At 42.4% G+C, this 60948-nt stretch overlaps 2 protein-coding genes across 2 annotated transcripts; one reads left to right on the top strand and one right to left on the bottom strand.

Moving 5' to 3' along the window:
* The first annotated feature begins 257 nt into the window (after positions 1-257).
* slc30a7 (solute carrier family 30 member 7) lies at positions 258-29593 on the top strand. The gene is made up of 11 exons (XM_029706559.1): positions 258-447; positions 1019-1120; positions 1669-1782; positions 5618-5705; positions 5896-6028; positions 9925-10107; positions 10842-10889; positions 15136-15271; positions 26600-26690; positions 26807-26956; positions 28049-29593. Exons 1-11 carry the CDS (start codon positions 368-370, stop codon positions 28094-28096), a joined length of 1173 nt encoding a protein of 390 aa, XP_029562419.1. The 5' UTR covers positions 258-367; the 3' UTR covers positions 28097-29593.
* Positions 29594-30272: 679 nt separating this feature from the next.
* Positions 30273-38185, bottom strand: dph5 (diphthamide biosynthesis 5). Its single transcript, XM_029706560.1, has 7 exons — positions 37734-38185; positions 37144-37268; positions 35498-35606; positions 33930-34050; positions 32190-32229; positions 30869-30972; positions 30273-30771 (listed from the first exon to the last, which is right to left on the bottom strand). The coding sequence occupies exons 1-7, from the start codon at positions 37866-37868 to the stop codon at positions 30536-30538; spliced, it is 870 nt and encodes a 289-aa protein (XP_029562420.1). The 5' UTR covers positions 37869-38185; the 3' UTR covers positions 30273-30535.
* Between the last annotated feature and the right edge of the window lie 22763 nt (positions 38186-60948).

Below are 60948 nucleotides of genomic sequence, written 5' to 3'. Positions count from 1 at the left end.
TTGAGACAGGCCGGTGGGGATCCTAATAAAATCCCAAATACCATATCTGATAGGGGGTTCTCAGCACATTGATGAGAACTCTGGGGGTTCTTGGACCTCCATATGGGAACCCCAGAATATAGGATTGCCTACTGTATCCATACACCAACATACCATTCATTGGCTTTATTTGAGAATCTGTCTGAAAACCACTTGTACCATAACTGTAGGCAGGCAGTACAGTCCCTATAACATGTATTACATGTTTTGGTAGCGCAAGCGCCCTCTATTCATCGGATGTGTTGGCTGAGAGCTGAGTTGGTGGTTTTAGCTCAAACCAGCAGTATTTAGCTAGCTAGCTTGGCACAACCTGGGAGGGACTGCTAAAATGTTACCATTATCTATAAAAGACGACGAGTACAAGCCACCCAAATTCAACCTCCTCGCCAAGAGTTCAGGATGGTTCAGGTAAATTGTCTTATTTGTGTGTGTGTTCTTGCTGTATTATTTAGGTCTTAATTAGCTTGTTAGCTAGCTATTTTGGTTCTATGCTCACTGCTAGCTTAATTCAGATGTGAAAAATGTGATGCCAAAGATTATGCTGTAGTTACCTAGCTAACGTTAGCTAACAAAAACAGCTTGCTAGGGGTAGTGACAATCCACCTTGGTTGCTGACCAAATAGATATTTGTTAGTTAGCTCCATAGTCAAAAATAAGGCTAGGTTAGCTGTCTAGATAGCCAGTTAGCTTCAGATGCACGAATGTCTGGCCAACACAGCTGGAAGTTAGTTACTTCCGACTTACTTAGCTAGCCTAGCGGGGTTTGTATCGTATTAAATATTTGTGTGCTGTCAACAACGTGCTTGTACAGGAAATGTATGCAATTTTGCACATTTGACATATGTAGCTACTTCTCATTCTTAACTGGCTCTACTGTTTTGATCAGCGCAAGCTAGCAAACGTTACTTAGGTAACGTTAGCTTGGTTGATATCTCGCGCTTGCTGCGATTCTAACTCAGTGAATTTTCTTTTTTTCCAGATCAATCCTATCTGATAAAACATCACGCAACTTGTTTTTCTTTCTCTGTCTGAATCTGTCCTTTGCTTTTGTTGAATTATCGTACGGCATATGGAGTAACAGGTAAGTTCCGTATCATTCGATGGGACAATCCTAACAAACGCAACTCTTATTTCAGGATGTGCCACGTATGTCTAAGCAAGCGTTGTACCAACAGTGCCCGTTGCTTGCACTGCCTCTATCAGTGGGAATGCACCACAAGCTATACATTATAACATCTAGCTAGACACATGTTATTCCCTAGTTATGTGTTTTGAAATGGCTATCCGTCTTGATAGCTGTATTTTATGCATGAATTTCTGCCAGGACATCTTATCTGCAACATGTGTTCAAATTGTTGCCTGGAACAAGCTGCTAGGGTTGAAATGTCACTGTCATAAAACCCACGCGTTCCCATAGACAAGTAACTAGCTAATTAGAACTAATCTGTGCAGTAATGTTTTATCAGCCATAACTTAGTCATTCATAAAATCAAAACTTGTTTTTTTTGTGTGTTTTAGTGCAACTTTTACCCCCGGCAGTTGCAAAGCTTGGGGAGGATATCTGGTGCGGGAGACTGTCTAGTCTAACACGTTTTTTGTGTGTGTGTGTGTGTGTGTGTGTGCTCTCAGTTTAGGTTTGATATCAGATTCCTTTCACATGTTCTTTGACTGCACTGCACTTTTAGCCGGACTTGCAGCCTCCGTGATTTCCAGGTGGAGGTCGAATGACTCATTCTCCTATGGGTACGTATGTAGTCAATGTAGACTATAGCTTCACTTTTTGCGCCTTCGCTAGCGAAGGTAACGCTGCCTCCAAAACGGATAAGGAGTCTCTGCTAATGTTACGTTTGTGATGTCTTACCAAGCGTATATGGTTACCTGTATTATTTTTGATCTTATGCTTTTATTGATATCCAGGGTTGCCAATCCTGCTGGTGATCGCTAAATCTGCACCTTTACCTTTAGTACATATTTGGATGTGTGTATTGCTACTAATGTAACAAAGGTGTTGCAGCTGTATGGAGTGATTTCAGTTCAAACTGAAATTGTATTCGACTTCTATAATTCTGAAATAGGATTTTGTATTTGTAATGCACGAATGGAATCATTGAATTCATAATTGACCTTGTATTTCATGATTTGACATGGAATTAAATGAATATTGTGTTCAGTTTTAAATTGTATTGAATATTTCAGTTTAATATTTATATTTTCAGTTTCAATATGGTAGATATTGAATTTGTCTGTGTATCAAGTTTACAAACTATAATTTAAAGTTTAGCAATATATAATGTATTCAACTTCTCAGAGGCTTTCAATTCTCTAAATTCAGATTCAAAAACCAGATGTAATCCTGGTACTTTTCCAGACAGGAAAGGTAGTCAAAAGCTATCTGTTCTCATCTGTCTGTGGTAAAGTTTCTGAAGCCAATGTGGCATGTTGAATATTGTTTTCCAATGAATTTGTCTCTACTGTTTGAACCGTTTTGGCTATAAGCTATTATGACCCCATTCCTGAAAGCTAAGACTCTTGGACATGGATGTGCCTTCTGTTCCCTTCTATGATGATCACAGCCCGCATAGGACACGTTAGAAGGAAGTGTCACAAGTTTGACTTCCATAAGAATATAGTAAATAGCCCTGTCATAGCCTTTCTACGTCCTATTTCATTTTGCTCTTGTGACTGACTGGGTTTGAACCAGGTCTCCTGTATGTCACAAGACTGTGCCGATCCACTTAGCTAAAGCCCATGGGGAGGAGCTCAGGAAGCTAACACAAGTCTTCAAGTCTGCAGCAAGGTTACTCCTCAAAAGAGCGTGGTTCATCGGACCACCTTTGTCACATTTCCTACTCAGAGATCACGGCACCAAACTGTCTGGGTTCGAAATCAGGCCTACAATTTTCTGTGGCAAGCAGAAGGATCTGTGCACTCCATTTTAATGAGTGTAACAGAAGTGGTTTGGCGATCCATGCATGTGATGAGCCACCTTGCCTGAGACCTGAAGACTTGTTTTACTGATGGGGTCCTGACCCAGGTATCCTGAGCACCAGACAATGCAACTTTTCAGGTCTCAGACAAGTCACTCGTCACATGAGCGTTGTCACCGAACCACTTGCGTTAAACTTCACCCCCTTTGACCTCCTTGAAGAGACCATCCAAGTCACAGGACTAATGCCTAGGCTTTAGCTCAGCAGTCCAACAGTCTTAACCCTGTCAGTCACATGTTACCCTTATAATGATGACCCTTGCTGGAGACTTAAAGCTACACAATATATGCGAAAGTATGTGGACACCACTTCAAATTAGTGGATTCGGCTATTTCAGCCACATGTTGCAGACAGGTGTATAAAATCACACAGCCATGCAATCTCCACAGAGAAAAATTGTCAGTAGAATGGCCTGTGAAATTTTTGCCCTGCTAGAGCTGCCCCGGTCAACTGTGCTGTTATTGTGAAGTGGAAACACCTAGCAGCAACAACTGCTCAGCTGCGACGTGGTAGGCCACACAAACTCACAGAACAAGACCACTGAAGCGCGTAGCACGTAAAAATCGTCTATCCTCGGTTGCAACGCTCACTACCGAGTTCCAAACTGCCTCTGGAAGGAACTTTTGCACAAGAACTGTTCGTCGGGAGCTTCATGAAATGGGTTTCCATTGCTCACACAAGTCTACGATCACCATTTTGCAATGCCAAGTGTCGGCCGGAGGGGTGTAAAAGCTCGCCTCCATTGGACTCTGGAGCAGTGGAAACGCATTCTCTGGAGTGATGAATCACGCTTTACCATCTTGACAGTCCGACGGACGAATCTGGGTTTGGCGGATGCTAGGAGAACGCTGTCTGCCCGACTGCATAGTGCCAACTGTAAAGTTTTGTGGAGGAGGAATAATGGTCTGGAGCTGTATTTCATGGTTCGGGCTAGGAAATCTTAAAGCTACAGCATACAATGACATTTTTGTGCTTCGAACATTGTGGCACCAGTTTGGGGAAGGCCCTTTCCTGTTTCAGCATGACAATGCCCCTGTGCACAAAGCGAGGTCCATACAGAAATGGTTTGTTGAGATCGGTGTGGAAGAACTTGACTGGCCTGCACAGAGCCCTGACCTCAACCCCATCAAAGACCTTTGGGATGAATTGGAACGCCAACTGCGAGCCAGGCCTAATCCCCCAACGTCAGTATCCAACCTCACTAATGCTCTTGTGGGTGAATGGAAGCAAGTCCCCACACCAATGTTCCAACATCTAGTGGAAAGCCTTCTCAGAAAAGTGGAGGCTGTTATAGCAGCGAAGGGAGGACCAACTCCATATTAATGCCCATGATTTTGGAATGAGATGTTTGACGAGCAGGTGTCCACATACTTTTGGTCAAGTAGTGTATGTCTTCATATTGCTCATCACATAAGCGTGTCTAACCAAACCACACTCCTTTGATGAGTAACGTTGCTGGCTCTTTAAGACTTGTATTTGTGTAACAGATGGAGATCTGTGACACTCACGATGGATTGGAATGCTTCGTATGAGCTGAATCAGGGGGGAGCGGTACTTGCTAAGCAGGCAGCGTGACGTCCTTTACGATGGTGCTACTGGACTATGCTCTACAGTTGCGCTCAAGTCAACCACTGGAGTTGCTGTAGAGTGAGTTTGTGGGGTGAATGTAGCAGATGGGGATCTGTGAATCTCACTCATCAGCCTGAAGTGTCGCCCCTTAGGCAATTGAAGGCCTTTTTCAACAGCGCTGTGTGTTGGAACTCTTCAGGAGGGCGGTCACGTGTGTTTTGCGAGGCAGAGGACCTGAGTTTGAGTCTCTCTGAGTTGAATCAGGGGGAGCGGTACTTGATAAGCAAGCAGCATGTTGTCCTTTACATGAATTTCCTGAACTTATCCCTATAGGCTTTAGCTAAATGGGCTAACAGTCTTGTGACATGCAGGATACCTATTTCGAACCCAGTCAGTCACTATTAAATAGGGAGTGAAAAAGTTCTTTTTTTGTTTTGACCCAATAGCCAAAATGCTTGAGACGTTAGCGCCAAATTCATGTGCAGAAAATGTATTCAACATGCCACATTGGCTTTAGAAACCATCAGAAGCTTCTGTTTACCATAGAGATTAATCCTCTGTTTTCCTCTACCTTTCCTGGCTGGCAAAGTACCAGGATGTTATCTCTGGTTTTGAATCTGAGTTTAGAGAACTGAATTTAAAAATAAACTTTCATTAACTTGAAATTATAGTTTGTAAACTTGATACACAATTAATGCAATATCTACCATATTGAAACTGAATATATAAATATTGAATATATAAATATTGAATTTGAATATTCAATTACATTTAACTCAATTCAATATTAATTCATTTCAGTTTCAAATCAAATACTATATCAATTTATGAATGAAATTATTTCATTTGTGCATTACATGTTTAAAAAAATATTACATTCAAATTCAATATCCTAATACAAATACAAAATTATGGAATTCAAATACAATTTGTTGGCACTGAAATGGCTCCAGCTGTTTTTAAATCACATTGATTAGCCTCTTGTTGACCTGTGTGTACTGTACTTCCCTTTCTGTTTTCAGATACGTGAGGGCGGAGGTGTTGGCAGGGTTTGTGAATGGCCTGTTCCTCATCTTCACCGCCTTCTTCATTTTCTCAGAAGGCGTAGAGGTATGCCACAGAACACAATGGGTTTGATTTGGAGTATTTCACATATTGAAAACAAAATGGATTTTGATAGTCCTTGTCTTATATTGTCTAAGCACTGTGATTCAACAATATTATCAACTTTTATTTAAGATGACCAATTCTCAATAACGATGTTGATTTGACTGGTCCTGTCTCCTGCGGCATCTGACAGAGGGCTTTGGAGCCACCACACGTGAATCACGATCGTCTGCTCCCCGTGTCTGTCGCTGGGCTGCTGGTGAACCTGGTGGGCATCTTTGTGTTCCAGCACGGGGGCCACGGCCACTCTCACGGAGGGGATGAAGGTAAAATGAGGACTTCTCTCTCTCTCTCCCCGTAGTCACTTTACACATCTACCATATTATCACTCCTAATCTTCACTCGCTCGCAAGTGGTCACTCCACACTTTCCTGATAATCCCTGTACTTCTATGCTAGGACTAAAAGCATATAGTGTTGGGGTGGAGCCATAAGTTGATTCAACTCATCCACCCATCACTTGTGTCCCCTAAAGCTCCTTTACTTGGTGGTCCCCCAACTTGTTCTCTCAAATTCCCTCAGGCTCACTGCCTAACCCCTTTCCGCTCTTAAGTCACCAGTCCCTGTACAAACACACTAATAGCTTGCCTCATATGTGGCGTGATACTAAACTCAGCAAAAAAAGAGCGGTCTTCTCACTGTCAACTGCGTTTATTTTCAGCAAATTTAACATGTGTAAATATTTGTATGAACATAACAAGATTCAACAACTGAGACATTAACTGAACAAGTTCCACAGACATGTGACTAACAGAAATGGAATAATGTGTCCCTGAACAAAGGGAGGGGGGGGGGGGGTCAAAATCAAAAGTAACAGTCAGTATCTGGTGTGTCCACCAGCTGCATTAAGTACTGCAGTGCTTCTCCTCCTCGTGGACTGCACCAGATTTGTCAGTTCTTGCTGTGAGATTTTACCACACTCTTCCACCAAGGCACCTGCAAGTTCCCGGACATTTCTGGGGGGGAATGGCCCTACCCCTCACCCTCCGATCCAACAGGTCCCAGACGTGCTCAATGGGATTGAGATCCGGGCTCGTCGCTGGCCATGGCAGAACACTGACATTCCTGTCTCGCATGAAATCACACACAGAACGAGCAGTATGGCTGGTGGTATTGTCATGCTGGAGGGTCATGTCAGGAGGAGCCTGCAGGAAGGTTACCACATGAGGGAGGAGGATGTCTTCCTTGTAACGCACAGCGTTAAGATTGCCTGCAATGACGACAAGCTCAGTCTGATGATGCTGTGACACACCGCCCCAGACCATGATGGACCCTCTACCTCCAAATTGATCCTGCTCCACAGTACAGGCCTCGGGGTAACGCTCATTCCTTCAACGATAAACGCGACTCCAACCATCACCCCTGGTAAGACAAAACCGTGACTCGTCAGTGAAGAGCACTTTTTGCCAGTCCTGTCTGGTCCAGCGACGGTGGGTTTGTGCCCATAGGCGACGTTGTTGCCGCTGATGTCTGGTGAGGACCTGCCTTACAACAGGCCTACAAGCCCTCAGTCCAGCCTCTCTCAGCCTACAAGCCCTCAGTCCAGCCTCTATCAGCCTATCGCGGACAGTCTTGAGTACTGATGGAGGGATTGTGCGTTCCTGGTCTAACTCGGGCAGTTGTTGTTGCCATCCTGTACCTGTCCCGCAGGTGTGATGTTCTGATGTGCCGATCCTGTGCAAGTGTTGTTACACGTGGTCTGCCACTGCGAGGACGATCAGCTGTCCGTCCTGTCTCCCTGTAGCACTGTCTTAGGCATCTCACTGTATGGACATTGCAATTTATTGCCCTGGCCACATCTGCAGTTCTCATGCCTCCTTGTGCAGCATGCCTAAGGCATGTTCACGCAGATGAGCAGGAACCCTGGGCATCTTACTTTTGGTGTTTTTCATAGTCAATAGAAAGTTCTCTTTAGTGTCCTAAGTTTTCATAACTGTGACCTTAATTGCCTACTGTCTGTAAGCTGTTAGTGTCTTAACGACCGTTCCACAGGTGCATGTTCATTAATTGTTTATGGTTCATTGAACAAGCATGGGAAACAGTGTTTAAACCCTTTACAATGGAGATCTGTGAAGATATTTGGATTTTTACAAATTATCTTTGAAAGACAGGGTCCTGAAAAAGGGAAGTTTCTTTTTTTGCTGAGTTTAGTTGTGGCAGGAAATTTTGAGTCTCACTACATGCACATTACTTAAAGCTGCAGCACATGATATGCAGCTCAGTCAGCTGAGCTTTGCATCCGATCAGAGGTGACAAACACTCCTCTGCAGTGGCCGTTAATTTAGTTCACCATTCTGCAAACGTCATTGCTGCTGCTTGTGCTCATCTCCGCTCCACCTTTTGTGGTTCTGCTCTGTCAGGGGAGATTGACTCTGCTCTGCCTATAGTGTGGCTTTGGTCAGTTTTAATTAGCTATATATGCTCTCAACAATTGAATGGGTAACCTAACGGTTAAGGTTTACCAATTAAATTGTTGGGGACATGGAGTGCAACTTTATTTTTAGAAAGTATACAGTGCATTTGGAAAGTATTCAGACCCCTTCCCTTTTTCCACATGTTCTGACGTTACAGCCTCTAAAATGGATTCAATAAAAAAAGTTTCATCAATCTACACACAGTACCACAAGAGAACTGGTTTTAGAATATCTTTTTTTAACGATACCTTATTTACATAAGTATTCATACCCTTTGCTATGAGACTTGAAATTGAGCTCATCCTGTTTCCGTTGATCATCGTTGAGATGTTTCTACAACTTGATTGGAGTACACCTGTGGTAAATTCAACTGATTGAACATGATTTGGAAAGGCATACACCTGTCTATATAAGGTTCCACAGTTGACAGTTCATGTCGATGCAAAAACCAAGCCGTGAGGTCAAAGGAATTGTCCATAGAGCTCTGAGAGAGGATTGTGTCAAGGCACAGATCTGGGGAAGGGTACCAAAAAATGTTTGTACAATTGAAGGTCCCCAAGAACAAAATGGCCTCCATAATTCTTAATTGGAAGAAGTTTGGAACCACCAAGACTCTTCCTAGAGCTGGCCGTCTGGTCAAACTGAGCAATCGTGGGAGAAGGGCCTTGGTCAGAGAGGTGACCAAGAACCCAATGGTCACTCTGACAGAGCTCTAGGGTTCCTCTGTGGAGATGGTTGTCCTTCTGGAACGTTCTCCCATCTCTGCAGCACTCCACCAATCAGGCCTTTATGGTAGAGTGGCTAGACAGAAGCCACTCCTCTGTAATAGGCTCATGACAGCCCGCTTGGCGTTTACCAAAAGGCACCTAACAAAGGACTTTGACCATGAGAAACAAGCTTCACTGGTCTGATGAAACCAAGATTTGAACTCTTTGGCCTGAAGACCAAGCATCACGTCTGGAAGAAATCTGGCACCATCCCTACAGTGAAGCATGGTGGTGGCAGCATCACGCTGTGGGCATGTTTTTCAGCAGCAGGGACTGGGAGGCTAGTCAGGAACAAGGGAAAGCTAAACGGAGCAAAGTACTGAGATCTTTGCTGGAAACCTGCTCCAAAGTGCTCAGGACCTCAGACTGGTGTGATGCACACACCCAAGACAACACAGGAGTGACTTCAGGACAAGTCTCAATGTCATCGAGTGGCCCAGCCAGAGCCTGATCAAACATCTCTGGAGAGACCTGAAAATAGCTGTGCTGTGACGCTCCTCATCCAACCTGACAGAGCTTGAGAGGATCTGTGGAGAAGAACGGGAGAAACGCCTCCAATACAGGTGTTCCAAGCTTGTAGTGTCATACCCAAGAAGACTCAAGGCTGTTATCGCTGCCAAAGGTGCTTCAAAGTACTGAGTAAAAGGGTCTGGTCTGTTTTTTGCTTTGTCTTTATGGGGTATTGTGTGTAGATTGATGAGGGAAAACTATTTAATACATTTTAGAATAAGGCTGTAACGTAACTGGGGGAAAATGTGGGAAAAGTCAAGGGGTCGGAATACATTCCCACTGTACTTTCCCTTAGTCGGCACCGCTACAAACATTGAGTGCTTTTTACAGAGCACATTCCTCAAGTAGGGAGCACCCCTAATAGACCCTAAACACCAAGACCAAATGATTCGTCATTCGCCTTTTATGTTCAATAGATCTGACAACACGTACGTATTTGTAGGTGTAATCTGTGTTTTATGGTCTTTTGCAGGTCACAGCCACTCTCTGTTCAATGGCAATGCAGGTCACGGACACAGCCATGGGGGGCATGGGCACGAGCCCAAACATGGAGATGGGCACGAGCACAGCCATGGAGATGGACACGGGCACAGCCACGGACACGGGCACAGCCACGGCGGTCACGGCCACTCCCACGAGGACCCCCACTGCCATGGTGAGGCAACAACACTCCCTGGCACAGAACCAAATGCCTGTAATGCAGTATGAGATAATCATTTTGTTCTAGAATTGGTAGTTATTTCAGGGGCATCCAATGTTTTTACATCTTAATTTAGGTAAATACGCAAAACCATTTTGAGGAGAGTGAATATGCAGTGTATGATTTGCGGCAACTGGCAACAATTTCAAAAAAATTGGGTTTTTGTCACAATTGTTGGTGGTTTTGTTGAAGCCCATTTTAAATGTTTTCTGCATCTGTGTGTTTCCTTTAGAAGTCCAATCCCAAATCAATTCCTACCTGGGTCTTTATTGATGCCTCTTTTTTTAAAAAATTTTTTTTTTAAAGCCCTGCACACACTGGATAAGTGGCCCAAATGTGCAAAATTCCACCTTGCCTAAAACACTAGGTGGCGCTATTGCCACATTGCTGATGCTGTCTGCTCAAGTGGACTCAATGATATCGGGGCAGGGGGATTAGTTTATTAGGCCTGAATGTTCACTATGCAGTTCTTGACTGTTCGCTCTACTGTTGTCTATCGCTGTATTTGCCAGAACTTGATATGTGGCAGCACTTCACTCCCCTTTCATTGTGTCCCAGCAGAAGTCTCAATGAACCTATCCAGGTAGTTGAAAGGCTGTTCTAAATCTCATTTGTGGTTTGCCCTGTTTTCTATAGTCAATACTAATTGTCTGTTGTATTTAATTAATGCATGAATTTATTTATTTCAGATGAACTGCACACGCCAGGGAAGGGCTCCAGCAAACAGATTTTGCAAGGTACTGAACATTGAAATGACTTGACTAATTTGATGCAGCTTTTTACTCGTCTTTGTTCACCTATTGTACAGTGCCTTCGGAAAGTTTTCAGACCCCTTGACATTTCCCACATTTTGTTACATTACAGCCTTATTCTAAAAAGGATTACATATACATTTATTCTCAGAAGTCTACACACAATACCCCATAATGACAAAGTGAAAAACAGGTTTAGACTTCTTTACAAATGTGTAAAAAAAATATTTATACTTAAATATACTTATTTACATAAGTATTCAGACCCTTTTCTATGAAACTCGAAGTTGAGCTCAAGTGCATCCTGCTTCCATTTGATTGGAGTCCACCTGTGGTAAATTCAATTGATTGGACATAATTTGGAAAGGCACACACCTGTGTCTATGAGGTCCCAGAGTTGACAGTGATTGTCAGTGCATAAACCAAGCCATGAGGTCGAAGGAATTCTCCGTAGAGCTCTGAGACAGGATTGTGTCAAGGCACAGGTCTGGGGATGGGTACCAAAACATTTCTGCAGCATTGAATGTCCCCATGAACATAGTGGCCTACACCAAGACTCTTCCTAGAGCTGGCCACCTGGCCAAACTGAGCAACAGGGCGGGGGAGAAGGGCTTGGTAAGGGAGGTGACCAAGAACCCGATGGTCATTCTGACAGAGCTCCAGAGTTCCTCTGTGGAGATGGGAGAACTTTCCAGAAGGACAACCATCACTGCAGCACTCTACTAATCAGGCCTTTTAAGGTTGAATGGCCAGACGGAAGCCACTCCTCAGTAAGACAGCCTGCTTGGAGTTGGCAAAAGGCATCTATTTGGCCTGAATGCCAAGCGTGACATCTGGAGTAAACCTGGCACCATCCCTACGGCGAAGCATGGTGGTGGCAGCGTCATGCTGTGGGGATGTTTTTCAGCGGCAGGGACTGAGAGACTAGTCAGGTTCGAGGTAAAGATGAACGGAGCAAAGTACAGAGATCCTAGATGAAAACCTGTTCCAGAACGCTCAGGACCTCAGACTGGGGTGAAGATTTACCTTCCAACAGGACAACGACACTAAGCACACAGCCAAAACAACACAGGAGTGGCTTCAGGACAAGTCTCTAAATGTTCTTGAGTGGCCCAGCCAGACCCAGACTTGAACCCAATCGAACCTCTCTGGAGAGACCTGAAAATGGCTGTGCAGCAACGCTCCACGTGCAACCTGACAGAGCTTTAGAGGATCTGCAGAGAAGAATGGCACAAACTCCCCAAATACAGGTGTGCCAAGCTTGTAGCGTAATACCCAAGAAGACTCGAGGCTGTAAACGCTGCCAAAGGTGCTTCAACAAAGTGCTGAGTAAAGAGTCTGAATACTTATGTAAATGTATTTTAAACCTGTTATTTTTTTTTATTTTTTATTAACACAAATAAAAAAATAAACCGTTTTTACTTTGTCATTATGGGGTAGTGTGTGCAAATTGATGAGGGAAAATATATTTTAATCAATTTTAGAATAAGGCTGTAACTTAACAAAATGTGTAAAAAGTCAAGGGGTCTGAATATAAATTATTTTGATCTTAACATTACCAAAAATATTTACTCATGTCAGACTTGGTAAACCACCATCTGACACCTTAATGGGCTATAATGTTGTATGTGAGATTGTAGTTATACATTTTCATCCAGTTCAAGGAAAGAATACTGTGTTTTTTAACGCATAGATAGGGTAAGGTTGCCTTGACATAGTCCTACATGATGTCTACTATCTGTTTGACGGTATTTCCAACATCTCTGCAAAAAAAACCTTTTGAAATGGTGTGAGATTTAATGGGTCTGGTAACTTGAATTTGGTGGGGAAATGTCAAGGCACCATTACATCTGAGAAAGAGTCCAGGAGCACTGTCACTAAACTCCTTTGTCCAGGCTTCTGTGGGAAAGGGCTGAAAGGAGAAAGTAGTTTGTCCCTTTCACCCGGCACATAGAGAGCAATGAAGAGGGAGAGCGAATGGGCCCTTTGGGAGGCCTGCTTAGGGGAAACACTGGGCCCACACAGAATTTGGGGTGGTGTAGGGGGCTCTGGAGAACAGAGGAGAAGGGGATAGGAGAGGGGAAGGGGGAGCTGACAGTGCAGAAGGTGACTTAACCACTGTTCCCTTTTGGCCATTGATTGAGGACCTTTCCTCTTTGGGTGGCATTGTTATGAAGCTTGAACCCAGGAGGTTGGTTGATATTTCTTTGCCGAGCTCGGTTTTCCGTTCACAAAGTGCAGGGTACTTTTGGCATGGAATGACGTCCTCGTCAACATTCCTTTTCAACTCCAGTTTTCCCCCAAAAAACGTATATGACCTTGGATGTGGTAGGGTTTTGTCACTGTAATGTTATACACCCTGCCAGATTGTAGCACTAGATTGGATTTAAGAGAATTGCCCAAATCAAAATGATAGGTTATAGGCACAGTAGCAAATTATAATTTTTCATTGACGTGCTCCTTTAAATACCTGGTAAATGCTTTATTTTTTTTGTGCTGCAATGAATGTGTAACACAATCTCAACTTCTGAAGGCTAACCCCAGCCACACTCCAAAATGGAATTCCATTCATGTTGCATTTCAATTGAAGGACTAAACAAAAGTGGATAAAATGGAGTTATAAAAAAACGGTCATTGACCACTTTTATTTAAATGTTCTGATACTGTATCTAGTCATGGCCTTGAATGTTAAATAATAAAAATTTTATATTTTCTGCATTGTAGAATAATAGTGAAGACCAACTATATGAAATAACACTTATGGAACCATGTAGTAACCAAAAAAAATCTAAATATATTTGAGATTCTTTAAAGTAATCACCCTTTGCCTTTATGACAACTTTGCACACTCTTGGCATTCTCTCAACCGGCTTCACCTGGAATGCTTTTCCAACAGTCTTGGAGTTCCCACATATGCTGAGCACTTGTTTTCCTTCACTCTGCGGTCCAACTCATCCTAAACCATCTCAATTGGTTTGAGGTCGGGTGATTGTGGAGGCCCGGTCATCTGATGCAGCACTCCATCACTCTCCTTCTTGGTAAAATAGCCCGTACACAGCCTGGAGGTCATTGTCCTGTTGAAAAACAAATGATAGTTCCACTAAGCGCAAACCAGATGGGATGGCGTATCGCTGCAGAATGCTGTGGTAGCCATGCTGGTTAAGTGTGCCTTGAATTGTAAATAAATCACTGACAGTGTCACCAGCAAAGCACCCCCACACCATCACACTCCCTCCATGCTTCACCGTGAGAATCACACATGGGAAGATCGTCCGTTCACCTACTCTGCGTCTCACAAACACACAGTGGTTGGAACCAAAAATCTCAAATTTGGACTCATCAGACCAAAGGACAGATTTCCACCGGTCTAATGTCCATTGCTCGTGTTTCTTGGCCCAAGCAAGTCTCTTCTTCTTATGGTGGCCTTTTTAGTAGTGGTTTCTTTGCAGCAATTCGACCATGAAGGCCTGATTCACACAGTCTCCTCTGAACAGTTGATGTGTCTTGTTACTTGAACTCTGTGAAGCATTTATTTGGGCTGCAATTTCTGAGGCTGGTAACTCTCATGAACTTATCCTCTGAAGCAGAGGTAACTCTGGGTCTTCCTTTCCTGTGGCGGTCCTCATGAGAGCCAGTTTCATCATAGCACTTGATAGTTTTTGTGACTGCACTTGAAATTTTCCGCATTGACTGACCTTAAAGTAATGATGGACTGTCATTTTTATCTTTGCTTATTTGAGCTGTCCTTGCCATAATATGGACTTGGTCTTTTACCAAATAAGGCTATCTTCTGTATGTCACAACACAACTGATTGGCTCAAACACATTAAGTAGGAAAGAAATTCCACAAATGTACTTAACAAGGCACACCTGTTAGTTGAAATGCATTCCAGGTGACTACCTCATGAAGCTGGTTGAGCAAATTCCAAGCGTGTGCAAAGCTGTCATCAAGGTAAAGGGTGGCTACTTTGAAGAATTTCAAATAAAACATATTTTGATTTGTTTAACACTTGTTTTGGTTACTACATGATTCCATAATTCTGCTGTCTTCACTATTATTCTACAATGTAGAAAATAGTAAAATTAAAGAAAAACCCTTGAATGAGTAGGTGTTCTTAAACTGTTAACTGGTACTGTGTGTGTGTGTGTGTGTGTGTGTGTGTGTGTTGCGGGACAAATCATTTGTAGATAAGGATATGAAATGCTTAAGACAACCCATGTTGTTTTACAGGGGTGTTTTTACATATCGTAGCTGACACTCTGGGCAGTGTGGGAGTGATCATCTCAGCCCTCCTGATGCAGAAGTATGATCTGATGATCGCTGACCCCATCTGCTCCATGTGCATCTCCATTCTCATCGGAGTCAGGTCAGTTGACCTCGCACAGTAGTACAATTCCCAGCAGGCCACACACTCATTTTACAAATATTCCTGTAAGAGAGAAACTTGAAGGCCATCTGTCACACTGCTGCAGGGAAGTACCCCACGCACACACACTCGGGGCTAGATTTACTGTGTCGTTTTCACCAGTACAATTTGGAACTGTTGTCTTCAGGATGGATTAAAATGCCTTCAAAGTAAGCTCAAAACGGTAATGTAATTTTCTTTTTAGGCAATATTGCCTTTCTTTGTTTGATTTCTGCACTGGTGCAAACACTTCCTTAAACACCAAGTTATTTTTTTTACCTCAAGTGTCGGTCACTTTGATTGTTTTCGCCTTGCCATCGTAACAACCGAACAGGAGCAATTTCACAAGAATCCCCATCCATTGAACGCTCCACATGTAGGGCTGAACCCAGGGAATATTGCACACTGGCTTCTCCCATGATGATGAGTATTGGTATTCTGCTATTCAGCTAAATGTCTTTAATGGTGGGTCAGTCTCCACCGTAGACCCACTTCTCCTGGTGCTGCAGAACAAGATGAAACGACAGAAGGCAAGCATGCATTCGGGCATGTTGTCTCACCACTTCAAACTGGCCACTGTTAATCTTTCTCAAATGCTGCCAACACCACTGTAAAGTGCAGAATTACAGGACTCGTACAGTGGGGTGGAGTCTTTGTGGCTCCCAGAACATATGGCATCCCAGAAATCATGCTCTGTCCTGCTTTGTAGCATTCTTCAAACGTTTACTGCCAAGATGTTGCCAAGTGGACTTTTTATGCAGTGTTAAGAGTCATGCTCTCTCTACACTAAATAATGCCCAGCATTGATTTGAATGTTCTGTGTAGCCTACATATGACTTAGGGAGCTTTAGTCGATATGACTCATGATTTACATCAAGCTTCAGGAACTTTCAGCAACCAGTAACTTTAAACTGGTTTCTTCATTTGGGGTGAAGACCGACCGAGCCAACCTCAGCAGACAGAACTAGTCGCACTTGCAATAGAGAACCAGTCAGTCCAACAGACAGAATGGGAGGGCCAATAATTGTTCCTTGACCACCTGGCCATTCCCAGCAGATAGGTGGTGTAGCCCATCTTTTACACAGTGTGTGACCCTATGAGAAGCGAGAGAGTGACATTATGGCATCTAAATAATAGATTTAGCTTTTCAGATGTTGTTCCCCAGTGGTAGATGGACCTGCAAAACTGCTGAAATCCAGAGGGATTCGAAAAAATAGATTTGGTGAGGAATGGACTTGAATGAGTCTTGAGACCCAGAAAAGAGGCATTAGTTCTTAGTGGCTCGCCTGCTCATGTGTTTCTCAATTCTTCACTGTCCTCTGTTAGTCGTACAGTAGGGACAAAGTGGTTGGGGAAAGGGCCCCATTATGCAAATGTAAACTCAGTGAGTAAAGCCTCTCTGGTAAACTTGTTCGCCATCTCTGTCTTTTGAGCCTTTTCTTTCCTCCTATCTGGAATGTGGTCGTGATCTGTGACTGTTCCGTTTTAAATGTGTGAACAAAGCCATCCTTTTAGTGTGGATTTCTCCCCTTTTTTCTTGATCTGCCTGAGTGGGGTTTTGTCATTGAGACTTAAGCCGACGCGTTTTTCTCCATAGCCATCGGTGAAAGGCAAAGAAATTAACAGTTCACATGTTGGACAATGAGAACAAACGAACCCACCTAGGCTTATTCTACAGCATGTTGCGTTCCATCTTGGGACAGAGCGAGGCTCGTAAAAGAGCCATTTCAATACAGGTGCGATATGGAACAAGTGAGGGAAGAATGAAGAGGGAGAGGAGCAATTAAATAGCAAATAATGAAGCAGATGTAAGCCCCAAAAAAGCAGCGAAAAACATACAACTAACCTCCAACGTTGTAAAACCACCTAATCTGCAGCTGGTATTTGGCTATTATTTTCAGAATGTTTGTACTTTTTGCTTTTGTTAAGCGACTGGACGGGAAGAAATGGAGAGCGAGAGTAGTCAAACAGGGGAAATGTTTTCAAATCCCTTTGTGGACATTTTGTTGGACCCCACCCAGATGGTTGTGCGGGATCGGAGATTAATTTCCACGGCCTTGATGCGTGTTGTGTTTTGTCGTGAATATTTGTTTTGAGTGTAATCACCTTCCTGTTAGTGCAAGTTCTGTGTGAAGTTATTTTGGGACCTCGTATTGTGACATCTTGATAAAAACGTTTAGCACTGCAAAGAGTGCTGGATTCATTCCAGAACAACTCAAAATGAAAGATGTGTAATTACTTGGAAGTATTTTCCCCACCGTTCTGGAATGGCCATCATCCATTTGCGGGATTCAAGATTCAAACAATATTGGCCTACAGATATCATTTTACTATTTGATTACCCAGTGAAATGGACCGTAGATCTCTCTCTGTTATTGGACCGGCAGAAGGACAGTGGGTTGTTTGGAGAAATGGAAGTCGGTGTGTGTGTGTGTGTGTGTGTGTGTGTGTGCGGCCTGAACCTCAGCTGGTTGACCATGTTTTATTTTCTTTTGCTGACATTGACCACATTTGGAGGCTGGAGGACTATTAAGGGGAGGTGCGTAGCTTTCCCATCCTCCCTGAACGGCCATACTTGGAAGTACCCTTTGCAGCTTGCAAAAACTGTACAGAACCAAGCACAGACCCCTTGCACGTGTGTGTTTGCCTTGGGCCGTCCCAGTGTGTTTCTTTGTGTGCCTCGGTCAAGGCCTGGTGGCTGCTGGCCTCGCACCAAAGGAGAATATCTGGGTTGGCTGTGGACAGATGGAACAGTCTGTGCAGCCTGTGATTAGTGAGTGGAGAGAGGTGGTTAGAGGCCCCTGCGGGCCCCTTGGCTCTCTCTGTGGGGCTGTGGGTTAGCTGGGGCCTCATGTGGGACTCTGCTGCAGGGACCAAGAGCCCGGCTGAGGCTCCTCCCTCCCTGCTGGAGGAAAAGGAGCCCAAGGCTGGGTAATGACTCCCAGGTGAAAGCCTGGAAACCAGATAAGGTAGGCGTGAATAAATTAGGACACACTATGTAAATACGAGTACTAATCAAGGCCTTTTGGGACAGTGATTTGGCTCATTTTGAAATGAGGGTAACTATTGGAATGATGAAGAGACGACAGTGTGCAAAGACGAATTGGCTTTGAGTTACTAGTGTGGCAACTCATTGTTAGATGTTTGAACAGTACATACCCAGGTGCCATACAAAAGTGAATTGATTACATATAACGGGTGAGTGCTATACGTTAACTTGAATGCTGTTTATTTTGACCCAATTATTGAAGGCTTGAAGTTGAAGCTTTTTTTTTCTCTTCTCTCTCATCACTTCAAACCTCGTACATAATTAGTCAGTGTACTCTTACCTTTGACCTCTGTTACATCCTTCCCTTGAGGTTTTCCCTTTCATGAACTAGACTTGGCAGAAGAGCCATTGTGTTGGCTGGTAATGAAGGTGATGTTTCAGGCCAGGGCTTGAGGTTAGGTAATGAACCCTTCCTCCACATAACCACTGTGAAAGCCCTCCCCTTTCTGATGGTCACATAGGGCCTTGTGTTTTCATTGCTCCCTCTTTAATGCTGTCACGTTTCCTTGAGTTGAGGAGACATAAAGAGTTGAAAGGCAATTTCGTCAATTCCAATAACCAGGTTTCCATCCAACTATTTAATGCGGATGAATTACCTGACGCATTAAAAAAAATGTCATGACAGGGCTGATGGAAACAGGACATGTCTGTACAATTTCATAAATTTCGATACCATTTGTTCGTTCGACGTGATGGGATCTTGTCGGTAAAATTAATTATGCAAGAAATGGTGGTGGAAAATCTAACCTATAGAAGTAAACTTGGAGTCACGCAATATGTCACATTGTAGGCCTTGTACCACCACAATATGGATAAGCATGAAAAGTTTATAGGCAAATAAAGTTAAGTGCACGGTGATCATGCAATTTCCCAATCGGCTAAATATCGAGGGTATTCGATTGCTGGTGACATGATGATCAGTGCTTGGCTGCCAATTTAGCAAATACAATTATTGCTCTTATCCATGTCTCATCATATAACCTGTCCACTTTATCAGTGAACTTGTCGAGAGCATGCGTCAAAACCAGACTGGGCAAATTTGTTATCGTAAAAGTTTGATAAAACCATTGGTAGAGTTGAAAATGCGATGCAAACTCTTAAAATAAATGAGTTTCATGTGCACAGCTTTTTATCCACCACAATTTACTTTGATGGAAACACCCCTCATTGTTTTTATGCAGATTTTTTTAATATTTGCATGAAAATCTGTCGCCAATTGGCTAGAAACCTAGCTACTGGTCAGTTTCACTCATTTTATTACATAATTTAAAATGTAGAGTAGTTTCTGCCTCCCCTGTCTACTAAAACCACACCATTTTGTTTAAGGTAACCATCCTAGTGTAGCTGACTGTAATAATAGGTGTTTCATGCTCCTTTGAATCAGAGGGACTTCTGATGGTTTTAGATGTGGGGAGAAGATTTCACTAGCATGTCATGCTTAACCCACTTGTCCTACATTGCCATTGGCTCTCCATTTAATAACAGGTTTACATGTTCTTTTGAATTGTTATTTCACCTCTTTTCAGTGGCTTGGGTCAGTATCGTGTTCAAGGCCATGCATCTGAGATTTATGTATCCATCTTAAACTGTATTTCTAACTTCTCAGCCCATGTTATCCATGGCAGGTCTGTGTCCTTTTTTTTTTTTTTTGATGTTCTCATGCTGAACATAGGCTTTCATTCAGAATGGGTGGATGTAGGCTTCATTTTCTTCTTGTCGTGGTGGAGCTTCCCTAGTTTTGCTTCATTGTTCAACTCCAAGACTGTTCGCTCCAAGGCCTTGAAGAATGTGGGTCTGACTCCCTCTCTTTACAACTCGGGGAATTCCAGAACAGTGTTGACACTTTGGCAGCCCCTCATTGGAAGAGCTTTTTTTTCCCATTGGGAAGAAACAGGATTTGGTTCAACCTCATCATGCAGTAATGTCAGTATGAGTCAAATGTTGCCTACTGTTAGTATTGGTTGCTTGGTGAGTGAGATGTTCCCACTTTTTTGTTGTTGTGGTAAATCTCCCTTGACTGAGGGGTTTAGGCCTATACTGCTCTTGCTACTGTTATTGAATGACTGCTTATATATCGACAATACTTAGTGGTTGATTATTATTGTGTGCCTTGCTAAAGATCCTGTACTTGTTAGACGTCCACTAATTGGTGAAGAAATGTTTGGTGAATTGGTTTCCAAAACGCCAATACCAGGGATGTTACACATTGGCGCTTTGAGTCTTGGTTCAAAGCTCGAAATCAGGGCTGTCAAACTCATTCCATGGAGGGCCTAGTATCTTCTGGGTTTTTGGTTTTTCTTTTCAATTAAGACCTAGACAACCAGGTGAGGGGAGTTTCTTACCAATTAGTGACCTTAATTCATCAGTCAAGTACAAGTGAGGAGCGAAAACCCGCAGACATTCCGCCCTCCATGGAATAATTTGACACGTGCTCTATTAATTATTAATATATTATGATTAAGTTTGTGGTGACTGAGTCAGTGCTGTTGAATCTACACAGGAAGGCTGGGGACAATAGTATGATTTCAGAGTAGGGCATTCCCCTCGTGCTGGGAGCTTTCCTGTTTTTAACTATAGCTACTGAAGGATGGAACTAAATAAGAGATGTATATCCCTACCTTCCCTAATTGAAGTAAACTAATGGACAACAACAACAGGCTTTTACTTCCAGCTTATACATACTATATACATTTTACAATATTTTTTTGTTTTTAGTCCCATCCTTCAGCTACTAGTTGGTTTTTGATTCAATGCAACTTCGTGATTGAAGACCGTATTGCATTCTGGAAAATATCGTAGACTGTTTCTATAACTTACCAGTATGAAGTCAATATTTTCATGAATCAAATCAGGGAGCAAAACAAGAGAAGACACAACCTCCTGACTCAGATTCTATACTGTTGGTTATTGGCTGCTTCCACAGTAGCATACAGTACATGGCTCAGTACACCACACGTATTACACAAAATGCTTCTGTGTGCTGAATTGTTAAGTGTGTTACCACAGCGTTTACTGGCAAGGAGTGCTGAACAGTCAGGAAATGGATGGATCACTTACCGGCTCCTCATTTGGCTACTGTTAATGTCAGGCTGGCACAAATAAAAGCTTCTCTAATTGCTGCCCATACCTTCATAATCGTAACTAGTCAACTGGGGAAGAGGAGGTCACTGGCATTTCACAAGATGCCTTTCCTTCCACTTATTACCAAATATTTTTTTGCCATTGGCCTTAAATTTCCCTGCCCCCGTGGAAATCGAATTTTAACATATCAAAATCCCCCTGTTTAACCCTCTAGATTGAGGGGGGTGGTTCTAAGCTAACATATGGAATTGTTTTAAGATGGTCAAACTAAGGATTATTTAGCTATTTGATTTTGAATTTAAAGACTCCTTTAAGGTATCTAAAAAATAATATATATACAGTTGAAGTCGGAAGTTTACAAACACCTTAGCCAAATACATTTAATCCCAGTAAAAATGTCCTGTTTTAGGTCAGTTAGGATCACCACTTTATTTTAACAATGTGAAATGTCAGAATAATAGTGATTTATTTCAGCTTTTTATTTATTTCATCACATTCCCAGTGGGTCAGAAGTTTACATGCACTCAATTAGTATTTGGTAGCATTGTCTTTTTAAATTGTTTAACTTGGGTCAAACGTGTCGGGTAGCCTTCCACAAGCTTCCCACAATAAGTTGGGCCCATTCCTCCTGACAGAGCTGGTGTAACTGAGTCAGGTTTGTAGGCTTCCTTGCTCGCACACGCTTTTTCAGTTCTGCCCACAAATGTTCTATAGGATTGAGGTCAGGGCTTTGTGATGGCCACTCCATTACCTTTGTTGTCCTTAAGCCATTTTGCTACAACTTTGGAAGTATGCTTGGGGTCATTGTCCATTTGGAAGACCCATTTGCGACCAAGCTTTAACTTCCTGACTGATGTCTTGAGATGTTGCTTCAATATATTCACATAATTTTCCTTTCCTCATGATGCCATCTATTTTGTGAAGTGCACCGGTCCCTCCTGCAGCAAAGCGCCTCCACAACATGATGCTGCCACCCCCGTGCTTCACGGTTGGGATGGTGCTCTTCAGCTTGCAAGCCTCCCCCTTCCTCCAAACATAACGATGGTCATTATGGCCAAACAGTTCTATTTTTGTTTCATCAGACCAGAGGACATTTCTCCAAAATGTATGAACTTTGTCCCCATGTGCAGCTGCAAACCATAGTCTGGCTTTTTTTATGGCGGTTTTGGAGCAGTGGCTTCTTCCTTGCTGAGCGGCCTTTCAGGTTATGTCGATATAGGACTCGTTTTACTGTGGATATAGATACTTTTGTACCTGTTTCCTCCAGCATCTTCACAAGGTCCTTTGCTGTTGTTCTGGGATTGATTTGCACTTTTCACACCAAAATACATTCATCTCCAGGAGACAGAATGCGTCTCCTTCCTGAGTGGAATGACGGCTGCGTGGTCCCATGGTGTTTATACTTGCGTACTATTGTTTGTACAGATGAAACCTTCAGGCGTCTGGAAATTGCTAACAAATTCACTACATGGAAAAATAGATGGTTCCAAAAAACATCTAAAGGAAGTTTGTTATGTATTTCTTTTTTACATGTATTTATCCCCTTAGTTTAAGTGTCTAAAATATCTCCATAGACTTCCATTCATTTTTTTTACAATTTCAAAAAAAAAACTGGTACCAGGGACTTTCAGACGAGGCTTGTGGGTATCCTAGAGCAAAATGGAGAGAGACACCTTTCAATAGTGGTCATAACCGTTTGGATACTACAGACATTTTCGTGAAAAGACTGATTTTCGGGATGTCTCATGGTCTGACAAACACCGCTCTAGCTCTGTCACCTTTCACTGCAGATACAGAAGGGCGATATCAGTGTATTGAGAAGCAGCCCATGCAAAAATCTTATCTTAAAGAACAGACCGATGTAAACTAAACTCTTTCCCATTTTGTTTATTTAGCTTCAATTCAAAGACCGTTTTGAGAAAATGGTTGTCATTTGACAAGTTATTACAAAATGACAGTCAAAACAAAGTTCATGGCTGTTTTTATCACATGTATTACACAATTATTTTTGTCAATCTGTTTGGCTGCAGACTAGTGCAGTAGAAGTAAATAAGGAGTCAATGTGTGACTTTACATTTCTTCAAAGGTTCTCTTTTCCCGTCGGCCATAATCAAGTCTTTGATTTCATAATAACATGTTGGGTAGGGGAACGTTGGCTACATTTCGACCGGACCCTTAAGACTCAAAGGCAAAGCTGAAGAATGTACAGTAGCCTATATGCCGACGAGCTGGTTGGTGTAGTGTGCTACTAGCATGTAGTGCAAGTGAGACTGTAGACGTGGAGGAAGAGCAAAGGGAAAGTTTTGCCCACGTTGACATGGACCGAGTGGGGCTTCTGGTGGGGTGTAGGGGATTCAGGGATAATGACGGGGAGAAGAGGGGAGTGAGTGGGGTTTTGGGAACGGGGAAAGCTGCCAAACCCTCTGATGGCTCACATATGCCTTGGTGGTCGGCCTTGTGGCTTTGGTATAGGGGTTAGGCGGGACATGCAATGGGATTTGTTTTATTATTTTTTTTAACTGTGGCCGCGAGATGGTTGCGAGGAGACAAAAGGAAGGATCAAGAGTGGCTGGCGTGGCACTGTCCAGCCTCATGAAGTCATTGTTCAACTATGATAGTAGTCTCCGCTGCAGCCAGCAGGGTCTGCAGTGCAGTTCTCCTGCTCTCTGAAAGCAGCATCTGTGACATTTTGAATTGATGGCAAGACCTTCCTCTTTGACCTAGGCCTGCCATTTCGGAGGAATTCCAGACAACTGAGGTTTGTTGGACCCCCCCAAAAAACTTGGGCAGAAATATTACCAATGTTTCCACTAATTAAAAACATTTCACTCCACTGTTATAGTTTCTCCTTCCTTAGTTGAATTAAGGTGGAGGAATTCTCTCAAAGCCCTACCTGCGTAGTCTTGAGTACCAGTTCCTTTGGCAAGCTTGCCACTCCTTGTCATTGATAAAGAATTTCTAACAAAGTCAAAAACAAACATTTAGCTGTTAGCTAGGCAAGTCGTTGTAGTTTAGATGTTAAGCCTCTAAGATATTTTGTGGTTCTAATTGCAGTATGCATTTACTCTGAGAATTTATACTGAGCTAGCAACTTTTGACACAGGTTTGTCTGGGAAAACACGGTTTCTTAGCAACCGGATACCAACGTGGAGACTGGGTTTGCCAGGTCTAGCTCAAATTTCTAGCACAATCTGCCCACAAGGCTTGAAAAACTAGCCTCAAGAAATGGATGCACAGCGAGAGGAGTTGTCATATTTATACAAACCCCTTTTTCCATAACGTTATCGAGCGAATTAAGGAATATCAACATAAGCTTATTGTGAGCTAACGTCACGTAAAAGGAATTTGAATATGCCGCGAGAGAAGATCATGTATCTTTATTAAACTTGGCAGATTCTCCACCAGTGGATGTCGTTTTAACTCGTTTGACAGCTAAAATGTTAAATAATCCCTTTTCGCATAACTATATAGTTTGAGTGATGAAATTTGGACAGAGGATCACAATCCCAAACATTGGGCTATTTTCTGGCAATTGTGCCATCATTATGAGCCAGATGGTAAGACTACAACCCGTTTATAAATGGCCTATTTGCAAGATTGACTTGTCATTTCAATAGGCTAAATCTGGGTTTATGATTGTAATTCTATTTTGCATAGCTAGATACAGGTAGCCTGTAGCCCCTTAGGCCTACATAATATGGCCTACAGTAGCCTGGGCAAGATCTAAACTGAACAAGTGCTTGTGTTGCCCAGTAACCTGCTGGAATAGGCTACTGAGGATGGTGTCGTCATTTTCAATCGCTGAATCAAATATGAATAATATGGATATGAACTGAATAGGCCAATGCTTGTCTCTTTTTTACCTGTAGCCTAATCTGACGTTTTCTAACAGCTGATCGGCAATTGCAATAGAGCTTTGACCATGATCACAATTGATAACTTCCAATTGAATTAACTAAACATGGCCATTAATAATTGCATAACACAACGCTACAACAACAAACTGAAGTCATACGATATTTACAAAATATTTGCTAGGCTACACAAAGTGGCACAAATTGATTTGCAATAACTCCAGAGATTTCGTAATTTCAACATTTATTGTATCAAATGGAAGGCTACATAAATCAGTAGGCCACTTGATGGCCAACATATGCAAACGTTTCATTGTGGTCTTTTCCCCATAACCGAAGCATGCAATGAAGTTCCATCACTTCCATTTCCAATTTCCACTCGAGCAGCGCTCAAACCCAAGAACTGAGCACGATACGGTTTTCCATAAGCGAAGTCGACACAGAATGCAGTTTAAACAACCTCCGAGCGAATTTATCTAGTGCGCCATACATTTTCCAGGGCTTTGTCGCCTTTATTTCTTTTCTATTGCGTTAATGTTTTATGGACAAAGGGTTGGAAATAAGTGTCTCCATAATGATGATCTAAATAGCCTACATACAACCAATGATTTATATATACATCATTGCATACAACTGGTAAAAAGTTGTCACGACGTGCACACTGCTGTCTCCTCGCCAGCCTGCTGCAGCGATTTCAACACACACACCCCTCCGGCCCTCGCTCTCACTCACTCAGCAACAGCCTCCTCACTGTCTGACAGTCCACAGCAGCAGGTCACCGTGAAATGTATATATTTTTAAGAGAAATGCAATGGCTGCCGCAGTGCAATTTAGAAGTACCCCAAAAACCCGCGACCTATACATTTTCACCCGCGACATCGTTTTCAAAGTAGCCCAATTTACGGGAACATTTCAGATAGGACAACCTTGTGGGGGGAAAAGTGATGGTTCCAATACTTGCGTAATCGTTGTGATTGGAGGATAGCTGTGAGGGTGATTGAATCAGGATCAAATCCTCATCTTTCCTAGAGCTCATTAATGTTCATATTTGAAGATGGCAGAAAGGACATTTTCTTTGGCACATGACATGGCATACAGGGACAACTGGAATGCGCTTTTAACCAAGCAAGCTGTCATTGTCCAGGGTTCATATTGTTCAGCTTGACTTGTGCCCCAGAAGCACAATATCACTTTGGACAGATTTGGCGTTGCCTTGGCCCTGGGCCTGCCAGTGTTGACAGGAAAACGTTGGGGAAGTAAGTCACGCTGACCTGATATTTTTCTCCCTTACCCTCTGTGCCACAGTGTAGTGCCTTTGCTGAGGGAGTCCATCGGGATTCTGATGCAGCGGACTCCGCCCTCTCTGGACAATGCCCTGCCAGAATGCTACCAGAGGGTAAGTGCTGCACAACCATGCCTCAACCATACCCTGATGTCAATGCTGAACATGTTAAATGTTTAACAAGGGGAAATGGCCATATACATCTAGGTGTGAACTGTGTGTGTTTGCAGGTGCAGCAGCTGCAGGGTGTGTACAATCTGCAGGAGCCTCACTTCTGGACCCTATGCACAGATGTCTACATTGGCACAGTCAAGCTGCTAATTGCACCCGACGCTGACAGCAAATGGATTCTGAGCCAAACGCACAACATTTTCACACAGGTAGGAGAGGAACCCATCCTTTTGTAATGTCACACACAGCCATTCTCCTACAAATACACACACTGATTAGCCAGCAGCTAATGGGAAGCCACAAAATCACTAGTAACATTGGAACATGTGTCATTTACTTATTATACAATGGGTGGGTCTAATCCTGAATAAGATTGGTTAAAAGCGCGTTCCAGTTGTCTATTCCACAAGTTACCACCGGCTAAATCTATGATGCCTATTTACTCTGTTCCATCTGACTGCACAATCCACTGTCTCATCAGCCCAGCCAGGCAACTTATAAACTTGATCTCCACTATAAAAACCATCTAGACATTCTCACATTTTTTTAAACTAACATTTAGTTTTCAACAGCAGAGTTTTGTATAAACCTTGCTGTCTGACATTTGCAACATTGTTTCAATATTCAATCTTCAGCTGTCCCATAGTAATGAACATGTAGGGTTCGGAGTCGGGACGGGACCAGGCAGCGTTTCTCAGCCAGTCAAAATCATGAATCAGCTGGCATCATTTTTATGGATATATACAAAGAAATGTAAATTGAAAAAAGGTCAAACGAAACGAAGTGCAGCTAGTTTGCAGTGATTGTGATAGCTGTGTTGTTGGCTAGCTCCTCTGAACAACAGTGTCCTGACGAGAGAGCACATTTTCTATGCCAGGTGAAATCGTGCCTCATTAGCTCATTTGTTATGGATGTATCCAAATCAATGTCACTAGAAAACATCTTCTGCATATGCAAATATATTGGCACATCCTCCAAATATCGGCTTCGAGGGCATTATCACTTAAATAACCGGCAACTGGTCAGCAGACTAAATGAAGTCGCTCCTTGGTTTATTGGACAGACAATCGGTCTATTCAAGTCCAGGTGGAAGGTTTGAGAAACAAAGACGTAGCAGCCGAGTATTAAGAGCTCTGCCATTACCACTAGACCATCTTAACGTTATCGTTAGAATTACATTACACCTCTACTAGGTAACGTCAGGCCACAGAAATGTCAGATATTAAAGGAAAACATCTCCACTGTTGTGACTGGTGTTGATGCAAAGCGTGACTGGTTTTCCCCATTGTACTTGTCCACAGGCTGGAGTACGGCAACTGTATGTCCAGATAGAAGTGGCAATGATGTAGGACTCGTTCCTCGTATCTCCCTGGGACCAAAGCCTCTGTGTGCTGCTGTGGGGTTTCCTCCCCACTCTTTCCCCCCCTAAACCCCGCATCTCTGGGTTTTAAAGTCCACATTACAAACCAAGAACCAAGACGGAAGCAGCTATAGGACAAGTACACTTTGACTCTTGAGAGGACACAAGAAAACGGGGGAAACCAAAACTTGCCAATTATGATGTGACGTCTGCGGGGAAAACGAGAACTTTGCACACACCCACTTCCACCCATTCTACTGTTTAGAAAGTGTTTATCTTAATGTCAGAGACCCATTTTGGTTTTTATCATTCCCCCCCCCATTTTTAAGATGGGATTTTAATTAATTTGTAACTATTGTCTGCATTAAAGTACACTTCAATGGACATTCGTGTTAAGCCCTGCAACCATGTAAGATCCATAGATAATCTATTTTTATACGTCCATATCAGTCACACACAATTAACAAGGGGCATATTCCATTTGGCCATTTAGTTGCACTTTGCACACTTGAGCCATTCAACTGTCATTTTGGGTTTCTTAAGTGCCTTTTTCACCATATCATGGATGATCTGGAAGTCATTCGTTCACCCTATGAGACTGGAATCATGTCCCGTAAGACCCAAAAAGGAATCAGATGACCAACATGGGTCATGGTATTCCAGCCCTTTGGTTCCATCCTTGATCCAGCATCCCTTTGAGGGTTGTCATGGTATTTTTCCTAAGGGAATATTGTCATAATTCCCTGGACGGCACAGTGGCTTTATTTGAACCTTGAACAGCTGCGTACGACCTTGTCAAAGAGGATGGTTAAAACCGATGTAAGCCTAAAACCCATGATTTCATTGCCCTCATTGGTCTTACTTTAATGTAATGGGCCAAGTGTGCAGTTGGCCAGTTCCATTCTTATTTTGAAATGTAATAAATGATTTTACTGCATATAATTAAATTTCTCTCATTACTGGCGGAGGTTGAAATTGGATAGTAGTTTAACTACACCTTGAGGAAAAGGTTTGGCACAGATTGCACATCAATGTTTATTCTTAATTTCCATTTATTTGTTACATGAATATTTGAGAGAAGAGGTGGCGTACATTTTTTTTTTAAAGTATTTTGCTCAGTTTGAGCTGTCATCCATGATTTCTTATCTGTATATTTTATTTTTGACCAAATGTCAAACTGTTGCATATCAAGTAGGGCTCGACTATCTGTAGCACTGAAGCGCTACAGCTATTCAGCGTTAGCAGAGACTGCATTCACGGTAAACGCTGCATATTACGGCTCAATTGGAAATTACCTTTTAGTTTTACATTTCAAAAGCTCTGAACTTCAGCGATACGGATGAATCGAGCCCTTTATCTGGAGGAGGAAAGGGAGTTGCCTTATTCTTTCAAAATCTATCCAACTCAGGAGAACAACATGGGAACTAGATGATGAATTCTAAGTGTCATTTTAAGCACATCGGTATTAATAAATCAGTGAAATATATGCTTTGGTCTATGTAAGAAATATGTAAAACTCTTAATTCTGGTTTCACAGACCCAGATTAAGATGGCGGTCCAGGTTGACTTTTTGGCAGTAGTGTTGCGCATATCAGAAGATTACGCTTCATTTTCCAAGAATTCAAAACCTCAAATTACAGGACAGTTTAACTTTTTTTTACCAAGACACCAATCTGACTCTTATGTTCCTCCGTGAACTTTTTCTTCATTTCCTCTTCAATCATGGTAATAACATTTTGATGCCATAGCCAGTGAGCGTTAAGGTAATTTGGCAAACCCTAGTTGCAAGGCAATGGTGTGATTGAGCTAAAGCACGGGGGGATGAGGGATTATTGGGTCCGATACCGATTTTAGGGAAGCAAAAGTAATGGATTACCTATAAAATGCATTTGGAAAGTATTCGGACCCGTTCCCTTTCACATTACAGCCTTATTCTGAAATAGATTAAATACATTTGTTCTTAATCTACACACAATACCCCACAATGACAAAGCAAAAAATGAAATACCTTATTTATATGTTCAGACCCTCAATTGAGCTCGGGTGCATCCTGTTTCCACAACTTGAACATGATTTAGAAAAACACACACCTGTCTACACAAGGTCCTACAGTTTACAGTGCATGTCAGAACAAAAACTTTTCAATGAAGGATGCAAACTCTTACTTGCTGAATGTTAAATACAATGTCTTTTAATGTATGGCTCATCAGGCTCGAATTTTCATGCTGATCAAATCCAGAGATATTTATATGCTTTAGAATGACAGTTCCGGTGGGAAATACCGGGTTACTTGAGGGAGAAGTTATTCTTGGGATGACACATGGTCCCTGTGTTAACTGTGTGGAACTTTTTGTGTGTGTGTGTGTGTGTGTGTGTGTGTACTAGGTCGTTTGGAGATCCTGAGAGTCATTGAGGCGCTGTGTGTGCATTAGGATGTGTACGTTGAGCTGTCGGTCATTCGGAGGTCCTGCAGTGCGTCGGGGGTGGCGGCTGACAAACGCAACATGTCTACCTCCAGCGGGTGCAGGTGGCCCGTCACGATCATGGAATGCAGCGGGCCGCCCAGGTCACATGACGCCAGTTGGCGGAGTGTCCCCGCGCGGATGACCTGGTCCTCTGCTCCCACCCTGGCCAGACCCACACATATGGTCTCCTCGCTGATGGCTAGATGAAGAGAGGGGCAATTAGTGGTTTTTCTTTCACATTGATTAAACAATAGTTTGACGTGACAATCATTCAATTCAACATGATAGCAACTCACCTAGGTCATCTCCCCGCTCCCTCCGGTTTTGTACTATCTCCAGGAGCTGCTCAGCCGCCTGGCTCACGGTCATAAACCTGGGCGGTTCATAAATCTTACGGCCCCTTTACAAGAAAAAGAAACAAGGACGTTACTTATGGAGTAATGCAACGCCAATGGGTTCATACTGCCCAGACCTACAAGTGCTGTGGAGGAGACTTCTTCAGAATATAAAAGCTGAATCTAATAACCAGGTGTAGACAAAGCAAGCCCCTTTTGTTACCAGTAGAGCCATTCAAAAGGAAGGAGAAAAGGACATGCCATTATGCCAAGCATTCAGTACTGTGCTGAGTAGCTCAGACGGGGCTATTCTCAGCTCTTTCAGCACTTTGAAATCAAGCAGGTTTTTTTCTGGCAATGTTTCACTGTGGCTGTTCTGGTGCTAGATCAGAACTAAAATAACGGTGGAGTCTCATGTAAATCTCCTACAGTCATAAAATGCTTACAAAGCAAGCCAGAGATCTATTTGATAACTAGGTTACTGGAAAGAAAACCTTCACAAATGTGTCTAAATTCCTTGGCCGGGGGGGGGGAGAGACGGGGTATTTTTTTCCTTTCGGCTAATACTGTATGGTATGAAAATCTCTCACTGCGCAAACATTTTAATATTGACCAAAATCATAGGGCATGTGTTTATTCCATTTCCTAGTAATAATATATATGCACCAGTAAACCTGGGAGAAATTAAGACTCTTTTCTGTCTTAAATGAAAACCATACTTTCCCCCCATACATAACCCTAACATGGCAGATTACTGAAGTCCATTTCAGCTTTTATAGATTCACATATAAAACAACTTCCGTGCAGGCTCCTGTTGGGAAAATAATTGCAGGACACCGCAAAGTGAACGAAGAGTTGACAACCTTCCTGCAAACCAATACATGATACAGTAATGCATTAGTGTAGCAGGAGATTAACTGGCGTCCAAAACAGACATGTCTGTTGATTCTCAAGTGTGAGACAAAGACAACGTCATCTTTTTTGAAAACACATGCAGGAGATTAAAATATGAAATCTATTTCCTGAATCTGGCCCAATGAGACGACACTGACAACAGATTGTGTGTCCAAGTCAAACAACCCACTTTTTTTTTTTTTTTTGACTTACTGGCCTGGCCCGTCTCCAGCTGCCAGTATAAATGTATGTTAAGTGAACGTCTGCAATAAACCTCAACTCTGCTCTGTTTCAGAGTCCTGCTGGATAGAAACTCCACTGACCAGATATAAATCAGACAGCCCACTCCCAGACAGTCCAGTGCAGGAGGGGGAAAGGAGAGACTTACCTCATGAGGTTTTCCATGGACTGCTCTTTGACTTTGATATCTGCGGACAAAAAAGGAGGGCTGTAGGGGTAATGAACCATTTCACAGATGTGGACAATTCCTTTTCCCCTCAAACTGGCCATGAACAACACATCTTGACAAATTACCCAAGGCCAGCTTGAGGAACTAAATATCCCTTTAAGTCTTCCATGGTCACCTTTAAGCCATTCCATTTTCAGGAACATTTTACACTCCAGGAGAATTCAAAACCTCACCAGAATAATAATCATACATCATTTTCTTGAATAATATGAACGGTCAATAATCCTTACACAAAGACCATCAAAATCTTACCCAAACATTATTATTTAAAAAAAATGATGAATCAGTATTAATCAAACAGGAACAATGGTCCTGCTAGTTTCATTACAGTGATGAGGCTTCCCTCTGTCATGTAGATGTATGGAGTGCATGTTGTCCAGGGAAGTCATGATAGATGACCCAATCAGAGTTGTGCGTGCGTCTGCTTTTGTTGTCTGCGCTCGTTCTTCATCCTTTTAGAATCGTGCCCTTTGCTTCACGGGTGTGGAGGTGACTTGGCTAATGCCAGGCTTTCCGATCCACTATTGAATAATGGGGTTCATATCGGTGAGCTCAAGAGCGCACACACCCTTCTGCAGCTGGGGCCGCACCTGGGGACACATAGGGAACTTAGCCCACAGAGACAATAAGGGTGTGACCCAAAACCGTCTCCGCTTCAACCAGTATCCATTACCTCGAATTATAGGGCTCTCCCATGTGAGGTTCATAGGGAACCGGGGGGGGGCAACCCTCTGCGTCCAAACAAAAATCTCTTGCTCAAATAAACATAAATTATGAGCGTTCGGGCCATCTGCCTCTGCAGTCACAGCCGCCTTCCCATTACAGAAACCAACTCCCCAGTCTACTACTGTGACTGTGATTGAGGACTGTTTAATATGCACCCAGGGGATGACACACACAGGAGGGAAAAGGCCTCGGAGTAGAAACAGTCATAATGAGGGCTTTGTTCGGTCCCAGCCTCCCAGAGATGAAAGTGTGTAGAACTGACTGGCTGGCGCACACACACACTATATCCTCCCCTCCTTTCCTCCACCTGGAAGGCAGACCCAGCACCTTGACTGGAAGTAGGTCTGGAAGAATAAGAGCTCCGAGGGACTGTCTGGAGAATCACTCAGACACACGGATGTGACCTCCCATGTTTCCTCACCATGTGCTCAGGTGACCAGACCCAATGTTACTACGTAGCGTGAGCGGTCCATAATGTTTACAATGCGTTACGGTTACGGGCATACTGTATGCATGCTATTCTGTAGGGACGATACCAGTATCGCGGTACTCGTTAGTGTAGCGGCAAACAAAGCAAAACGCAAAGCGGATTTAACTTCTTGATGAAAACAGCCCTAATGTTGGGAACAAACATTGTTGTCATCCAGAGTCACATGTATTTATTTCCCAAGCTACAGCACACAGTATTTTACAAACAGCTGGTTTTTAAATGACCAAAGAGAGTTTTTACTGCTTTGTGTTTTAATTTTTGCCATGGGAAAAAATATTAGTATCGTCTCAGCCCTACTATTCTGTACAGATTTTTCACTTTTTTTTTTTTTTTTTCACGGTCCATATTAGGACAGTCACTTGACTCCTAATATTGTCACTGCGTCACTGGATGTTTGTACTGATTTGGTTGGTTACTATAAGAGATGAAACTGTAGGACTCACCAAGCAGACATAGTGTGTGCATCCCCAGGTCCCTGTTCTTCTTGATTTTATCATAGAAGCTTTCCGGTCTCCAGGTGTCTGTCCAGAACACAATGGACACCGTCTCTCCAAAGTTGTACAGCTGTCCAAAAGTAATGTACACAACGTGATTTAAGACTTGTCTTCCACTCAGGGTTTATTGAAAATATCTTTGGACAGCAGCATTGGGTGTGAATGGTCAGTTTCTCAAATAAAGAGTTTGTGGTTCTGGTTTACTTGTCTGGCAATGTGTGGATGTCTGAGTGCTCATCAATTGTGTGTGTGTGTGTGTGTGTGTGTGTGTGTGTGTGTGTGTGTGTGTGTGTGTGTGGGTGTGTGTGTGTGTAGAGTAAAATTATGTCTCGTGAGCAGGCCGTGATTGCTGCAGCAGACTGGATTGCACTAAGTGTCCCAAGGTGCTTCCTGTTATTCAGTGTGTGAAAAATCACATGGCACTCTGAGCCACGGCATGCTCGATACAGCACGGCGACCCAAAACATGCCCTGGGACCTAACTCACCCCTTCCCCCAATAAGCTAACAAGAGCACCGCAGTGCAAGACCAGTACACCGTTGACTTGAGCTAGACAAAACACTTGATATGGCTGGTCTGAATGTATTTTCTAAAACATCTCTTACCATTTAAAATTCTGAGTTCGAGAGCGATTGTAATACCTCATTTTAGCCATCTATTTACATCTCATTTGAAACTAATGTCAAATTGATATGCTGAGGTTTGGCAAAACATGCTAATTCTCCACCCACATATTCCCAGTAATTTGAACTCGAGCTGGTCATTTTCTTTAAACAAAATTGGTAGTGCACCAGGGAAGACAATTAAAATGCACAACCAATTGAAAGGTAAATTATACAGGCACATACAGTATAGAATAGAGCACCCCTCCCCTGAAGAATATGGTGAAACACACTAGGTTGACAGGCAGGGAACACACAAAACCTTGATCCCTGCGATGGGCACGTCCTTCATTAGAATAGCAAAGCCGCCTCCTCTCCTGTCATTGCTCACTGGCAGTGGCTTTGAGTTGCCAGATCACTTCCAATTAGTGCGTCTGATGCACGCCCAAGGAGCGTCACTACCCACTAATGACAACCCTGGTGCGCTAACACTAACGTTAGCAACACTAATCCGCGAGGTACTGGAAAGAGACTACACTAGACGCCCCCCCCACATCAGAGGCAGGGTAGGACAGCTGGGGGGCCCCATGCTCACAATGCTCCCCCTGACAGGTCAATGCAAGGGCCACATTATGGATGTCCTGGGCTGAGCTGTGTATTAAAGAGAGATTGGTGCTGCTCTGCCGTTTCCATCCAGAGACTCCGCATGGATATTCTTTCCCAATGGCGATTAGGCTCTTTGATTGCCTTCATAGGACGTTGCTACAGAATGGTTAAGATGATGGGCCATAGAAGACCAGATGTTATAAGCTCTTTATTATTTTTAGCAAAGTTTATTTTTTATTTTTAGCAAAGTAGACAACGTTTCTGCTAATCTGTGTGTTTTAGTTTCCAATAGGTCTTCAAGTGGACGTACCTGGAGGCCGCAGCATCCAACTGCGTTCATGATAGAGGCGTTATGGATGACCCTGTACTGTATCCCAGCATTCACTGCTCTCAGGACCAAGTCACTGTGGGTGGTGGCGCTATAAGAAAAGATGCATCAAGTGTTAAGAACATGGCATGATGCTGCCTTTAGAAACCTGACAACAAAGTCCAAGCTTTGACCAAAAATGTCACATTGCTGCTCCATTTCCATTCCAAACCAACTGGCAATTTGCTACAGTAAGGATGGTTATGGTCAGTGAGACTCATTATTCGACTGCCTGATTTATTTATTTCAAAGGCCACACTTGGCCCCAAACCGAATCCTTGGTTTTAGATGTCATTAACTTTATTAAATCCCAACATTTCTTGGAGCAAATCGTGACCGTGATGGAGAGTGGAGAATTTGACTGAACCTCCCCTCCTCCTGGTCAGTGGTTTTGGATGGAAAAAGAGCAGAGCCAAACATTCTGCTGGTCTTCACCATTTCTTTTTTTTTAACCTTTATTTAACTAGGCAAGTCAGTTAAGAACAAATTATTATTTTCAATGACGGCCTAGGAACAGTGGGTTAACTGCCTTGTTCAGGGGCAGAACGACAAGACTTTTACCTTGTCAGCTCGGGGATTTGATCTTGCAACCTTTCGGTTACTAGTCTAACGCTCTAACTACTCGGCTACCTGCCGCCCACCATGACGTTGAGCACCAGTAAAGTAGCTCTAGCAAATGGGAGCGCTGTACAATGAATCAGTGGCTCTTTCCAGAGACGTTGCGGTTCGGTCCAACTACTCCCTCCCCAGAACGTTTCCCCACCGACTCAGAGAGCAAATGGCTGCAAAAAACACTTTTCTTAATCGTGTGGTGCTCCGTTGAGCATCGATGTCACACCAAACCATTTTGTGAGATAGTATTTTTGGAGCAATTTCAATTAGTTCCGTTTCCATTTGTATGGCAAGCAAATGGAAACTGCAGATGATAGTCATTGCGGACTGAAGCATACCAAGGTCGTGAGACTTAAAATATTTTTGCGGCAAGGGATGTTGTTCAAATCATGGCAAGCATCAACTTCCAGCAGGCTTTCAAATGGCAAAGAAAAACAGTGTGATCGCCAAAGGAACATTCTCCACTGAAGGTTCAGGGTTCTCTTTAGTTATTGATTTATTAAAACCATGTTTTGTAAATGTAAAAAAAAAAATGTAGCCTATCCTTTTGTTTACAACTCAAATAGCAAAAGGAAGGAGTGAGTGGTGTTGATGAGCGTTGTTTACAATAGTACTCCCTTAGCCCTATCTGATGTCTTACTGACTTACTCATTCCTACTGGTCCCGTGTGGCTCAGTTGGTAGAGCATGGTGTTTGCAACGCCAGGGTTGTGGGAACGACACTTCATGTAAAGCGTTACCGATTTTGTATTGCCTACTGCCTGGGAGACGGAGGGGCTAGTGTAACATTCCTAGGCGCCTTACGATCTCCCAGAAGTCCTTCAATCCTATTAGAGCAGTGGTTAGCAAGTTTATCTACGGCCAGGGACTGCAATTCTATCGTTCACTGCAACATCTTTTGAAACTAGCCTACCAGTAATAGTCATAACATAATGAACGACTTTTCAAACATGAAAAACAAGTACAGCAATCAATTACCCAAATGGATCTCCCACCACAAGAAATGCCACATCACTGACGTCAGCCCCTTTCAGGATCTCATCAGCCTCCTGTTCCACCATGTCTCTGTCGGCCAGTAACAGCTCCCGTCCATAGTACTCCTCCTAAGGTCATAGATCACACTTACTCACGACACATACTGCCTTTGAATTTGCTTTAAAAACGGTGGATTGATTTTATCTGATGGCAATGATAAAACCTTGATCTCCATCCTGCCAGCTTGAGCTCTGTTTAATGAACGTACACTGTCTATAAACTTGAGAACTTGTGACTTTTACTCAATTTTAAGAAAATGAGTAGGAAGTGTCAACGCCACACACTCTATACGATTTCCAGCCACTCATTGGTCATTTCAACTGATGCAACTTTAATGTCATGGAATACTCTGTATAATATCTTTAACTAGAAGCAGACAACATGCACTTCAAGAGGTATTGTACCCTGATGCAGTTTTATCACATGCTCTGGACTGCATCAGTGCCGACTTCGAAATGGGAGGGATTGTTGTAGCACAGACATGCACAATTTCACCACATGCATGCCATAGTGCTACATAATATTCAACCTACCAATGCATCTTTCCCAACTGTCAATATGGACGTGTAGGCTTCCAAGTAGACACGACTGCATTGCTTTACAATTTCTAGCCCCTTTACGGTGATGTCCTTTGCATCTCCCAACCCAAGCCCAATAAAGTACAGCATCGCAACGTAGAAATATCACACTTTTTATGAGTTAGTTATATTGGTGGCTAACACCCCACGTCATCACAACTGTCTTAATAGCAGACTAAGGCTAGCTAATTGCTAAACCTAGCAGAAAACAGACGGCTGCCGTTTTAAAATGTTCCGTTAGTTATGCCATAAAATATCTAAGCTGGTACCTAGAATACGCTTGCATTTATTATCAGATTCTCTCGTGAATACAAGCCGCTACTACAGTATAGAACTTGAATACACTTGTCACTAAACGCACGTGTAAACACTATACGATTTCACATACGTCTTGATGCAAAATACTCTTGATTTTACGACACAGTTGCATGTCTTCCTGCAACGTGGGTCCGTTCCAGCCCGGTATTAGAACAGTGGGAGAGCATTCGTCCGTGGAGCATCAGGTAGGCTACTTTCGGATTACTTATCAAGTTGGACTTTTTTCCATTTCCTTGTGACTTTAACGTATTTACAAAGTAAAAGTGAAAAATATATAAAATCAAAAGTGATGGCATAGTTAAGTGCATGTTCCCGAGTGGCGCACCGTTCTAAGGCACTGCCTCTCCAGTGCTAGAGGCGTCACTACAGACCCTGGCTGTATCACAACCGTCCGTGATCGGGAGTCCCGTAGGGCGGCGCACAATTGGCCCAGCGTCGTCCGGGTTAGGGGCAATTGGGGGGGCAGTGCCCCTGTGACAACAATTTTGGACCCCCTTGTGGCCCCCCTAAATGCATCCGTTATTAGACAGTGGCAACGTGGAACATGATATTTTGCCTGCTAATGCCTGCAATGCAGTGAAGAAAACGATATGACAACAATAACGTCTAATGTAACTGGCCCCTCTAACAGTACAACTGGCCCCAGCTTGGCCCCCCCAGTTGAAATGGTCTAGAACTGCCACTGGTTAGGGGAGGGTTTGGCCGGGGTAGGCCTCATTGTAAAATAAGAATTTGTTCTTAACTGACTTGCCTAGTTAAATAAAGGTTAAATAAATACACATTTTAAAAAATTAGCATGAAGATCATACTCACAATGCAGAGGGCATGCCATCACAGTTCACCAACACACATTTTCACTTTCTAATGCCACTCTTTCTAAGCATTTACTAGACTCCCTATCAGTATTTATTTAGGCAGAGAAGATCATGGGGTTGTTTTTTGCGCTGTTGGTCCTGTTTAGTGAATGGATACTGTTGTCAAGGTTACAGGCATTGCCCCGGAACTCGACCCCACAGTTTCTCTAATCTGACTGGAATGCGTTTAGAGTTTTGATTCTAGCTGATTCATTAAATGTATTGTAAAACAATCCACAGGGAGCAGCACTTTTTATGGAGCTGGTTTGGGCAATACCCAAGCACTTGCATGTTAATGGGAAGGAATGTAGGTGTTTTAGCACCAAAATGTATCAATGTGGAGGCCTGGTTTTGAGTCCAGTTTATTACCTCATCAGTGTACAGTGTTCATAAAGTTGCCCAGAGAATGTGGCGAAGACATGTAAAGCATCTGTTAAGCAACTTCCTTCCCTTCAATAATGTATTTGACATTATCTGACCAGGTTTCATTATATCAATATAATGTTCAGAAATATGCAACATTTTGTCACCAAATGGAGAACTTGGGCAATGGGAACCTTGATTTATAGTTAGGGTTTGAGGGTAGAGGCCAACAGTAAGGGGCTTTGTGGGCCTCTGCTTGTCTCTACAGCTCTTTCAAAGAACTGCTTCGAATGCACAGAGTGAGGGAGACACTGCCATTGTGCTGAGATGGGGAAGCTGTGTGTGTGTGTGTGTGTGTGTGTGTGTGTGTGTGTGTGTGTGTTTCCTCCTCTTCCCTCCCACCACCACCTACAGAAAAAAACTAAATAAGACATGCCTTTTCCTCTCACCTATTAAACCCGGAGTTTGTACTCATTTGTCAGAGTTTCAGCTAACACATAATCCATGAAAGTGATGAAAATTCCAATAAACAGAAGTTCTCTCTCACAAGATCAGAGTGTGATATCACTGATACCCAGAGGAGCTAGAGGTAATGAAGGCTACTTTTATAATCATTTCAAGACAGATATGAAATGTGTTGAGATTGCTAATGGCTTCCTACCTGTCGAGGGAGCTGTGGGTAAAAGAGGAAGTGCGACAGAGGGCAGACATACTGTACAACAGACTGGAAAGATCGTCTAGAGCTGATAGCCTGCCGTGGTGTGCAAAAACAAATAGAAGGTATTAGCAGAACTGTCTGGGGAAGACTTCTGTGTTGGAAATTAAATGAGCACCCACCTAAAGGAAATTATCATCTGGCGTTGCTTTCCTGTGGCTCAGTTGGTAGAGCATGGTGTTTGCAACGTCAGCATGGTGTGTGCAACGCCAGGGTTGTGGGTTCGATTCCCACGGGGGGCCAGTACAAAAAAAAAGAATGAAATGTATGCAATCGCTACTGTAAGTCGCTCTGGATAAGAACGTCTGTTAAATGCATTGTTTTGCTGAGGACACGTATCCAAATGTACATCTTTCAAGACCAAGGTGGTCTTCAACACCAATTGAAGTGAGAGTTGAAGGAATTGGAACACATAAGTCTAAGACATATTAACCATCTTGTCCACTCTCCACCACTGAACCACTTGGCAAAAGGTTTCTTTTATTCCCTTTAAAGGCCAATTCCACAGTAGCGGAATTAAAATGTATGCCCAACAAAAACCATTGATTTATACACTACTTTTTAATTAAATCACCGAAAATTTTACACAAAAACACATTTACTGGAAGAACTGTGGAAATGCAAAGTTTTTCAATTTCGGTAAAATCTCCCTCCAGTTTTTTATGTGACCACATTTTCCAAAAACTTTGTTAAATATCTGCTCCTAATTAAGAGATTAAGATTCAAAGATGTCTGCAGAAAAAAAATGTAGGTGTCAGCTATGACATGAAACCTTGAGTTAGAAAAAAATCTCTTATGGTTATTGAACTACAGTAAGTGAAGAGGATTTACACCGGTAACATCGTTGTGGTAACAGAATTGCATAATTATGGATGTGAATGTCATTCTTTTCATGGTGATGTATCCTAAATGGATACATAAAGGTATTTTGGGTATTTTTCTACACACTGGCTATTATTTAATGAGCTCCGCAACCAAGACTGGACTAAATCTGAAACAATCATAGATGTTTATGTTTCACAGGTTTACACATCAAAGTCCAGCACAGTAGAGCTCAGTACAGTGCAGTAGAGTTCACTACAGTACATTAGTGTACTCAAGTCTAGTGTGCTCTACTGTGTACTGAACCATACTCTACTTCTCTGTACTGTACTGTACTGTTCTGTACTGAACTGATCTTCGGACCGGACCAAATCTGAACCAATCATGAACGTCTATGTTTGGACCAAATTAATGCCGGTCCAGACGTCTGTGGACAATGAAACAAGGCTTGTCCAAAACGGACCGAAAAACAACGTCTGTAGGCATTCAATTCAAGGCCAGGGCGGACTGACAAAATTTCTGCTTCTTCTCAACGTCCATGGACTTCCGGTGTCGGTCGTTGCTCAGTGGGTGAGGATGCTTGTTTCAGTAAATGGAAAGAGCGGGGAGAGGTGACATTAATTGGAGAGAGAAGAGAGAGAGGGAGGGGTTGTCCAGACTTTTCACACTCTTGCTTTGACCACCAGACGACAGAAAGAGAAAGAAAACAGTTATGAGCTGAACATAACATTATGCCAGTGGAATGGAAGGACAGTAGCAGGAGACCCAGCTGTGGTTTGTGACTACTGGGAATTCCCATTGTAGCCAATTTAATTGCAGAAATTCTGTTACCGTTTTGTTTTTTATTCTGTTATCAATTTGGTAACATATGTCTCCCAAGAACCAGTTACTAGCCTCGGCCCGCTAGCTTTTCTGAACGCTGTGTCACCTGCTCGCCTAGCGTAGTAGTGACCACCGAACAGAAATATGACTCACCTACTGCTGCTCTTTTGACCCTATAATCACTCAGCTCCACAGCTGATGCCCCCTGGGCTGTTTCAATAACACGGTACCTCATTTTGTTTACCTGTCGGCCCCAGAATCGAACTCAGGTCCTGTATGTTCCTAACTGACCCGCTCTGCCCATTCATTGCCATTTACCCGTTGTTGTCTTAGCTCTCCTGATCAACACCTGTGATTGCTTTATGCCTCTCTCTAATGTCAATATGCCTTGTCTACTGCTGTCTTGGCTAGTTTTTACTGTTTTATTTCACTGTAGAGCCTTCAGTCCCACTCAAAATGCCTTAGATAGCTCTTTTGTCCCACCCCACACACATGCGGAGACCTCACCTGGCTAAACTTGTCCCTCCAGAGACGAAACCTCTCTCATCGTCCTTCAACGCCTAGGTTTACCTCCACTGTACTCACATCCTACCATACCCTTGTCTGTACATTATGCCTTGAAAATATTCTACCACGCCCAGAAATCTGCTCCTTTCCTTCTCTGTCGCCAATGCACTAGACGACCAGTTCTTATAGCCTTTAGCCGTACTGTTATCCTACTCCTCCTCGGTTCCTCTGGTGATGTAGAGGTTAACCCAACCCAGTATCCTGGAAGGATATTGACCTCATTCCGTCAGTAGAGGATGCCTGGTTATTATTTAAAAGTGCTTTTCTCAACATCTGAAATAAGCATGCCCCATTCAAAAAATGTTGAACCAAGAAGAGATATAGCCCTTGGTTCACTCCAGACCTGACTGCCCTTGACCAGCACAAAAACATCCTGTGGCGTACTGCATTAGCATCGAATAACCCCCGCGATATGAAACTTTTCAGGGAAGTTAGGAACCAATATACACAGGCAGTTAGGAAAGCAAAGGCTAGCTTTTTCAAACAGAAATTTGCATCCTGTAGCACAAACTCCAAAAAGTTTTGGGACACTGTAAAGTCCATGGAGAATAAGAGCACCTCCTCCCTGCTGCCCACTGCACTGAGGCTAGGAAACACTGTCACCACCGATAAATCTACGATAATTGAGAATTTCAATAAGCATTTTTCTACAGCTAGCCATGCTTTCCACCTGGCTACCCCTACCCCGGTAAACAGCTCTGCACCCCCCCACAGCAACTTTCCCAAGCCTCCCCCATTTCTCCTTCACCCAAATTCAGATAGCTGATGTTCTGAAAGAGCTGCAAAATCTGGACCCCTACAAATCAGCTGGGCTAGACAATCTGGACCTTCTCTTTCTAAAATTATCCGCTGCAATTGTTGCAACCCCTATAACTAGCCTGTTCAACCTCTCTTTCGTATCGTCTGAGATCCCTAAAGATTGGAAAGCTGCCGCGGTCATCCCCCTCTTCAAAGGGGGTTACACTCTAGACCCAAACTGTTACAGACCTATATCTATACTACCCTGCCTTTCTAAAGTCTTCGAAAGCCAAGTTAACAAACAAATCACCGACCATTTAGAATCCCACTGTACCTTCTCCGCTATGCAATATGGTTGCCGAGCTGGTCATGGGTGCACCTCAGCTCAAGGTCTTAAACGATATCATAGCCACCATCGATAAAAGACAATACGATGCTGCCGTATTCATCGACCTGGCCAAGGCTTTCGACTGTCAATCACCACATTCTTATCGGCAGACTCAACAGCCTTGGTTTCTCAAATGACTGCCTCGCCTGGTTCACCAACTACTTCTCAGATAGAGTTCAGTGTGTCAAATCGGAGGGCCTGTTGTCCGGACCTCTGGCACTCTCTATGGGGGTGCCACAGGGTTCAATTCTTGGGCCGACTTTTTTCTCTGTATACATCAATGATGTTGCTCTTGCTGCTGTTGATTCTCTGATCCACCTCTACGCAGACGACACCATTCTGTATACATCTGGCCCTTCTTTGGACACTGTGTTAAAAAACCTCCAGACGAGCTTCAATGCCATACAACACTCCTTCCGTGGCCTCCAACTGCTCTTAAATGCAAGCAAAACTAAATGCATGCTCTTCAACAGATCGCTGCCCGCACCAGCCCGCCCGTCTAGCGTCACTACTCTGGACGGTTCTGACTTAGAATTTGTGGACAACTACAAATACCTAGGTGTCTGGTTCGACAGTAAACTCTCCTTCCAGATTCACATTAAACATCTCTAATCCAAAATTAAATCTAGAATCGGCTTCCTATTTCGGAACAAATCATCCTTCACTTATGCTGCCAAACATACCCTCGTAAAACTGACTATCCTACCGATCCTTGACTTCGGCGATGTAATTTGCAAAATAGCCTCCAACACTCTACTCAGCAAATTGGATGTAGTCTATCACAGTGCCATCCGTTTTGTCACCAAAACCCCACATACTGCCCACCACTGGGACCTGTATGCTCTTGTTGGCTGGCCCTCACTTCATATTCGTCGCCAAACCCACTGGCTCCAGGTCATCTATAAGTCTTTGCAAGGTAAAGCCCCGCCTTATCTCAGCTCACTGGTCACCATAGCAGCACCCACCCGTAGCACGCGCCCCAGCAGGTATATTTCACTGGTCACACCCAAAGCCAACTCCTCCTTTGGCTGCCTTTCCTTCCAGTTCTCTGCTGCCAATGACTGGAACGAATTGTAAAAATCACTGAAGCTGGAGACTTATGTCTCCCTTACTAACTTTAAGCATCAGCTGTCAGAGCAGCGTATCGATCATTGCACCTGTACATAGCCCATCTGTAAATTGCCCACCCAACTGCCTCATCCCATATTGTTATTTATTTATTTGCTCCTTTGTACCCCAGCATCTCTACTTGCACATTCATCTTCTGCACATCTATCACTCCAGTGTTTAATTTGTAAATTGTAATTATTTTGCCACTATGGCCTATTTATTGCCTTACTTCCCTAATCTTACTACATTTGCACACACTGTATATAGACTTTTCTATTGTGTTATTGACTGTACATTTATTTATCCCATGTGTAACTCTGTGTTGTTTGTGTCGCACTGTTTTGCTCGATCTTGGCCAGGTCGCAGTTGTAAATGAGAACTTGTTCTCAACTGGCCTACCTGGTTAAATCATTTTTATTTTTAAATAAATAAATATTTTAGAGTTTTAATCACTTAATAATTTATAAAGAAAATTAATATCAGGAAAAACGCTATACCTAATTGATAGGTCTACCTTTACTTGTTACTCCTGTGAACTTTTGTTATCCCCCTCATGAGGGGGAGAAATTAGAAAATATCTTAAATATATGTGGGTTTTTGGTAACAGAAGTGTTTCTTAAACTTACAGAAAGCAGAACTTTTTTTGTTGAACTAAATATACATTTTGATATTATTTGGCAGGGGTCTTCAACATTATTGTGTTTGATGTATTTCTAATAACTTGTAAGACTTTTTCTGGTAGATGTTTTCTAAGATCCATTTTCCATCTGTTTGACAAGAAATCAAAGCCTTTGCATATTCCAAGTTTTTAGGATGGGAAATGGTAAAATTTTGTTTTACACATGCCTAAATTAGAACATAATTTAGACTCTTAGCTTTCATTTGACACCCACTTTGGCATGTTCATATTAACTTCACATGTTGGTGTTCATGGGTCCTTCTACATGGAAATTACAAACATGTTTTATTCGATTCAATTTTTTTGTTACTTTGTTTCCAGTATGGCAGCAGAATAATTGGTTTTATATCAAAGAGTATAACCCTAACCCTAAAGTTGATTAATTAAATATATTTTAGAATGTAAATGAAAGAAAATGACTTATCCAAGGGCTTGCCAGTGATTCTTCCTTGCCATTTGTAAAGGGCCAAAAAGAGCCCGTCGGCGGACATTGTGCGTGGCAAAATGGGCTCACTGAACCCTGGAAATGGGATTTGCAGCATGCCCGGATCTCTCTCTTTCTCCCTCTGCCCATTCCAGCACTGCCTGCCACGCCAGCCTACTCCCAGACGTTTCCAGGGAAACTCCGCCAGGCCAGCATCTGAAAACAATTTGGTTCTTAATGAGAATTTACTTCACACAAGCGGTGTGGGAAAATGGGGGGGGACGGGGGGACGGAAGGAGGATTGGAGTTCTGCTCCTTGGACACTCAACATTGACTGCTCTGTTTATGTACAGTATTTTAAGAAATTAAGCTGATGCTTTAATTGAAACTAAAGTTTATGGCCCAAATGTCTGGGTCAAGGTTTTATTTTTCTATTAAGAGTAGGTCTTTTGATGCTTCTCAGCTCACATCCTCTGAAATTCCTATTTATCTTTTCCTTATGAAGTACATTAGATGTATTGATATTTTCCTTATGAAGTACATTAGATCTATTGATATTTTCCTTATGAAGTACATTAGATCTATTGATATTTTCCTTATGATAGATCTATTGATATTTTCCTTATGAAATATATTAGATCTATTGATATTTTCCTTATGAAGTGTATTCGATCTATTGATATTTTCCTTATGATAGATCTATTGATATTTTCCTTAAAGTACATTAGATCTATTGATATTTTCCTTATGAAGTACATTAGATCTATTGATATTTTCCTTATGAAGTACATTAGATCTATTGATATTTTCCTTATGAAGTATATTAGATCTATTGATATTTTCCTTATTTACATTTAAGTCATTTAGCAGACGGTCTTATCCAGAGCGACTTACAAATTGAAGTATATTAGATCTATTGATATTTTCCTTATGAAGTGCATTAGATCTATTGATATTTTCCCTATGAAGTATATTAGATCTATTGATATTTTCCTTATGAAGTACATTAGATCTATTGATATTTTCCTTGTGAAGTATATTATATCTATTAATATTTTCCTCATGAAGTACATTAGATCTATTGATATTTCCTTATGGAGTATATTAGATCTATTGATATTTTCCTTATGATAGATCTATTGATATTTTTCTTATGAAGTACATTAGATCTATTAATCTTTTCCTTATGAAGCATATTAGAGCTTTTGATATTTTCCTTATGAAGTATATTAGATGTCTTTTCCTTACGAAGCATATTAGATGAATTCCCTTGTCTCCCCATATAATTGTACATGAAAAGTTTTGGATTACAGAATGGGTAGATGATATTCTAAACTTTTGAAGTGTGACACTTCTCCCTTTCTCGCAATAATATTGGGTGTCTAGGCTTATCAAACTATCACCTCTCTGTAACTCACCTAATATTGCACATGTATGTCTCTCTGATTAACCCTTTAAGTGGAAAACAGCCAGGCTTAATCTCTGGGACATTCCTCCCTCAAACTTTAAATTGCAGCCCAATTAATGGCAGTGGTTGTTGTTTTAGTGGCTGATTATGTAATGGCATTCTGTGCTCCTCTGTGAGGTGATTAAGTTTGCCATGGGGAGGAGTGCCAGCTTCCACTGGCGACTCTCTTTGTCCCCTGGTCCCTTTTCTCCTCCATTTTGTTTGAGTCCAGTCAGCCAGTGGCAAATTGTCCCTGCAGCAAGGGGCAATACGGTTGGACGGTACTGTGGTGAGTGTCCTCCTCCCACACACAAACTAACTATTTCTCAGTCCTCAGCTCCTTGATTAAATGTACTATAACCCAGCATAGAGGGGGGCTTTCAGAGTAAAGAAGCAACTTCTATTGTATGCCAAAAAGAATGGTAGGCAGAGGGGGATGGGGAGAGATGTATAGAAAAGTAAGATAGTGTGGACTAAAAGAGAGTGGGGGACATGTAGGTGTTTGAATCTAGCTCATTTCAAAAATGTCATTGAAATAAGTTCCCTATCTTACTGTATTTTACTATGTTAATATAATATATGCCACTTGGTAGATGCTTTTATCCAAAGCCACTTACAATTAAATGATTGCATACATTTCTATGTGATCCCTCTGTTGCTCAGCAACTCACTGCCTTCCTGAAGACAAATAATATATACGAAATGCTTCAGTCTGGTTTTAGACCCAATCATACTACTGAGACTGCACTCGTGAAGGTGGTGAATTACCTTTTAATGGCTTCAGACCGAGGCTCTGCATCTGTCCTCGTGCTCCTAGACCTTAGTGCCGCCTTTAACACCATCGGTCACCACATTCTTTTGGAGAGATTGGAAAGCCTAATTGGTCTACACGGACAAGTTCTTGCCTGGTTTAAATCTTATCTGTTGGGAAAGATATAATTTTGTCTCTGTGGATGGTGTGTCCTCTGACAAATCAATTGTAAGTATCGGTGTTCCTCAAGGTTCTGTTTTAGGACCACTATTGCTTTCACTATATATTCTACCTCTTGGTGATGTCATTCGGACACACAATGTCAACTTTCACTGCTATGCGGACTGCACACAGCTGTATATTTCGATGAAACATAGTTAAGCTCCAAAATTGCCTACCCTGGAAGTCTGTGTTTCAGACATAAGGAAATGGATGGCGGCAAATGTTTTACTTTTAAACTCGGACAAAATAGAGATGCTAGTTCTAGGTCCCAAGAAACAAAGAGATCTGCTGTTTGATCTGACAATTAATCTTGATGGTTGTACAGTCATCTCAAATAAAACTGTGAAGGACCTCTGCGTTACTCTGGACCCTGATCTCTCTTTTGACGAACATATCAAGACTGTTTCAAGGGCAGCTTTTTTCCATCTTCATAACATTGCCAAAATCTGAAACTTTTTGTGCAAAAATTATGCAGAAGCTAATCCATGCTTTTGTCACCTCTAGATCAGACTGCTGCAATGCTCTACTCTCCAGCTACCCGGATAAACCACGAAATAAACTTCAGTTAGTGCTAAATACTGCTGCTAGAATGATCATATAACTCCAGTGCTAGCCTCTCAACACTGGCTTCCTGTGAAGGCAAAGGCTGATTTCAAGGTTTTACTGCTAACCTACAAAGCTTAACATGGACTTGCTCTCCGATTTGGTCCTGCCGTACATACCTACACATACGCTACGGTCACAAGACGCAGGCATCCTTATTGTCCCTAGAATTTCTAAGAAAATAGCTGGAGGCAAGTCTTTCTCCTATAGAGCTCCATTTTTATGGAATGGTCTGCCTATCCATGTGAGAAACGCAGACTTGGTCTCAACCTTTAAGTCTTTACTGAAGACTCATCACTTCAGTGGGTCCTATGATTGAGTGTAGTCTGGCCCAAGGATGCGAAGGTGAATGGCAAGGCACTGGAGTGACGATCCGCCCTTGCTATGTCTGCCTGGCTGGCTCCCGTCTCTCCAATGGGATTCTCTGCCTCTGACTCTTTTACAGGGGCTGAGTCACTGGCTTACGAGTGCTCTTCCATACTGTCCGTATGAGGAGTGTGTCACGATGTGCAAGGCTTTTTTTATAGCTATACTCAACTTGAGTGGGTTGAGCCACTGACGTGATCTTCCTGTCCCGTTTTGTGCCCCCGTGGGCTTGTGCGGTAGAAGAGATCTTGTGGGCTATACTCAGACTTGTCTCAGGGTAGTAAGTTGGTGGTCTGTTGGTGTGGGGTTTGTGCTTTGGCCAAGTGGGTGGGGTTATATCCTGCCTGGTTGGCCCTGTGCAGGTGTATCGTCGGACAGGGCCACAGTGTCCCCCAACCACCCCCATCTCAGCCTCCAGTATCTATGCTACAATAGTCTATGTGCCGGGGGGGCTAGGGTCAGTCTATCCTATCTGGTGAAATTCTCCTATCTTCTCTGGTGTCCTGTGTGTACTTAAGTATTTTCTCTCTCTTTCTCTCTCTCGACCTGAGCCCTAGGACCATGCCTCAGGACTACTTGACCTGATGACTCCTGGCTGTCCCCAGTCCACCTGGTTGTGCTGCTGATCCAGTTTCTGTTGTTTTGCCTGTGGCTATTGAACCCTGACATGTTCACCCTCGACAACCACTGTGATTATTATTCAAACCTGCTGGTCATCTATGAACATCTTGAAGAATGATCTGGCCTTAATAATAACCATGTACTCTTATAATCTCCACCCAGCACAGGTTCCTCTCTAGATTTCTTCCTAGGGTCCTGCTTTTCTAGGGAGTTTTTCCTAGCCGCCGTGCTTCTACATCTGCATTGCTTGCTGTTTGGGGTTTTAGGCTGGGTTTCTGTATTAGCACTTTGTGACAAGAATGGCTGGAATGGACTGAATGGAATGCTATTAAAGCATATGGAAACCATGTGTTTGATACCATTCCATGAATTCTGTTCCAGCCATTACAATGAGCCCATCCTCCCCATTAAGGTGCCACCAGCTACCTGTGTAGTGCAGTATAACAGAATTAGTATTAGTATAACCAAATTTTGCAGAGCGACTGAGAGCATAACACAGTACACAAACTGAACGCAACTCATATAAACAGCGGCACCCACAACAATTAGAGTAATAAAGAGTTAAATCCATTAAAATAAATAAACAGCAGGCTGGCTGCCTTGTGTTCCTATGCTCCAATCTGGGCATGAAATTATTTGTTTCCTTCACTGGCTGCAGTCAGACCTCTCCCACGGCTTACAGTGGGGAAGTCACCAGTCCCCTATGCCAGGTTGTTTTTGCTGACTGTGAACCAGACATATCAGGGGAATTGTCAAGAATGTCTTTTTTTGGAACTGGTCTGTTTCCATAGCCCCCAATGCCCTCAACAACCCCCAAGGCTCACACTGTGGAGAAACTTGTTGAAATAGCAGAGGTGGTATTGTACGATTGGAATTAGTGTAGAAGAAGAGCACAGATGACGTTTGTCACTGGAGCCGTGTAGACAACATTTTTGTCTCGGACTTAATTAATTAGTCTGACGTGTATGGGGAATTCAACTGAGTGAAACACGAGACAACGATTATTTCTCCCAATTGCGTCACACTGACTGAACTGACAAGAAAAATTGTCGTGGCAGGATAGTCATGTTTCAGCGGAGAAATAGTCGTTGGACTTGGAAAGGTCCTTACACACATATCATAACAACAACACATATCCTAACGACGGATAAAACCAACGTACAAACAATGGAAGGTCAATGTGAGAGCTGACATAGCTGTTCACTATGTGGATGACTAACAGGAGAAAACACCTCTGACACTACGAGAAGAATTCAATTTGTTTTCAGAAATGGGATGCACAGGCGAGAATGGCTCATTTCCTGGTGACATCCAGGCATCCTGTCACTAGTGTGTCCTCAGCACCCCAAAGCGATACACACATCCTTCCTAAAAAATGTTCAGCCAGTAACCGAAAGTTGCTGGTTCGAATACCCGAGCTGACAAGGTGAAAGTTTACCCATGTGCCCTTGAACAAGGCACTTTACCCTAATTTCCTCCAGGGGCACCGTACTACTATGACTGACCCTGTAAAACAACATATTTCACTGTACCTATCCCATGTATTACACATCGACTCAGTTCAACAGAAAAGTTGAAGAGGTGAGTTTGCAATTGTGAAATGTGACATCCGAAATATGACTTTGGTAACAGTGGGATGTTCTCTGGGCAAAAAGATGAGGGATAGAGGAGAATAAAGTGCAGGAAGGTGAATATGACAGAGGTAGCTAAGGTCATAACTTTACTGTAACCTTCCTCAATGTATCTGCTGTTGAATAATAGCATCCAATCATACATCCCTTAATAGGGTTTTTAAATGTTATGACCAGATGTTTCTAGACCTGGATCTCCTGAAAACAAAAAGGAGAACTCTACAGTATGGGCATTTGGAAATGTTTTCGAAGCCACACAAAATTCCCAACTACAGGAGTATATGAGGAGTAAAAGAAACGTGGAAACGTAAAACCAAGTACAAAAAGATTCCGATTGATTTAAAAGCTTCAACTAGTCAATGTTGTGCAAACCTTGCAGTGACAAAAAGCATCTAGTTAATCTGGCCTTATATGGTAAATGAGCCAGTATGGTTGTGCTGGAGCAGAGCAGAGGCCCTAGTGTGTGGGTGCATCCCAGTAGAATGGCCATCTCCTTCTCTGGGGTACTTTTAGCATTCACTGGAGCACTCATTACAAATGCAAAGCCCCAGTGTTCAAGACCATGGGGCTTGAATGAGCCCCCTTTGTGCAGTAATTGGAGATCGTTCTGTTGAGGCTAACAAAGAAGTGCTGGTCCTCCTCTTCTCCCTCTCTTTCCCACTATCTCCTTCCCTTCATCTCTCTTCACTACTGTCATTCTCATTACGCTCTCCACGCTCTTTTCCTGACAGTTGTATAACTTGTGGAATAAATACTGTACAGTATAAGCAAAAACTTTGAGCACAAACGTCTAGGATTGAATTATGTTTTATGGAAAATCCTCTTAGAAAGTCCATTGTTACCTTTGAGCACTTGTGAACCTGTTTCTCTATCTGCCAAATACTGTAGGTATTTGCAGGTACAGTGCCTTCAGAAGTATTCACACCCCCAGGGCTGGATTAATGCAGGGGTTTACCGAAGCTGAAGTACCTGGGCCCAGGCCCATGGGAGGCCCAAGAGGCAGCAAAAAAATAAATACAAAAATAAGGAAATGTACAGTACCAGTTAAGAGTTTGGACACACCTACTCATTCAAGAGGTTTTCTTTATTTTTACTACTTTCTACATTGTAGAATAATAGTGAAGACATCAAAATTATGAAATAACACGTATGGAATCATGTAGTAACCAAAAAAGGGTTAAACAAATCAAAATATATTTGAGATTCTTCACAGTAGCCACCCTTTGCCTTGACAGCTTTGCACTCTCTTGGCATTCTCTCAACCAGCTTCATGAATAATGTTTTCCCAATAGTCTTGAAGGAGTTCCCACATATGCTGAGCACTTGTTGGCTACTTTTGCTTCACTCTGTGGTCCAACTCATCCCAAACCATCTCAATTGGGTTAAGGTCGGGTGATTGTGGAGCCCAGGTTATCTTATACAGCACCATCACTCTCCTTGGTCAAATAGCGTTTCCAGAGCCTGGAGGTGTGTTTTGGGTCATTGGCCTGTTGAAAAACAAATGATAGTCCCACTAAGCCCATTCCAGCCTTGTGTAGGTCTACAATCTTGTCCCTGACGTCCTTGGTGAGCTCTTTGGTCTTGGCCATGGTGGAGAGTTTGGAATCTGATTGATTGATTGCTTCTGTGGACAGGTGTCTTTTATACAGGTAACAAGCTGAGATTAGGAGCACTCTCTTTAAGAGTGTGCTCCTAATCTCAGCTCGTTACCTGTATAAAAGACACCTGGGAGCCAGAAATCTTTCTGATTGAGAGGGGGTCAAATACTTATTTCCCTCATTAAAATGCAAATCAATTTATAACATTTTTTACATGCGTTTTTCTGGATTTTTTTCTTGTTATTCTGTCTCTCACTGTTCAAATAAACCTACTATTAAAATTATAGACTGATCATTTCTTTGTCAGTGGGCAAACGTACAAAATCAGCAGGGGATCAAATAGTTTTTTCCCCTCACTGTATATATATATTTTTACGAACACTGCCAACCACAGGAGGATTCAGGAAACCGCTCTCAATGAGTGTAGACAGCCTGCTGCTGCCGCTCCGCTAATCTTCAGATGGGGGGAGGAGGTAGGGAGCACACGTGGGTCACTGGGGGCCCTGCCTTGATTGGGTAACTGATGAATAAAAAATACAAATAAAGACTGCATAATAAATACATGTTACTGGTAAATTGTGTGAGTCAGGGGCTGGGCCCAAGCCCACAGAGCGCCCAAGTTTTTATTTAACATTTTTATCCAACCACAAGAGCCCATTCTCTATTTTTTTTAAAACAACGCCCCGGGGCCTATGATTTCTTAATTCGGCCCTGCACACCAATCAATCAATCAAATGTATTTATAAAGCCCTTCTTACATCAGCTGATGTCACAAAGTGCTGTACAGAAACCCAGCCTAAACCCCAAACAGCAAGCAATGCAGGTGTAGAAGCACAGTGGCTGTGAAAAACTCCCTAGAAAGGCCAGAACCTACGAAGAAACCTAGAAAGGAACCAGGCTATGAGGGGTGGCCAGTCCTCTTCTGGCTGTGCTGGGTGGAGATTAGAAAGAAAGAAAGAAAAACGAGAGAAAAAGAGAGAGAATTAGAGAGAGCATACTTAAATTCACACAGGACACCGGATAAGACAGGAGAAATACTCCAGATATAACAGACTGACCCTAGCCCCCCGACACAAACTATTGCAGCATAAATACTGGAGGCTGAGACAGGAGGGGTCGGGAGACACTGTGGCCCCGTCCGGCAAAACCCCTGGACAGGGCCAAACACGCAGGATATAACCCCACCCACTTTCCCAAAGCACAGCCCCCACAACACTAGAGGGATATCTCCAACCACCAACCTACCATCCTGAGACAAGGCCGAGTATAGCCCACGAAGATCTCCCCCACGTCACAAACCAAGAGGAGGCGCCAACCCAGACAGGAAGATCACGTCAGTGACTCAACCCACTCAAGTGACGTACCCCTCCTAGGGATGGCATGGAAAAGCACCAGTAAGCCAGTAACTCAGCCCCTGTAATAGGGTTTGAGGCAGAGAATCCCAGTGGAGAGAGGGGAACCGGCCAGGCAGAGACAGCAAGGGCGGTTCATTGCTCCAGTGCCTTTCCGTTCAACTTCACACTCCTGGGTCAGACTACACTCAATCATAGGACCTACTGAAGAGATGAGTCTTCAATAAAGACTTAAAGGTTGACACCGAGTTTGCGTCTCTCACATGGATAGGCAGACAATTCCATAAAAATGAAGCTCTATAGGAGAAAGCCCTGCCTCCAGCTCTTTGCTTAGAAATTCTAGGGACAATAAGGAGATCTGCGTCTTGTGACGATAGCGTACGTGTAGGTATGTTTGGCAGGACCAAATCGGAAAGATAGGTAGGAGCAAGCCCATGTAATGCTTTGTAGGTTAGCAGTAAAACCTTGAAATCAGCCCTTGCCTTCACAGGAAGCCAGTGTAGAGAGGCTAGCACTGGAGTAACGTGATCACATTTTTTGGTTCCAGTCAAGATTATAGCAGCAGTGTTTAGCACTAACTGAAGTTTATTTATTGCTTTATTCTGGTAGCCGGAAAGTAGAGCATTGCAGTAGTCTAACCTAGAAGTGACAAAAGCATGGATTAATTTTTCTGCATCATTTTTGTACAGAAAGATCCTGATTTTTGCAAGGTTTCATACAATTGAAGTCGGAAGTTTACATACTTTTAGATCGGAGTCATTAAAACACGTTTTTCAACCACTCCACAAATTTCCTGATAAAACAAACTATAGTTTTGGCAAGTCGGTTAGGACATCTACTTTGTCAATGACACAAGTAATTTTTCCAACAATTGTTTACAGACATTATTTCACATATATCACAATTCCAGTGGGTCAGAAGTTTACATACACTAAGGTGACAGCTTGGAAAATTCAAGAAAATGATGTCATGGCTTTAAAAACTTCTGACAGGCTAATTGACATCATTTGAGTCAATTGGAGGTGTACCTGTGGATGTATTTCAAGACCTACCTTCAAACTCAGTGCCTCTTTGCTTGACATCATGGGAAAATCTAAAGAAATCAGCCAAGACCTCAGAAACAATATTGTAGAACTCCACAAGTCTGGTTCATCCTTGGGAGCAATTTCCAAACGCCTGAAGGTACCACGTTCATATGTAGAAACAACAGTACATGTCACGGTTGTCTTCGTCCTCTGACGATTTAACGAAATCGTCATCGGAAAATGTGGACCAATACGCAGCAGGTACGTGAATGCTCATCTTGACTTTTATTAACTATAAGAATGAACATACAAAATACGAAGACGAACAACTAACAGTCTGGCAAAGCATAGGGCTTTACACAGAACAATCACCCACAACATCAAACACAAACACACCCTCATATATGGGACTCTCAATCAAAGGCAGATAGACAACACCTGCCTTCAACTGAGAGTCCCAACCCCAATTAAACAGACATAGAAACAGACATACTAGACTAGACATAGAATACCAGAACACCAAACAGTACCCAAAAACCCCGGAATACTTAAACCAAATGCCCTTTAACAAAAACACACCACCCCGAACCACATAAAACAAATACCCTCTGTCACGTCCTGACCAAACTACAATACTAATTAACCCTATACTGGCCAGGACGTGACAGTACACAAGTATAAACACCATGGACCACGCAGCCGTCATATCGCTCAGGACGAGACGCGTTCTGTCTCCTAGAGATGAACGTACTTTGGTGCGAAAAGTGCAAATCAATCCCAGAACAACAGCAAAGGACCTTGTGAAGATGCTGGAGGAAACAAGTACAAAAGTATCTATATCCACAGTAAAACGAGTCCTATATCGACATAACCTGAAAGGCCACTCAGCACGGAAGAAGCCACTGCTCCTAAACCGCCACAAAAAAGCCAGACTACGGTTTGTAACGCACATGGGGACAAAGATCGTACTTTGGGGAGAAATGTCCTCTGGTTTGATGAAACAAAAATAGAACTGTTTGGCCATAATGACCATCGTTATGTTTGGAGGAAAAAGGGGGAGGCTTCCAAGCCGAAGAACACCATCCCAACCGTGAAGCACAGGGGTGGCAGCATCATGTTGTGGGGGTGCTTTGCTGCAGGAGGGACTGGTGCACTTCACAAAATAGATGGCATCATGAGGAAAGGAAAATTATGTGGATATATTGAAGCAACATCCCAAGACATCAGTCAGGAAGTTAAAGCTTGGTCGCAAATGGGTCTTCCAAATGGACAATGACACAAAGCATACTTCCAAAGTTGTGGCAAAATGGCTTAAGGACAACAAAGTCAAGGTATTGGAGTGGCCATCACAAAACCCTGACCTCAATCCTAAATTTATGGGCAGAACTGAAAAAGTGTGTGCAAGCAAGGAAGCCTACAAACCTGACTCAGTTACACCTGCTCTGTAGGAATGGGCCAAAATTCACCCAACTTTTTGCGGGAAGCTTGTGGAAGGTTACCGAAACTTCTGACCCACTGGGAATGTGGTGAAAGAAATAAAAGCTTAAATAAATCACTCTCTCTACTATTATTCTGACATTTCACGTTGTTAAAATAAAGTGGTGATCCTAACTGACCTAAGACAGGGAGTTTTTACTAGGATTAAATGTCAGGAATTGTGAAACACTGAGTTTAAATGTATTTGGCTAAGGTGAATGTAAACTTTCGACTTCCACTGTAGATGGAAAAAAGCTGTCCTTGAAACAGTCGTGATATGTTCGTCAAAAGAGAGATCAGGGTCCAGAGTAACGCCGAGGTCCTTCACAGTTTTATTTGAGACGACTGTACAACCATGAAGATAAATTGTCAGATTCAACAGAAGATCTCTTTGTTTCTTGGGACCTAGAACTAGCATCTCTGTTTTGTCCGAGTTTAAAAGTAGAGCATTTGCCGCCATCCACTTCCTTATGTCTGAAACACAGGCTTCCAGGGTAGGCAATTTTGGGGCTTCACCATGTTTCATCGAAATGTACAGCTGTGTATCGTCCGCATAGCAGTGAAAGATAACATTATGTTTCCGAATGACATCACCAAGAGATAAAATATATAGTGAAAACAATAGTGGTCCTAAAACGGAGCCTTGAGGAACAACGAAGTTTACAGTGATTTGTCAGAGGACAAACCATCCACAGAGACAAACTGATATCTTTCCGACAGATAAGATCTAAACCAGGCCAGAACTTGTCCGTGTAGACCAATTTGGGTTTCCAATCTCTCCAAAAGAATGTGGTGATCGATGGTATCAAAAGCAGCACTAAGGTCTAGGAGCAGCTTTTTCTACAATTTTTTAGAGCAATGCGAGATTCGATATAGGCCGATAGTTTTTTATATTTTCTCGGTCAAGGTTAGACTTTTTTAAGAAAGGCTTTATTACTGCCACTTTTAGTGAGTTTGGTACACATCCGGTGGATAGAGAGCCGTTTATTATGTTCAACATAGGAGGGCCAAGCACAGGAAGCAGCTCTTTCAGTAGTTTAGTTGGAATAGGTTCCAGTATGCAGCTTGAAGGTTTAGAGGCCATGATTATTTTCATCATTGTGTCAAGAGATATAGTATTAAAAAACTTGAGTGTCTCCCTTGATCCTAGGTCCTGGCAGAGTTGTGCAGACTCAGGACAATTGAACTTTGGAGGAATACGCAGATTTAAAGAAGAATCCGTAATTTGCTTTCTAATGATCATGATCTTTTCCTCAAAGAAGTTCATGAATTTATCACTGCTGAAGTGAAAGCCATCCTCTCTTGGGGAATGCTGTTTTTTAGTTAGCTTTGCGACAGTATCAAAAATACATTTTTGATCGAGCAGAAGTGAGGGCTCTTCGATACTGCACGGTACTGTCTTTCCAAGGGAGCTAGTTTCTTATGACAAATGTTTTTTGCAACTGCATCTAGGGTATTGCGCAAGGTTAAATTGAGTTCCTCAGTTAGGTGTTTCACTTATTTTTGTACTCTGACGTCCTTGGGTAGGTGGAGGGAGTCTGGAAGGGCATCTAGGAATCTTTGGGTTGTCCGAGAATTTATAGCACGGCTTTTGATGATCCTTGGTTGGGGTTCTGAGCAGATTATTTGCTGTGATTGCAAACGTAATAAAATGGTGGTCCGATAGTACAGGATTATGAGGAAAAACATTAAGATCCACAACATTTATTCCACATGAGTAGGTCCAGAGTATGACTGTGGCAGTGAGTAGGTCCGGAGACATGTTGGACAAAACCCACTGAGTCGATGATGGCTCCGAAAGCCTTTTGGAGTGTGTGTCTGAGGACTTTTCCATGTGAATAGTAAAAAAACTTGGAATTTTATCTGCCATGACTACAAGGTCCGATAGTAATTCAGGGAACTCAGTGAGGAACGCTGTATATGGCCCAGGAGGCCTGTAAACAGTAGCTATAAAAAGTGATTGGGTAGGCTGCATAGATTTCATGACTAGAAGCTCAAAAGCCGAAAACATCGGGGGTTTTGTCAATTGAAATGTGCTATCGTAAATGTTAGCAACACCTCCGCCTTTGTGGGATGCGCGGGGATATGGTCACTAGTGTAACCAGGAGGTGAGGCCTCGTTTAACACACCCCTTTACTTTTTCCACATTTGTTGTGTTACAAAGTGGGATTAAAAAGGATTTAATTGTCGTTATTTTGGTCAACAATCTACACAAAATACTCAGTGGAAGAAAAATTCCAAACATTATTAATTAATGGTGTCACGTCCTGACCAGTAGAAGGGGTCATTTGTCATTGTAGTATGGTCAGGGCGTGGCAAGGGGTGTTGTTTTTGTGTGTTTTGGGGTTGGTTTGTTTAGAGGGGATTTGTTCTAGTTTTCATTTTCTATGTTCATTTTCTATGTGTGGCCGAGTATGGTTTCCAATCAGAGGCAGTTGTCTTTTGTTGTCTCTGATTGGAAGCCATACTTAGGCAGCCCTTATTTCCTTTGCGTTTGTGGGTGGTTGTTTTTTGTATGGCCTGTGTGCCTTGCGGAACTGTTTCATCATTTGTTTATTTTGTTTGAGTGTTCTCTCTAAATAAAGAAAGAAGATGAGCACTATACCTGCTGTGCCTTGGTCTGTCCCTTACGACGGTTATGACAAATGGAAAATAAAACACATCATATATTTTGATTAGATAAGTATTCAACCCCCTGAATCAATATATTTTAGAATCCCATTTGGCAGCAATTAATAAAGCTGTGAGTCTTTCTGGGTAAGTCTCTAAGACCTTTGCAAATTGTAAAATATTTGCCCATTATTCTTAAAAAAAAGTTTATTTCAAGTTGGTAGTTGATTGTTCCTAGACAGCAATTGTATTGCCGTAGATGTTCCGGATGATTTAAGTCAAAACTGTAACTAGGCCACTCAGGAACATTCAATGTTGTCTTGGTAAGTAACTCCAGTGTATATTTCGCCTTGTGTTTTAGGTTATTGTCCTGCTGAAAGGTGAATTCATCTCCCAGTGTCTGGTGGAAAGCAAACTGAACCAGGTTTTCCTCTAGGATTTTGCCAGTACTTAGCTCCATTTGTTTATTTTTTATGCTGAAAAAACCCTAATCCTTAATGATTACAAGAATACCCATAACATGATGCAGCCACCACTATGCTTGAAAATATGGAGAGTTGTCCTCAGTAATATGTTGTATTGGATTTGCCTTTCGGTTATTGGCCCAATGCTCTTACCCACTAGGCTACCTGTAAGTTCAGAAGGACACCTGTATTTTTATAGTGACTGGGTGTATTGATACACCATCCAAAGTGTAATGTAATTAATAACTTCACCATGCTCAAAGGGATATTCAGTGTCTTCTTTTTGTATTTTTACCCATCTGGAAAATCTCCCTGGCCTTTGTTGTTGAATCTGCGTTTGAAATTCACTGCTCGACTGAAGGACCTCACAGATAATTGTATGTGTGGAGTACAGAGATGTCCTTCAAAAATCATGTTAAACACTATTATTGCACACAGTGAGTCCATGCAACTTAGTATGTAGTTGTTAATCTAATGTTTTGTCCTGAACTTATTTAGGCTTGCTATAACAAAGGGTTTGAATACTTAGTCACTTGATATTTCAGCTCTTCATTATTAATTTATTTAAAAAATGTAATAAATCAAAATTCACTTTGACATTATTGGGTATTATTGGGCCAGTGCCCCAAAAAAATCTCTATTTAATAAATAAAAAATTGAACACAACAAAATGTGGAAAAAGTCAAGGGGCGTGAATTATTTCTGAAGGCACTGTCCATGGAACTCTCTGACACCCCAGGTAACTCAAGGTAGCAATGAAACCAGATTTAAAAAAACAGATAAAAGAACGCAACGGGGACTGTGAAGAGACAGACATTTTTATATATTTTGTATTGTATTGTGTATTGTATTGTGTATTGTATTGTGTAGTGTTATGTATATTATGCATTTATTTGTTGTTTTGTTTCCTGTTTGGACCCAAGAAAGAGTAGCAGCTTAAGGATCCTAATACAATTTGTTTTTAAATGCATACATAGTTAGTCCATTATCTGACTTGTTAAGCACATTTCTAGTCCTGTAGTTATTTAGGCTTGCCATAACGATGGCTTGCCATACTTATTAATTCAAGACATTTCAGCTTTTCATTTTTTTATAAATTTGTACAATTTTCTAAAAAATAAATTCCACTTAGAAATTTTGGGGTATTGTGTGTTGATCAGTCACAAAATCAAAATGCTATACATTTTAAATTCAGGCTGTAACA

Source organism: Salmo trutta, chromosome 22 (genome assembly GCF_901001165.1).
Source record: "Salmo trutta chromosome 22, fSalTru1.1, whole genome shotgun sequence".
Classification (NCBI taxonomy): Eukaryota; Metazoa; Chordata; class Actinopteri; order Salmoniformes; family Salmonidae; genus Salmo; species Salmo trutta.
The sequence above is the reverse complement of the archived record's forward strand: the minus strand, read 5'-3'. Positions and strand labels throughout refer to the sequence as shown.

Excerpts from the sequence above, each read along its gene's own strand:
- slc30a7 (XM_029706559.1), top strand. The coding sequence starts at position 368 with ATGTTACCATTATCTATAAAAGACGACGAGTACAAGCCACCCAAATTC. Across the intron at positions 1,121-1,668 it reads TACGGCATATGGAGTAACAG|TTTAGGTTTGATATCAGATT; the intron begins GTAAGTTCCGTA and ends GTGTGCTCTCAG. Across the intron at positions 26,691-26,806 it reads TGCCAGAATGCTACCAGAGG|GTGCAGCAGCTGCAGGGTGT; the intron begins GTAAGTGCTGCA and ends GTGTGTTTGCAG.
- dph5 (XM_029706560.1), bottom strand. The coding sequence starts at position 37,868 with ATGCTGTACTTTATTGGGCTTGGGTTGGGAGATGCAAAGGACATCACC. Across the intron at positions 37,269-37,733 it reads CAGTTGGGAAAGATGCATTG|GAGGAGTACTATGGACGGGA; the intron begins GTAGGTTGAATA and ends CTATGACCTTAG. Across the intron at positions 34,051-35,497 it reads TTGGATGCTGCGGCCTCCAG|CTGTACAACTTTGGAGAGAC; the intron begins GTACGTCCACTT and ends ACTTTTGGACAG.